The sequence below is a fragment of the Pteropus vampyrus genome, unplaced genomic scaffold (genome assembly GCF_000151845.1).
Source record: "Pteropus vampyrus isolate Shadow unplaced genomic scaffold, Pvam_2.0 Scaffold249, whole genome shotgun sequence".
NCBI classification, from domain to species: Eukaryota; Metazoa; Chordata; class Mammalia; order Chiroptera; family Pteropodidae; genus Pteropus; species Pteropus vampyrus.
The window spans coordinates 1,948,970-2,021,058 of NW_011889030.1; the positions used below are offsets into that span (position 1 = coordinate 1,948,970).

Genomic DNA, 72,089 nt, shown 5'->3' on the forward strand with positions numbered 1-72,089 from the left:
GGTATAGCAAGGATCACATCGAACTATTTTTGCCAGTTTGCCTCTCTCCCTATTAAATGATAAATTCTCTGTGAATGTATCAAGGGATCGTCTCTCTTATCTTTGCACCCCTGCCTGGCCAGAAAAGGTAACAATTTTGATGAAGGAACGTAGAAATATGAGTCAGCACACAGATTCACACTCCAACCAAATGCTCAAAAAAAGGGAAGGGGGAAGGTCAACACGCCACCCTCATTTTGAAGGTCACTAACCTTGTCCTTAGTATGAGTTAATTTAATATACAGTATCTTCCTCCTAGAATACTTTTAATTTTAAAAAAAAAGACAGAGAGCAACAGCCTAACAGTGTACCGCTCCTGCCCTCCCCATTTCTTTCCCTTTCCTTATTTTTTCCTTCTTTTTCTTCCATTCTGTTGTCTTCTAGCACTGAAAGAGCAGATTGAACCAAGAGTCAAGCACGTGCAGACCTTCTTCTCTGAGGGTCAAACCCCATCCCTGTCTCCCTGAGGGTGGTTCACTGTCACCCTGGCTTCTGTGTAAACCGGTTATCAGGTCACTCTGTGGTGAGCCAAGGAAAATCCATGGAAGATTTTAGAGGGGAGATGTGGAAGAAGTTCTGCAATGCACTCCTCAGAGGACACTACTTCAACTCCTCTTTCTACCTTTCTCTTTCCCAGAGCCTCCGCGGCCCATCACCTTCCTATGCACTTCCTGAAGCCTGATTTCTCCAACCCAGCTTCACACGGTGCACCATCTTGACAATTTTCCCTCATCTCCAACTTTTTCACTCTTTTATGGTATATAACAATTCAGCCTTGTCCCTGTGCATTGGCATCGGTATGCCCAGCAATCAAAGAGCTCCCCTTAGAAGGCAGAGGAGGTTATAAATATGATATCAAAGTCTCCTTCTCCCTAAATATTTCTCCATTTACTTCTATTAATAGAATATAAACTCTGCAATGTCCCAGAGTTCAAAAGTTTTAAATGTAAATAGATCGACAGGAACTTTTTGCAAAATGTAATCAGTTGATCTGTAAGCAAATGCTGAACTCATAATCATCTCTTCCCTTCCAAATCCAGGTTCTACTCCATGTTCTTCCAAATTCAAGTTCGTGACATCTTCAGGCATAAAGCAGGACACATCGACTTAGAATTATCCTGATGCTTTCTATCCCTCAGTCCATTTCCAATTCAACCCAAATGCCACTAAGTTTACCCCTAAATATGCTCAGAATCCACTTTGTTCCAAATTTCTACCACTCAGTCTAAACCAACATCACCTCTCTAAACCAACATCACCTCTCATTTAGACTACTTCTCAACCTTCTGTCTCCCCCATCCATTCTTCCTCCCCTTCAATCAGTTGTTCATAAAATAAAAATTTCTTTAAAAAGGACATTTGATCTTATACCCCTCCTCCTGAAAAGCCTTCTGGGGATTCCCATGTACTCTTACAATAAAGACAGAAATCCCTAGCATGACCCCATGGCTCCCCATGATCCTGCCAGCATACCTGTTGAGTTTCTCCCACTCATTCTCTGACCAGATATACTATCCTTCTAGTTCCTTGAAGAGACCAAACTCTTCCCACCTTAGAAGTTTTACACATGTTAAAATGTCATCTTCCCCATTTAATTGGTTGGGTCCCCTTCTTATGTGATTTCATACCATTTTACCCTTTTTCTGCACAACACTTATACTATGTGATACATTAGTGCAAATATTTGCTTAATTTCTCCCTGTGTGTAAATGTATAGTGTGTGTGTGTGTGTGTGTGTGTGTGTGTGTGTGTGTGTGTGTGTTTAACCACAGAATCCTCTTATCTGCTACTTAGTGGGCCCTCAGTAAATAATAATGTTGAATGAATTTTGTGGTTGTGAAGGTCAGAGAGCAAGAGGCCTCAGAATACCTAAGCGGGTGGGAGGTAGCACATCCAATGAGAGAGGGTAGACTCTGTTTTCCCTCAACTTTGGAGAATGAATGAAAATTGTGCCTGAAGAGATTGTTCCCTGACTGCATAGATCAGCAGGAATACTGCAGCTGAAACACCTGATACATTGCAGCACTATTTAGCATGACTTATGAAGCTGTTATTTTGTTTTAACACGCTGTGTTCATTGTAAAGGAATTTCATTCCCAGAGGTTTCATTAATGGAGGCATTGTTGTACAGGGAGGCAGTGGGAAAAGGGATTGAGACATAGGGCTGGCCAAGGACATGTGTAAAGTATTCCAAGACCCCTCTGGCCTTGACAAGGCTCCCATGCCCACCTCTGGAGGCCTTGCTCCCCTGTGTGCCCATGTCCCCAAAAACATCTGGTCTTAGGCCCTCTCTACATGCTACAGTGCAAACAACTAATAATGACATCTATGTCTTAGCCCCTGCAGGGGTTAGAGAGACAGAAGCTCTGACATTGAAACTTTTCAGGTAAAACGGATAACTTCTCCTAACTAAAGAACTGATGGAGAAAACTTAGAGCTTTCAGCTCTTGTTCTAAAAACTCATTTCCTTCCCAACTACATAAAGTTGATCAGTCAAGCTCATCCAAATTGGTAGACTGAATGCCACAGAAGTGAGTTTCCTTCCCACTCTCCCCAAATCTTCTCACCAGTCCTAGGTCTTGGGGACATTTTTTTCATGGATTGGACTCTGAGGTCTAAAGAGTGGATGTGATGGACTTAGATTTACCCTAGCTGCTCTGTCTTGTGCCACGCTGCCAGGAGAGGGATGAGTGAGCAAGGCCAGGTCTCTATCAGCATCTCCAGGCCATTCGGAAGACTCCAGTGACAGAGAAGAGGGCCCATGGGGTTTATGCTCTTGATGCTCTCTGCTGCTCGAGGTCAGGGATAGAGAAGAGTCAGAGATTGGTAAGCTTCTCACTTGGGTGCTAAGGTAGAGTACAGCCCCAGCCCAGTAAGCTCATAAATCCCCTGATCCCTACTCTAGGGGTCTCAGAGCCTCTTTATTCTCCCATAATACGTTTGTCCACAAAGACTTTTACAGACTATGTTTCCCTCCCAAACTTATTTGAGACAAGGTTCTCAGAGTACTCATCCAGCGAGAGAACTTCAGACAAATTTTAACCTGACACCATAAGTCATTCTGAAAGAACATACAGTGTGCCTATGAAAGGTACTTACCTTCCAGATGTTAAGACACATAATTCAGTGGGGACAGACTGCTAGTGTTTGGACATAATGCATGTTAGGATATTGGAGCACAAAAATGCCACACTTACTTTTTCTACCTGCCTCTAGTGCAATAGTCAGCAAACTTTTTCTATAAAAGGTCAGCTAGTAAATATTTTAGGCTTTGCAGGCCATGTGGTTGTGTTGCAACTATTCAACTCTGCCTTTGTGGCATGAAAGAAGCCATAAACAAATGAGTGTGGCAATGTTCTGATAAAACTTTATTTACAGAATCAGGCAGCAGGCTGGATTTGGCACCTATGCTGTAGTTTATCAAACCCTGCTCTAGAGGACTCTCCCTAGTATGACAGAAAAGGGCTTTCCAAGTCATAATTGGTAAGATATGATTAACTGGGACACTGTTAAGAGGCTAGTCAACATTCCACTAGTTCTTCCTAGTTCACACACATCTATGAAACTTTATAATTTCCATTATTATAAAGATACAAAAAAGGGACATTAATGCACACATGAGACAAAATTAGATGCAAATTGTTCTAAGATCATTTCATCTCAACACAGCAGAATGGTCCAGAAACTTCCAGCATCTCCTCTGGTACATTGTGCTTGTCTGCTTCACTCACCAGTGTGACTGGATGGGGTGCAGGCCATGGAAATGCTTGCTTATTTTCTCTTCTTTATGTAGTTTACCACATAGGCTATTAGTCTGAAAATAGGAAGTACTGAAGTACTGATGTAGTAAACAAAAGCCTTCAGCCCTTGAGCATCTTATGGTGTGATCTGAATCCAAGTCTGCAAATTTATTTGTGAAGTGGCTTGAGGGAGTGCAAAGAATAGAGGCTTTGAAGTCAGAGTGACCAGGCTTCAAATCCAAGTTCCTTCTCTTTTTTGCTGTGTAACTTTGGGCAGGTTACTTAACCTCCATAAGCCCTAGTCTCCTTATCTATTAAGTGGTAATAATTCCTACTTCTAACATCAGTATTAACTGCCATTTTCTGAGCTCCAACCATAGGCCAGGCACTATGATAAGTGCTTTACATGCATTGTATCATTCAGCCCTCAAAGCAGGCCAGGGCTGGTTTACACATGGAGAACTGAGGATGAGATCTCATGCTGTTAGCTCCCTGCCCCTTGCCCCAGAGTGAGTCCCTCATGAAGGTGTCTCCACCAACTTGAGGGAGCCACTAGACAGGGATGAAAGAGGCCATTTGATTCACAGTTCTGGAGTGGAATTTCTTTCACCCTGTTGTGTCTCTGACCTGGATAAAGAGGTGAACAAGTTCCTTGAGAGCTGATGTACAAAGCTGCCCAGAGTTGGCTCTGGCTGAGGATGGGTTTGGGACTGTGTGAGGCCTCCTCTGAAAGGCTTACAGCTACTCTAACGTCTTCTCTTATCTGGGCCTTTGTTTCCCCTAATGCCTCATTACAACTCATTATCAATTTTACAAATGTAATTTCCCAGGCTGTGTTACAACCCTCCTAACAAATCCAGCCCACTCCAATTTTTAAAATACATATATCAATGGCACGATATGTGTCAACGATCTCTGAATGTGAAATATCTTATCTCTGAAAAGGAAAATCTGATTTGGAGGAGCCTTCTCTCCTACGTCGTTTGGACTGGACGAGTCTGTCCAGCCCCGCCCCTACTGCCTCTTTCTAGACACTGATCTGACCACCTCTTTCATACTCACAGATCCCTAGTGGATCCCTGTGGCCAGTAGGGTAAGGCCAAACTCCTAGCTTGGGAATCCTAGCAAACTGCATTGCCCTTCATAATTGGGCCCTAATGTCTTTTTGACCTTCTCTCACACTACCCTCCGACATGATGAATCTGTAAGAGCAGTTAAACTGGCTTACATACTCCCACAGAACAGATCTAGCATTTTCTGGCCCTTTCACACATTGGCACCCTTGACTAAAAACTTTTCCAGTCCTTAATGGTTGATTAAGTATATACACACCCACCAATGGAAACGAAACATGTACACACACATACCCCCATGCACACATGCACACACACAAAGATCTGAGGACACACACATAAATAAGTTTAAAATGTGTCATGTAAGTGAAACTTAATTTCTGTTCCTCCCTTTCTGTCCCATGTTGAACAAGTAGTCCAGAAAATCCGACATCAGATATATGAGAGGTAGCCGAGAATTGAAACATCGGGAATCCTATTTGATAAAAAGACAAAAAAAAAAAAGCAAAGATTTTTTAATTAAATGATACTAATTAGCACATTAAATAGGGAATATATTCTCACAGTTCAAAATCATAGTGTTTCCCTCTCACACCTGTCCTTCCTGACCACAAGTTTTCTCATTTTTTCCTTTCAGTGCCTTCTTCATGCACAAACAAGAGCATACACATTTTTTACACAATGATAGCATACTATCCAAAATGTTCCAAACCTTCTTTAAAAATATATCCTAAACCGTTCTATATTAAGAGTTTTTCGTTTTAAAAATGCCTCTGCTAACTCAAATTCCTTCTGCAGGAAGAGCTCACAGCTTCAGAATGAATGGACTATAATTTATTTAACCAAATCACAACTGATAACCATTAAATGTTTACAATATTTTGATTTTATCAAAAAAAAAAAGGCTTCAAAGAAAATCTTGTATATATGACATTTTCTAAAGCAGAGCTCTTTATCCCAGTCATCCATTTTCATGTAGCACTGGGAGAAAGGGGTCACCCCTTTGTGTAGGTATCAGAAACTGGGCACAAAAAATCATAGTGGTCAGAGTTCAAAAAGCATAGTCTAACCTCAGTAGAGCTAAAAAAAAAATAAAAAAGGCAAATGAATAAGTAAAATAAAATAAAAGCATAATCTACACAAATACCCTAGGAAAAAAAGGGAAACTTCTCCCTCGAATGAGTCAGTTCTTAGAAACTGTCCCTTGCCTTCTTCCCTTTCCTCTCCCCTCTCCTTAATTCCTTATTCTACTCAGAAACTGCTGAACTTCCTGGAATTTTTATTAACAATTCAAAATGCTCCAGTACTAATTTCCATAACCACAGCCTCTGCTAACTCAAATGCTCTCTGTAGGTAGGGCTCACTGCCTCTGGATCATAAAAGGGACAAGAAAGACTGTAATTACAAAAGAATGCAGGTCTAGAACCTTCCCTGCAGAATGACAAAGGTTATTTACAAGGCAAAGGAGTGATGAGAGGTCCCCGAGACCCACTTTCGGTTACTGTTTCTTCTTGCAGAACCTTTAAAGAGTGAGATGAATGATTCGATGAATTTTTTTCAGTGCCTACATGTATATCATGGCACAGTCCCAACTCCTTTGCAAGACTGACTTGAGGGTAGATTCATTTTAGAAACTAATTTATTTCTAAAATGCAGGCAAAGAGGTTCAGAGACGCTATTATCTATTACTTTTCCTATGCCTGCTTTTGCCATGAAAATTAGCCAATATATTGTTCAGATCTACTTTTGACAATTTGATTTTGTTTTACATTCATCCGGACTTGAAAAATGACCTCTGCTCAGACAGATTGATGCTTCCTGAGCTACTCATTTCTAACACGTATTACTACATTAGCACTACCTTCAAGTAGTATGTCTTTCTAAATTATTCTTTGTCCGCCCCCCCCCCGCAACTCACTGCTTAAGCTTCATTAAAAAAAATAGCCCTCTAACCATTTTTCTCAAAATTGTCTCTATAAGACATCCAGCCTACCGCTGACTAAGCTGCATCTTCATATTTCAATTTTTTAGTTACTCTTTTTTATTGTCTGTTATTACTATGACAACATTTGAGAATTTCTCATTGGGGGAAATGTTTGGTTGTTGGGAAAATAAAAAGGGATTTTCATCTTTCCAGCAAAAACTCAGCACACAAGTTGTAACATTTCCCATTTATGACTTTTTGGAAATCCCACAGGTTCCGGTGGGCCTATTTTTTTTTTTTTAATGATAAAATTATCAAACTGCTTGTATGTAGGTTTTCTTATTCAGGTATGGTGAAGCCGACAGATCAGGAGATTGCCCTGAAAAGATAATTTGTTACTTAACACAATTCCCAAGGGGAGTGGGGCATGCCAGGCCAGAGGGGTCAATGCAGGGAAACACCGGGTCTGTCGCCAGTCTGTCTGGAAGTTGGGGAAGCAAAGTGGAAATGTGGGCTAGAGTATTCGGTTTCTGCAGGAAGGAGCAGGGGAGGCAGGGGAAGCAGCTTTAGGACTGGCTAGTCTGAATGATTTCAGCAGGCTCTGGGGCATCAGTTGTCCCCAGCTGTCTGGTACCTGACCTTGGGGCAATTAGGGCGGGAGAATAGTGTCCTGAGAGTAAGAACTCCAGAAAAAAAGTGGTGAAGCTGTGGGCTCAGGATTGCTTCACTGCATATGTATGGCACAGCTGTGGGTGAGTTGTTTATGGTCTCTAGGAATTGGCCAGCCCTGGAAGGGGCATTCTCTCCAGGGTCAGTAAGATGCCAAATGTCAAAGCATCAGGAATACAGAAAATAAAAAGGCATGCTTAATACAGTACCAGTCAGTAGCTCATCAGGAAACAGAAGGCACACTCAATTTATGACAATTTTAAATAGGTTTAATAAAGAGACTATTTACAAAGGTATGGAGAGGGAGTAGAGAAACTAAAAGGGACAGCAAAGCGGTCACCACCCCTAAAAGGGGAGGGAGGGGCCACCAGAACCCAGAAGAAGAAAGTCTTGAGGAGAGGGCTGTCCTAGGGAAGCAGCCATCTTCCTTGAGGGAACACAAGCAATGCGAGGGGACCCCTGCAGGGTAGGAGCGGCAGGGCCTCGGTCTCCCTACTCCCTCTACCTCTGGGCCTCCCATCAGCCAAACTCGACTGGTCAGCCTCTGCAGCTGGGGACAGGACACAGGGAGGGTTTGAAGAGGCAAAAGGAGATAGCCAGGATTCTCCCTTACATAAAACTTGGAAAACAGAAAAGAAAAATCATTACCCATAATCCAGCATTTGAACATACCAACTTTATCACTCTAGTGCATTTCCTTCCTATATTTACATAGTTTAATATATAGTTACATTAAAAATTAAATTATTGACTATTTAAGACATAGAGATGCACAGAAAATAATATAATACATATTATACTTTATATTTTTCATTAAAACTATTTCATAAGCTTTTCACTGCGTCTTTGTCTTCATAATCATGATTTTTAATGGCTCTATAATAGACTACACAGTAACTGCATCAAATTTAATGAAGCAATTGTTGCATACTTAGGCTACTTCCTTTTTTGCTAAATAATGTTAAATAGTGTTGTGATGTATATCTTTGAGATATAAGCTTTTTTCCATATTTTGCTATTTCTTTAGTATCTACATCTCTAAGAATAGAAATATTGAAGCAAAGGACATAGACAATTCCGTGGCTCTAAATAACATTCCTAAACTGATTGTTAAAGAGTTGTACCATTGTATAGTGCCACTAGTCATGCATAAGAAAGCTGGGATCGTGGAACCCTCATCTGCATTTGAGTATTATCACTTGTAACATTTCTTTTTTGGGCTAATTTAATAGGTAAGCACACTCCTTGTTTTCATTTAATTTGCTTTTCTTTGATTACTAGTAGAGTTTCTATGTTTTACCATATGTTTGTTTACCAGTTGTATTTGCTGTTCAATTTCTGACTTTCTACCAAATCAGCTATTGGTCCCTCAAGCTGCGGCTCAAATTGACCCCTGGGGAAATCCTTACTGAAAACAATTGAGCATCATGGTGGTAAGACAGCATTTTCAAAAGAAAGAGGCTAATGAATTTCAAGCTGAGGCTTTTTGCTCTTAATATCTACTTTTTTGGAAAGTGTATAACTCTATTAGATTACAAGATTTATCCACCCCTCCCCTAATACTCTTCTTTCCCCTGTTCCAGCATTTAAAATAACTATAGCAAAATTAAATGCAACCCGAATGATAACAGCAATTAATACATGTTCCTTTCCAATCTTTGTTGGCAAACATGATGGCTCAGCATCCGCTTTGGGAGATATTGGAGATAGCTCGCTTTGACTGACTGATTCTGAGATATGTGTGGGTCTATTATGGTCTAGACATTATTATTATCATCATCATTATCATTATCATTTTCTTTCTCTTTCCTTATCTCACAGGCTATTTGAGGAAGTCTATTCTTTGACCTACCAGGCTCCAAGGCTGTGGGAGATTTTTTTTTTTTTTATATCAGACGTTCTCAAACATTAGAAGAATAGCCTAAGAGAGCTTATTAAAAACACGATCCTTGGACCTTACTGCTGGAGATTCTGTTTCAATAGATATGAGGTGTTCCCAGTAAGCTATACTTTTTTTAATGATTGAGATGCAGGGGTGTCTCTTGACCACAATTCGTGAAACACATGTACAAATTCTTGGGATAGGAAATATATTTATACTAAACATATTCAAGGTAGGAGCAGAAATGAGGCTAGAAATGGGAAGGAGGGGAGTAAAATCCAGTAAGGCTTCTTTCTGGGCCCATTCTCCACAACTGTCATTGCAGAAGAAATTGTACAAATAAGACCAGGATTGGGTGGAGAAGGTGGTCAATGTGTAGCAACTTTTTTATATGCAAGGGATACAGTGGCCAACAAAACCACCTGTCCCTACCCTGTTCGAAGACTACTAATTTATTAAAACATCATTGATGATATTTAATTTGCATTTTCAGTGTTGTAACACCTTCCTAATCACTATTTCCTAACATCCTACCTCTGACCACAGTTTCGGAGCAACTTGTAGAACTGCTGGATTGTTTACGATTTCTGCAGGCCCCTCTAGGTTTTATTCATGAAATGTCTGTGGTAGACAAGGATATTAGCTGACCATACTGTAGAGGTACAGAGGTAAAGAAATGAGCAGATCTGGAGTCTTTGCACTTTCACAGCAACCAGCAAATGCTTTCGGGTGGACCCTTCTTCTACTATTAGCCCAAGGCTGCCATCTTGTGGCCATCTGACAAATTGTACTGGAGCTTATAGATTTGAAGAACTTTTTTTTAGGGGACTGTGTGAATATATTGCTAGGGAATATATTTACATTTCTTTGTCATATCCTCCATCAATTTTTAGAACATTCTTTGGATAATTTTGAAAGTAGAATAGGAAAATTCTGCTCAGAGAAGCATAGACGTTTAAAATAAAAAGGATCTTAAAAATCACCTTGTAAAAAAATAGCCAGGCTTTTTCTAAGACTAGTTGACCAAAATGCCAAAGTCTTAATATATCACTCTGCTAAAACCACTAAATATTCATTTCACATTTTTTCACATGGTAACTGCATTGTGAAGTTCTCCTTTATCCAGAAATGGAATCACTCCTAAGGAAAGATCTCATTCCATACTCACTGCAGAAACCAACTTACATGTGTTCAAAGTGCTTTACCTGGCTCATTTTTCTTCAGAGATGCAACAGTACATGCATATCTACAGTTCTGATGTCTTCCTTTAATAAAGAAAAATCCTTCTTCCAAGTCTTTGATAAATACCCATAGTACTGTGTCACTTTCTTGCTTCCTCACTGAAGCCAGTTGTAAGGTTTAACTTTCACCACTAAAAAGCATAAAACTTTTGACACATAAAAAAATCTACCCTGGGCAAGCACTTGAGTTGTCCTCAGCACAGTTTTGGGCGTTGTACCAAATGCATAACCAATGAATTTTTCTTCAGAGCTGCAACAGTACATACATATCTGTAGTTCTGATGTCTTCCTTGAATAAAGAAAAATTCTTCATCCAAGTCCTCGATAAATACCAATGTCAGAGCATAGTAAGATGGAAGCCTTAGGTGGGGGAGAGAGGTGCTCTTAGAGACTGATCCCCAAATAGGATATAAAAGAGCAGAACTTGGCAGAACCCAGAGTAAAGAGTTAAAACAGTTACATGAAGGCAAATACCTTCTTCTCTATTTCTCTGAAAGAGAATTTTTACCATACATTCAGATAGATTTAGCATAAATAATGTTGCTGTGGCAGGCTATGTTCACTGAGCGGCTACTAAGTGTGAGGTCAGGGGTTCAGCCAGAGGATCCAGTCATGAACAAGACGGTCCCTGCCTCAAGGAGCTCACAACCGCGTGGTAGCGATAGACAGCCACCAATGACAAGGTGGTGTGCTGCATGGTACAGTAGGTGCATGTTGATTTGGGGGCTGTAGAAGCACCTGAGCCAGTGTCAGGAGAGCAAGGAAGACTTCCTGGTATAACCCAACCCCCTCACTTTACTGAAGAGAAAAGATCCAGTTCTTAAGGAGAAATGGCAACATCCACAGGTCAGGGGTGGAAGTGGGCAGGGGGAAGGGAATTAAAGAGGAATTAAAGAAGGGGAAAAAAATTACATGTAGAGAAAGAAAAAGGAAATGAGTTTAAGGAAGTATTTATTATTTTATTATTTATTATTATTAATATTTATTATTTTAACTTTTTCTTATGGAATGCATTTGTTTCCTGGCACTGACATAACAAAGAACCACAAACTGGGTGACTTGACCGAACAAAAATTTATTGTCTTACAGTTCCAGACACCAGAAAGCAAGGTTTCAGCAGGGTCATCCTCACTCCAAAGACTCAAGGGAAAAACCCTTCTTTGTCTCTCTCTAGCTTCCAATGACAGCCAAATGGCCATTAACACTCGGAGTTCCTTGGCTTGTAGCTACATCACCTCAGTCTCTGCTTCTGCCAGTCGCATGGCAATCCCCCTGTTTGCCTCTGTCCAAAGTTCCCTCTTGTTTCTTTCCATCCTCATTGTGATACAGTTGACATAGCACATTGTGTAGCTGAAGGCACACAATGTGTTGGATGGATGCACTTATATACTGAGAAATGATGACCACCATGACGTCTACCACTTCCATCCTGTCACATAATTACCATTTCTTTTTTCTACTGAGCACATTTGAGATCTACTCTCTTAGCAACTTTCAAGTATATAATACAATATTATTAATTATAATCACCATGCCGTTCATTAGATCTCTAGAACTTATTCATCTTATAACTGGAAGTTTTGACCCATTGACCAACATCTTCCCATTTCCCTGACCCTCCAGCCCCTAGTAATAACCCTTCTACTCTCTGTTTCTATGAATTTGGCATTTTTGGATTCCACATATAAATGAGATCATACAGTATTTGTCTTACTCTGACTCATTTTACTTGGCATAATGCCCTCACGGTGCATCCATGTTGTCACAAATGGCAGGATTTCCTTCACTTTTATGGCTTGAATAATATGTGTACATATACCAGAACTTCTTTATCCGTTTATCTGTTGGCAGACACTCAGGTTGCATCCATATCTTGGCTGTCATGAAAAATGCTGCAATGAATATGAGAGAGCAGTTATCTCTTCGAGATCCTGTTTTCATATTCTTTGGATATATACCCAGAAGTGGGATTTCTGAATCATATGGTAGTTCTATTTTTAATTTCTTGAAGACCCTCATACTGTTTTCAATAGTAGTTTACCAATTTACATTCTCACCAACAGTACAGTACACAAGAGTTCCCTATTCTCCACATCTTCACTGATACTTATTATTTTTTATCTTTTTATGACAGCCATTCCAACAGTTGTGAGATATCTCATTGTGGTTTTTATGTTTTTATTGCCTTTTTTTTTTTTGATGATTAGTGATGAGGAGCACCTTTTCATTTACCTGTTAGTCATTTATATGTCTTATTTGGAAAATGTCTAGTCAGTTCCTCTGCCCATTTTATAATCAGATTATTTGTTTTTTTGTTATTGAGTTGTATGAGTTCTTTATATAATTTGGATATTAACTTTTTAAGAGAAGTTGCAAATATTTTCTCTCATTCCATAGGTTGTCTTTTCATTTTATTGGTTGTTTATTTCACTGAGCAGAAGCTTTTTAGTTTGATGTAGTCTCATATATTAATTTTTGTTTTTGTTGCTTGTGCTTTTGGTATCATATCTAAAAATCATTGCCAAAACAATGTCCATTTTGAGTTAATTTTTGTAAGTGGTATAAGATAGGGATCCAATTTCATTCTTCTTCATACGGTTATCCAGTTTTCCCAACATCATTTATTGAAGAGACTATTCTTTGCCCATTGAGTATTTTTGGCTCCCTTTGCAAATATTAGTTGACCATATAAAATTCCCCCTTCTTATAAAAACACCATCCTAATGACCTTATTGTAACTTGATTTTGTCCGAAAAGATCCTATTTTCAAATAAGGTCACATCCAGAGGTGCCAGGGGTTAGGACTTTAACATATCTTTTTGAAGGACACAGTTCAACCAATAATATAGAGTATTTCCAACATAATACATATGCAAACACATACAGAAATGGGGAATCTAATTAATGAACCTTTAGGTACCTGTCACCTAGGTTCAACAATCATCAATGCACAGCCAATCATGTTTCATCTGTACCTCATCCACTTCCTCTCCCCTCCTATATTATTTTTAAGCAAATTCCAGACTTCATATCATTTCATTTATAAATATATGATTAATCTCTAAAGACTTGTTTTAATATTACCACAATACCATTATCATACCTAAAAATTTTTATCATTAATATCCAGTTAGTGTTCAAATTTTCAGCTTATAAATTTCTCCATTTTTCAACACTTTTGTTTGAATCAGGATTCAAATAAGGATCACAAAATTATTAACATTTAAACCACTTTCTTAGTGGTGAGTTAACAATCTCAGCATCCCATTCTTCCCCTGGTTGGTTGAGCACCAAATGGTTATGAATATGTAAAAGGGACTCTGAATTTTAAGTGGATGGAGGGAGATGTAGGCAGGAGAGAGAAGGGAGTGAAAAGACAGCAGGGGCTGGAGGGAGGGATTCAAGAAGGTTTAGATCTAGGGGCCACAAGGCTGTGGTGAGAGAAGCCTTGGGGTAAGGGGTAGTGGCTCAAATAGTGGTGGGACGTGTCTAGGAAACTTTTAAGAACAAGAAGGTTTGGTAAATAACTTTATATACCTTACACATCAGCCACCCTGAAATTTTCTCTTTCCAAACACACCAAGCCATGTCAAATCTCCAAGCTGTTCTTGACACTACTAAAAATACCCTCTCCTACTCCTACTCTTACTCCTACTCCTACTCCTATCCCAGCCCTTCAGCCTAAAGAACTCCTATACGACTTTAAACCCAACTCAGTTATCTACACATGTGTGAACACCACTCTAACCCCTCAAACTTGACTTACTCCTTTATTTACCATTCCACAGGGCTTTGTACATACCTCTGCTACAACACTCCAGACAATGTACTGTCATTATCTACACTCATGGCTGAGTCTCCCACTAAACTGTGGGTTCTTTGAGGAGAGAGGCAATGTTGGTTCATGCCTGAGTCCCTAGCATAGTGTATGGTACATAGAGAACATTCGATAAATGTTTACTGGATAAAACATACGTGTGTGTGTGTGTGTGTGTGTGTGTGTGTGTGTGTGTGTGTGTACACATATATTAGAGGAGGAGAAAGAAAAGAAAAAAAGGAAAGGAAAGCAAAGATGAGCTCAAAAGAGGAAAAGAAAAAAGAAATAGAGGAAGAAAGGAAGATATACACAAATGAAACTACTGACCTTGGCAAGGCTTAACCAGACAGCTTAATTTTCAAGTCACAGCACCGAGGTCAAAGCAGGTCTCCAGGAATGTTTCTTTGGCCAGCAGAGCATTTTTCAAATTTTGATCAAAATTTAAGAATCATGAGAGGAAAAAAAGTGGTGTAGATGATAGAGGCTTTGTTCATCCCCCTTGTGACCACATCAAAGTTGTGAAAGAAACATGGAGCAAACAGCAAGCAAAGTATCCTGGGTTCTAGATGAGCAGAAGCCCTACAATTAGAGAGAGAAATAAGAAATCACTCTGCAACAGTAGAAGTTCAGAGCGGGGGAAGATGCAAGGCCGACAGTCCCTAGCGGCTGAATGAGACAGAGGCTGCGGCAGCCAGCAGCTGCAGACATCTCTTAAAGGGCTGAGTGGACATTCGCAGTAATAAACCCACTCTGATAGACCCGTTTGCTCTGAGCAACAGCGCCGGGTCAGCTGCACAGGGGACACCAGGAACTTACAAGGGCCTGCAGCTAAACCCCTCTCAAGACTGTGCCACTGGACATCTACTATACAAAGCAGCACTAATAAGAGCTTTGCTTAGTACATAGAAACAAATACAGAAAGGCAGCCAAAATGGGAAAACAAAGAAGCCGAAACCATACGAGAGAAAAGAAAAGAGATCCAGGAATAATGGAGTCAAGCAGTCTAACAGATGCAGAGTGCAAAACACTGGTTATAAAGATGCCAATGAACTTAGGGGAAGTGTAGATGAACTTGATGAGAACTTTAACAAAGAGATAAAAAACATAAAAACGGAAATGAAAATTATAAAAGGAAACCAGTCAGAAATGAAGAACACATTATGAGATGAAGAGTATATTAGAGGGGATCAACAGAATGAATAAAGAAGAGGATCGAACCATCAATATGAAGGATGGGGAAGCCAAGGATACTCAATCAGAACGGCAAGACAAAAGAAGCCAAGACCATAATAATAATTTAAGGAGCCTATGGGACACAATTAAATGTAAAAATATCTGTGTCTTTCGGTACCTGAAGGAAAACAAGAAGTAAAGAGCTATTTGAAGAAATAATGATGGTAAACTTCCCTAAGCTGGTGAAGGAAATAGACATACAACCCCAGGAAGCTCAGAGAGTCCCACAAAAGATAGACCCAAAGAGGCCCACACCAAGACACATTATAATTAAAATGTCAGAGGTTAAATACAAAGAGAGAATCTTAAAAGCAGCAAGAGAAAAGCAGTTAGTTACCTATAAGGGAGCACCCATAAGACTGGCAGCTTATTTCTCAAAAGAAACTATGCAGACCATAAGGGCTTGGCACAAAATATTCAATGTGATGAAAAACCCAGGATCTACAACCAAGAATACTTTATCCAGCAAAGCTATCATTTAGAGTCGAAGGACAGATAAAGAGCTACCTGGACCAAAAAAAAAAACCTAAAGGAATTTATCACCACCAAGCCAGTATTACAGGAAATGTTGGAGGGACTTTATCTTTAAGAAGAAAAAACATATATCAAAAACATGAATAAAGAATGGCAATAACTGCATTCCTATGAACAAGTACCTCAAATGGAAAAGAATTAAGTGCTATAACCAAAAGAAAAAGTGGCCGAATGGAAAAGAAAACAAGACCCCTACATATGCTGCCTACAAGAGACTCACCTCAGATTAAAAGATACACACAGACTAAAAGGAAGGGGATGGAAAAAGATATTACCTTGATGGACCTAGAGGTTATTTCTTTACCTGAAATAAGTCAGATAAAGACAAACGCCACATGATTTCATGTACATGTGGAATCTAAAGAACAAAATAAACAACAACAACAAAAATGGAAATAAACTCATAGATACAGAGAAGACTTTGGGGCTACTAGATGGGAGGGGGTTAGGGGGACTGCGAAATAGGGCAAAGGGATTAAGAAGTACAAATGGATAGTTACAAAATAGACATGGAGGTATAAAGTATAGTATAAGGAAAATAGTTAATAATGTGTAATAAATATGTAAGGGGGAAGAGGGGTACTAGATTTAGTGGGGTGATCACTTTGTCAGTTATATAGATCTCTAATCACTATGCAGTGCAACTGAAATTAACATATTATTGTATGCCAACTATAATTGAAAAAACTCATTGAATTATACAGTATAAATACAAGCAACTAATTGTCTATTTCAATAAAGCCAGAAAAAAAAAGGTAGAAATAAAAAAAAAATTAAGAAGCATATTTTAAAAATCCAGATTTCCAGCTTATTAAACAAAAAGAGAACTATCTAGCCTAGTCTGGGCCTAGCCTCTTCAATGATAACTATCAGCTGGATCTGAACATACTTTTCCCAGTCACTACAATCCCCAGCACTCCCTATTGTCAATCAGCATAGATGTTGAGTGTTGTTGGTCACTTACCATTGTGCTCGTGTTCTTGGTTCTCTTATAACTAGCTTACTTCATTCATTTTCTTTACCTGCCTGGCTCTTAAACATTAGCATTTGTCACACTTGTCCCAGGCCATCGCTCCACCTAGATGACCTGTGATTACGAAAATTAAAAATTAAAAAAATTAAAAAGATAGTAATGATTATTCTAGAGCTGCACTCTCCAACGGAACTTTCTAAGATAATGGAAATGTTCTATAATCTACACTGTCCACTATAGTTACCACATATAGCTTTTGAGCACTTGAAATATGGCTAGTAACTGAGGAACTGCATTTCTAATGTTATTTCAAATTAATTTTAATTTTAACAGGCACATATGGCTAGCGGCTAATGTATGAAAGATGCAGTTCTAGGGCAGTGTTTCCCAAGATTTAATAGGCAAAGAAATACCCGGGGATCTTGTTAAAACGCAGATTACAATTTAGCAGATGCAGAGTAGGGCACATGATTCTGTACATCTAATAGATTCTCAGGTGATGCTACTGATTCCCAGCTTTGGACCATACTTTGGGGAGCAAGATTCTAGAATGATGCTGCTCAAACTTCAGCATAAATAAGAAGCCCCTCGAGATTCCAGAGAGATTCCAAACAGATTCCTGGGCTTTACCCCTCACAGATTCTGATTCAGTAGGTCTGGGGTGAGGTCCAATAATTTGCATTAGTAATAAGCTCCTGGATGATGCTGAAGCGCTGTTCTAGAGAATGGGAAGGTGTGTGTGTGATCAGGTTTTAGTCACTCTGATTTTCTTTCCCAATTGCTAGTGTTGTTAATATTTGTGTCAAGGTAGTTACTATTCCATTTTCCTGACGAGGAAACTGAGGCACTAGGAGGTTAATACATTTGCATAAGGCTACACAGGTGGCAAGTGCTATCTCCAGAGCCACCCTCTTAACCCCTCACATTACACTATGAACCAGGTCACCATGGATGTCTGCCACTGTCGTATCCTTGCCTTAATGAATACACTCCATGATTTCTTGAATTTAGACCAAAAGAGAATAATCAAAACCAGAACAGTCTGGTTTGATTCACAATCTTCCTGGTTTTGTTTCATTTCCTGGTAAAACAAGGTTTACATTTCCTCATTTTACAAGGGAGGAAATGGGCTCAGAGAAGTGAAAGTAAAAGAACTTGCCTAAGGTCACACCGCTAATTACGTCTCTTTAAGTATTTTCTGATGAACAACCTTCACATTGGCTTATATTTCTAAACTTTTCAGTGCCATATTTTTACTGTCTAAGTATCGATGGAATTTCTAAAACTGAGCATTTTTAGCTGTTACTGGTGGAGACCCATCACCCTCCCCTCATACAAACACACCCCATAACCTTTTGTCCTTCATTTTGCCTAGGTGTTCCTTTTTCCACAGCTGGGGTAGGAAAGGCCTGGAAGTGAAACCAAGGTGAGAGAGGATAAGGATGGTCAGAAAGAGCTTAGTCGGCTGGCAGTGAGGATCTGCAACCCCTTGTTTAGGGGGAGAGTCCCAGCAGGTGGGAAACTGTTCAAAACAGCCTGGTGAGGAAGGAAGCGGCCGGCGGCAGAGGCCTTTCTTCCAGCCAGCAGGTGCTCAGAGTCCGGCAGTGGCCACAAGGGGCGCTCCAAGCGGCCTCGTGGGCTGGAGACGACCAGAGAGACCTCAGTGCAGCAAGAGCGGTGGCTGCAGCTCGTGGACTTGTTCGGAAGCCCTAATGGAGTGCCCCTGGAGTCATGGGATCCCCGGAAATAACTAGTGGCACGGAAGGAATGATGACATCAAGACGTCAACCATTTTCCCTATAATTCATATTAGTTTAAGCCACTGTGGTCCTCAACCTTAGAAGCACATTAGAATTACCCCGGAGTTGTCAAATGGGACACCCAGACCCATTAAATCAGAACCTCTGGGATAGGACCCAGGCATCAGGGTTTTCATGTTCCCCAGGAGATTGCAAGGTTGAGAATCAATAATTTAAGAAAAAGTAAAATAATGTTTCATTCCATTGCTGTTTTCAGAATATAACAAAAGTTACAAATTACTCAAGCTAATAAGTTAGTTGTGAGGCACAAACAAGATATGTGAAAAAAATGCTTTGGAAACTGTTAAAGGTAGAAGTAATAATTATAATAATAATAATGTTTATTATTATTATTATTACTATTATTATTATTAGACCTTGCTTTAGATCCTTCCCTAATGGCCTAACAAGCTGGAAAGTATTTAATATAGTTTATTTATATTTAATATAGTAAATACAAGTATATTTAATATACTTTACTCTGAAGACAAATCACTGTTATCTTCAGAGGTGGGATGCTATCAAGAATGGCATGGAATTCAGCTGAATGTAAAAAGATAATTGATGTGTTTGGAGCGGGTGTGATAGATACACCTACTTAATTGTAATCTCTTTCTATCTCTAACCTTTTTCCTTAAAAGAACTGTAAGAAAGCAAGAGTTGTTAGAAAGGATGGTGAAGGACACACAGCCTTCCCTGTCTCTGCCTTCCCTGTCTCACAAACCCTTCCCTTCTGTTGCTGGGCTACACACCCCTCATCAGTTCTCACACTGTCCTGGCCCCACTGGGGGCCCTAAACAGGCTAACTCTGGGCCTGCGCCTGGGTCTGGGCCTGGGTCTGGGCCTGGGGGAAGGCCCTGTGTTCTGTGAAGGGGAGATTCTTACCTGCAGCCACAGGTAGAAAGTAACTGGATCAGAGTGCTCAAGTAATTGTCCCTATGTCCCACAGTAGGTCAGAGAAACAGAGAAAGATCTAGTGCTCCATGAACCTCACCTAGATTCCACTACGAAAATATTCACTCTTGACAGCTAATTAATCCAAGAAATTATCAAAGCAGAAATACTGGAAGAAATGAAACAGCCTGGGTGGGAGGAGAAAGAACAAGAATGTGCTGCCTGATGCAAAATATTCTCCCACCATGAGGGTGACACAGAAACTCAAGAAGTAATAATACTGGAAGACACAGTCATGCTGATGCATATCTCAAAACCTGAAATTGAAGGGAATTGAAGCCTTTCATTGTGAGACATTTCATCATTTTCTTAGTAATTGCATCAGTTTTATAATTTCTTCCATCACTGACTCCCTCATAGTCCTGGCATCTCTTCGTCTGTGATATGGAGGTGGCGGGTAATGGTGTTTGCCTCCAGGAAATTAAAAACCTCTTTCAATAACTGCATTAGTCATCGACACTTGCTGCTGTGATTAATCTTGTAACCACCATCAGATCTGGGCACAGAAAGGATATGAAAATTCATAAGCAGGAAAACAACCCTATCTTCCCCTTCTCCAGCTCTCTCTTTACAAGAATTATCTACAAAGTCTTTTTTTGCATTTCTAATTTGTTCATCAAGGGGCATGTTTTTGACAGGCTGGTATATATCCACTGGGGATTAGAAACTATTTAGGATCCTAAGAGATTGTGAATTCTACCTAGGTTTTCCAGAGTTGCTCTGTTGAGTTGCCCTTTAACTTAAAAGAGCAAAACTGTTTCAGAATCGTATTTCAACATTTCAGGACACCCAGAAGGCAAGAAGCCATAACACTAAAAAAAAAAAAAAAACACCCCAAAACAAAACATGCTGTTCTCTTCCCGGTCTCTGTGGAAGATACCAGAAGAAAAGTGTGCTCTGGTTTTACCATTGCTTTATATCATGGGCACTCCCTGGCATCAGGGGCTAGGAGAAGTGCTGGGTAAATTGTTTCATAAGAACAATGTTTCAAACTGAGCCAGCCAGTCAACAAAATCTAGCCTAGAGGGAAAAAAAACCTAAAAGCAAGAATCCCAATAAACATGCATTATTTTCTGGGTTTTCTAATCCGACGGCCCTAAGATCTCTGAAACTTGCCAAATTGCATTGTTATTTGCTTAAAAAGACAATGATCAAATTCTAAATGTACATATACACTCTCTGATCTATTTCCAGTACTATATATTTACCCTACAAGAATACTTCACATAAAAGAAATACTATGGCATAAAGCTATTCATTATAGTGTTATTTGTGATTTCAAAAAAAAATGTAAAAACTGTAAAACTTAAAAGCATCAATAGAGGACAAGTTAAATAAATTATGGTTCATCCACACAGTAGAATGCCATGAAGCAGATAAAAAGAATAAAGTAGCATTTATGCCCTTTTGGTTCCCTAGGCAGCACCATGGCAGTTGGCAAGAACAACTGCTTACAAAACGTGGCAAAAAGAGAGCCAAGAAGAAAGTGGCTAACCGATTTTCTAAGATTGGTATAATATGAAAGCACTAGCTATGTTCAGTGGAAGAAATATTGGGAAAACATAGTCATGAGAACTCCAGGAACCAAGTGACATCTGATGGTCTCAAGGTTCGTGTTTTTGAAGTGAGCCTAGCTGATCTGCAGAATGATGACGTTTCATTTAGAAAATTCAAGCTTAATTACTGAGGGTGTTCAGGGCAAAAACTGCCTGACTAGTTTTCATGGCATGGATCTTACTGGTGATAAAATGTACTCTACAGTCAAAAAATGGCAGACCATGATCGAAGCTCATGTTGATGACAAGACTACTGATGACTATTTGCTTTGTCTATTCTGGGTTGCTTTTACAAAACACACACACACACACACACACACACACACACACACATACACACAAACGCAACAATCAGATTCTTATGCTCAGCATCAACAAGTCTGCCACATCTGGAAAAAGATAATGAAAATCATGACCCAAGAAGTGCAGACAAGTGACTTGAGAGAAGTGGTCAATAAATTGATTCCAGATAGCATTGGAAAAGATGTAGAATAGTCTTGCTAATCTATTTATCTGCTCTATGACGTCTTTGTTAGAAAAGTCAAAATGTGAAGAAGCCTAAATTTGAATTGGGAAAACTCAAGGAGGTTCATATGAAGGTAGCAGTTCTGGAAAAGCTACTGGGGATGAGACAGGCGCTAAAGCTGAACAGACTGATGGAGATGAGCCCCCAGTCCAAGAAGCTGTTTAAACTTCAGACTATTTATAGTGACAAATAAAACCTACTCAGGATTTTTTTTTAAGTGGCATTTATGTACTAAAATGGAAAAATCTTCAAGATTAGCTGAATAAATGGAAGGTATGCAGCAGAGTAAATAGTATGCTACCATTTGCGTAAAGAAAAGAAGAGAAACACACATATGTGTGTAATGCACAGGATACTAATGAAAAGATATGCAAAAAACAGTGCCTCTGAGATGGCGTACTGGGGAAAAGAGATTGAGGAGGAAAGGAGGCCACAATTCTGTTCACTGATTATCACAAGACAACATATAATTAGATATAAGAATAGTAACTAGTACACATAGTGCTTACTGAGTGCCAGGCATGTTCTAAGCACGTTAAATACTTACACTAATTCAACATGCCCCTTTTAAATCATGAAATTCAGATACTGTCTTATTTCACTAAGTTATCAACTACTTGAAGCATAAACATGACTTAAGCCTTTTTATATCCTACTACACAAGGGCTAGTACGATATTTAGCACATGATAATGTTCTCAAGTAATATGTGCCTCATTCATTCATTCATTCACTCATTATCAAATATGAGAGAAACTAATCATCTTCAACATTTAGAACTGACTTAATAGCTTTATGTAAAATTATCTTTTCATAATCAGTTTGTTCTGCCATGAAGTTGAGCCAAAATCCAAAAATAAATGGCTTTGAAAATGTGTTTTACACATACCAATTGCGATTGTGCTGGACACACTGGGGAATTCAAATTATTGAAGAAAAGTTTTCCAATATTCCCTTTATTATTTATTTATTTAGTTAGTTAGTTAGTTAGTTAGTTATTTTTTAGGCAAAGCAACTCTTGTGTGATCTCACAGATTGCTAGGACCTTGTCAGTTTACAATCCCTTTTTTTTTTCCCCCCATTTTTTACGCCTACAGCACCTGGTCTTCCTAGGTGGTCTCCCATCCAAGTACTAACGAGGCTCGACCTTGCTTAGCTTCCGAGATCAGACAGGACCGGGCTTGTTTGGGGTGGCATGGCCATAGACTCGCTTTATTTTTCATTCAAAGAGAATAACTGATATCAAAGCACAGTCCCCTCCCTTTTAAACTTTGAGTTCAGGAGGGGATTTAAGTGTTTAAGTACAAAGGTCTCCTGCTAAGTTATATACGGGACCAAGTATATAAAGTGCTTAGGACAAGCCTGACCCATCATTAACTCCCATTGGAGAAAAGTCGGCCCTCGAAAGAGAAAAGCAAACAGGAGCTGGCCTTCAGTCTTGTCAATAATTGGGAAATCCGCCTGTAACAAAAGCAGAGTGGACCATGAGAGTGGGAGTGTTTTTCCCTTTGCAAGTCATTAAGGGTCATCAGTGTTGTAAATCAGACAATCCAGTGGGGGGCAGGGGAGAGAGAAAAAGTTAAAACTCCGATGCTTATATTTACAAATTCACTTATAAAACCTAGTATTTATTTGTGTGCCTACCTGAGCCAGACAGGCATTATGACAGGCAATTGTAGTCCAAAACCTCATTTTATTAATTTAACATGCTTTATTTTTTCATTTATTTTCTATTTTTGAAGTAAAATATGCAGATACGGTAACAAACCCAAATCACAGTTTACTGAAGTAATAAAATATTGATAGAAATAATTCTTTAAACATCTGGCCCTAACTTTTGGATTCGACAAAAAAGTAAAAATTCAAATAAAATTAAGAGAACGAACACGGGATAGTATTTGTTTTTTAAAAAAAGTTTTCACTTATATTATGAACTTAATTGTGTTCCAAAAAAATTCATATATTAAAGTCGCAACTCCCAGTATCTCAAACTGTAAACTTTTTTGGAGATAAGATCTTTAAAGATGTGATTAAGTTAAAAGGAGGCTGTTAGGGTGGGGCTCTAATCCAATACGACAGATGACCTTATAAGAATAGATAGAGGTCTACAGCCATGCTACCCTGCACAAGCCCAATCACGTCTGATTCCGGAAGCTAAGCAGGGTAAAGCCTAGTTAGTACTTGCATAGGAGACCAACTAGGAAGACCAGGTGCTATAGGCATAAAAATTTTAAAAATTAAAGGATTGTAAGATGACAAGGTCCTTGCAATCTGTGAGGTCAACCAAGGGTTGCCTTGCCTAAAAAAAAAAAAAAAAACAAGAATAGATAGAGACACTGGGGATGTGGAACGTGCGGCACAGAGAAAGGCCATGTGAAGACACAGTGAAAAAGCAGCCATATGAAAACAAAGGAGAGAAGCCTCAAAAGAAACCAAACCTGCAGACACCTTGATCTTAGATTTATAGCCTTCGAACTGTAAGAAAATAAATATCTGAGCTCTTGCTATATATCAGAAGAAATTTGGTAAAAACATATTTCCTCAAATAAATAATCCTTTAAATTTATAATTATTAAAATTAAAGTAGAAATACCTATTCAAATTATTTTCAAAATATAGTTGAATTATAAATTCATTATGAACTTTGGGGAAATTATTTCATTCTGTGGGGTTTAGACAAGTAACTTCAGATTTCAAGTCCAGAGTCAGAAAACATTTCTTATACATCCAGCACTAATAGAGATCATCATATAGCAACGAAATATTTAAATATAGAGATCGATTTTTTAAATTAAGTTTATTGGGGTAACATTGGTTAATACAATTCTATAATTTTCAGGTGTACATTATAATTTGACATCTGTATATTTTATTGTATGTTTACCACCCAAAGCCCAGTTTCCTTCAGCTACCATATATTTGATCCTCTTTATCCACTTCGTCCTTCTCTTACCTCCATATATTTGACCCCCTTACCCTGTCTACCTCCCCCCTCCGCCCCAGAGATCAATTTTTTAAATGGATTTCTATAAATAACATAAAGAGGAAAACACACATAGAAACTTGTCTTCTGAAATTTTTCTCATTTGAAAAACATTGAGAGAATGGGTTCAAAGATGGAGAAATCAGTCGGTACTCAGGACTCACTAACATGACACATAAACATGACATTTTTAAGATGTGAACAAAGACTATGTTGGAAGCACAGGAGATAATCTTGTTTGCTTTCTCTCCTACAGAGTGCAGACATTTCATATTTCATAGTTTCTGAATTTCCTCAGGAGTTCTGAAGGAACATTCCCAGACCAGCGAAAACGAAGGTGCCAACAGTTCGCATCTGAAAAACCTTTAAAGGAAAGGAAATTTTAAGATCAGAGGTAGGAACAAAGAAATCAAGCCTGTAATAGTAAAACAGCTTGGTGATAAGATTTCACTGCAATATGTAAAATGTAAGGGTAAGTCTTTGGTATGAACTATTAATATCTTATAGAAACTGATTAACCTAAGCAGACTTTAGAATTCTTATGAAAAGGAACTAGTTTATATGGATGAGAAGCACCTCGCATGCTTAAACTTAATATTAAAAAGATATTTATAGATGCCTCCAGTAGTGGGAATTTTAGCTGCAAAGAAATTGGAAACAACTTTCAAACAGCTGCCAAAAATAAAAGGTCAATGGTAAAGGATCCCTGGAAATACAAATAATTTATTCCATGATAGTAAGTTTTTTTATTATAATAAATAATTTTGTTGAAAATTAAAGGTCATTTTCCTTTTCTACTAGAGGAAGTGTAAATTGACAAAACTTCTGGCAGGCAACTTGGCAATATTTATCAAACTCATTAAAATGTATAAACCTTTAACCCAATAATTCTACTTCTAGAAACTTATCTTAAGCAAATAATCATGGATGTGCTCAAGGGTTTTAACCATAAGGATGTTTATTACGATACTATTTATAAATGTTTTTAAATATCAAGAAACATTCTAAATCTTCAGTAGCGGAAAGTTGGTTGAAAGATTTTAATATAGTCGTTAATAATTTTTTAATATTTACAGTCACAGAAAAATGCTCACAACATATTGCTAAGTGACATGTAGTTAGAAACAGTGTAGACAGTATGATCTCATTCTTAAGTTCCTTATTTACATGAATATTTACATAAAAGTTTTTAAAAGTCTACAAGAAATTACTCTACATGTTAAGAGTAGTTATCCCTGGATACTTGGAATAGATGTGACTTTTACTTTTTTATCCTCTTTTTGTTTATCTGTATTTTATTTTTCTGCAATGAACAAGTATGCCTTGTGTCATTTTTTATCATATTGATAATGACAAAGCAACTTACAGGATAATATATAAAATATGCTTCCAATGATATTTTTAAATAGTACCTAAATATCTAGTCAGGAAAAATATACACAGAATAGTTGACAATGGTTATCTCAGGAAAACAGGATCTGTTTGCACTTTTTTTAGAATTATCAGAGAAAACGAATCTAAAGAATTTCCATTGGGAAAAGAGCAAAAAAGAAAATTCTTTCTGACAACCTGTCATTGAAACACACACACAAAATATGTACAGTATGATCCTTTTAGTTTTAGGTATACTAACATATATGAAAATACACCAAAAGATCCATAATAGATACGTTCTCTAAGTGCTAAAATAACAAGTTGCAATTCAATCCTTTTGCTTGATCATATTTTCTCACATCTCTATACATACAGGCGTTATTTTGTAGTTTGAAAAAGGTGTGTTCTAGTTTAAGTTCCCCTAGAAATAGGCCCCTAAACCAGACAAGAATTTGAATGCAAGAGGCTAACAGAAGCAACAGGGAAGGTAGATGCCCAAAGGACATGACTCCACATTGACAGCGTCTGCTATGTTTGATTTTTTGTTGTTGTTTTTACTCCAGTGTGTTATACAAAACTATCTAATTCTAAATTTGTATTTATCAGAAGCCACATTTATTGCATATCTAAACAGAAAGAAGTAAAAGTGAGATTGTCTTGCACACCGGTTTTCAGGCGCGGTGCTCCATATTTTATTGGTAATTAAGAGTCAGAAGGATGGGGACTATTTGATGGCTACTGATCACAGAAGAGGCATCAAAAGGCAAACTCCAAAGTAAATATTGAGCACTGGTTGAGAAAATTTGCTGAAGAATTATTTAAGAAGCCCTCGAGGGCTTAGTAAAGCTGACATGAATAATATTTCTTAAATGCTGATGTTATAAAAATTTACAGTCAAAATAAATTATAAATAATCATGCAGCTGCACTTTGGTATTTTAAACTCCAATTTTAAGGCCCTACTCAGAACAGCCAATAGTCTCTTAAATAACATTAAGAAAATACCGGTAAATGAGCCTTTGGCAAAATTTTATCATTCTTATTCTCCAACAACAGCTTCTCAGAACAATGAGTCTCCCTCCTCTCACCCGCTCCACTTCACTCCCCCACCACAGTAAGGGCATCAAGCTGGCATCACAACTTATCCTGAATAGATTATGATAGATCTGTGGAATATTTATCAGCTTTTAAAAACAATGAGTTAATTCTAAATGTAAGGGTCCAGGGAGAAGTCCTATAATTAAATCTAAAAAAAAAAAAGTATCTGATTTAAATATTTTACGTATATTATTTACTCAAAAAAAAAAAAATGTTGTGACCGCCAGCCCCTGATAGACACACGGACCACCAGAAACCAGTGAGTTATAGGAAGCAAGCTCTTTATTCAGCCAGCTGGGTCTGCCAGGGGTACGCAGACCCCAAATTAAGCAGCCCAGAAATGTAGAGGTACAGGGTTTTTAAGCCCTAAATCCCATTCCTCATTCTGTCTTAACACAAAAGTCTATTTTTCTTCTATTTACTAACTGTCAACCCACAGGTAGGTTGTGCAAGTGGGGGTACAGAAGCAGAAAGCTTATTGTTAGAACGTTATGTTCCCATGGGTGACAGCCTATGTTCCCATGGGCGACAGCCAAGCAGTAATTTTTCACCCAGCACAAAAACACCTTGCGAAGTACACACTACTATTTTAACCATTATATATAGATAAGAAAAACATAGAGGTTAACCCCTGTCAACATAAGAACATTCATACCTGTAGAGAATTTTTATAAAAATTTGAGTTAAACAGAAGATACGCCTGAAAGCAAGATCTCAACAGAATGAGAAAGATGCTTCTGAGAATAACAGTCTGCAGTTTCTTTTAAGTATTTGAGATTAAGGAGAGAAATAAGAAAGATTACATGGAGGTGGGAGAAAGCAAGGTGGAAATAGGATTACAGGTTAAGTGCTCTTTTGAGGGAGGTCATGATTTAGGAGGAGTCTGAAAGAGGCATTTCAAAGGTGTGTTAACCTAGATGCACAGAAACCATGGACAGGGCTTGCTTAAGGCAAAGATAAGCCTTTTACTAAAGAAGTTATATGCTTGGGATGAGACTGCCCACCATGACCTGTCCGGTTAGGAATTTATGATCAGATCACTGTGAGCTTAGTTTCCGTAGAACCCCTTTTTTCGTCCGTGGTCACCTGCCCAAGGTCGCACAACTCATCAGCGGAAAAGCTGGGATCTGGTTCCAGAGTCTGTGCTCTTAGCCACTGTGTAACACAGAGGAATGTGCTCAGTATATTGCCATTCTTTATTTTAAAGCTTTCATAAGTCAACATATACTATACTTACATACGCTTGTATTAGAATGAAGAAGAGTGTGGAAGGAGACACATCTGGGCATCTGCATTGGTTACGACAGGAAATAGAAGCAGAGAAAGCGGGGAGACTGGGGTAGACCCTAAGTTATTGTTTATATATGATTCTTTGAATTTTCTAATGACAAGCTCATTATTTTGGGGTTTTTTAAATACCTAAATAACTTTTTTAAAAGAGAAAATTTCAGAGAATCGTATGAGAGGGATTCAAGCGGAGTCTCAGCATAATGCCTGAGTCTCAACTACTACAGTCTGGTAAACTCAGATTAAGTGTGAATCCAAAACAAAGTCATGGGGGATGGGGCAGGCAGGGGTTATGGAGGGACAATCTCAACATTCCAAGGCTGAGTGGAAAAATATTTGCATGTTTGCCTGTGTGTGCATGTCAATGGGTGTTTGTGTGTGTTTGCTTAAAACTCTGTTTTGCTGGCATTCCCGTTTCTGCTTTCATCAGTTTGCTATAACTATTTCCAGCTATGAGGCTGATGCAATCAATGTACAGACTACAAAAGGATCTCTTGGGTAACCATAAGAGACACCTGAATCAAACTCTAAGAATCTATATTCCCCACAAATAGTGAGCATTTAAAAGTTCTCCCCAAAGAGATTTGATGTGACTACAGTCTAGAAAGATTATAATTCACCACAAACTATTTAATTATTTCCTTTGATTAAATAAGTGTTCAAAGATGTTCAGGAATCTTCTGTTTAAAGGCTAAAATCTAATGAGATGTTGTATCACAACCTTGAAAATCAAATAAGAATTTGAAGGACAGTTATAGTGTGTGTACATTACACACCTATCTATACAAGACAAACACAGTGGGATCGCTAGATAAATAAACAGAAATAATAATTGTTCACATTTACCCAGGGCCTGCTATAAGCGAATCATTTTGCCTGGATCTTCTCATGATAAGTCTGTGAGAAGGTACCATTATGATCTCTATTTTTCACATGAGGAAACTGAGGTCTACAGAAGTTAAGTAACGTTTACCAGGTAATACAGATGATAAGTTGTAGAGCTAGGATGTGTAGCTTGGGAGCCAGGAGTTTAACGTCCCTAATGCCCTGCTTCAGTGGCTCTATAACTGATTCAGAATATCTACTGAGCTACTTATAGATAAGGTACCTTCCCAAGACAGGGTAGTGCCTGAGAAACAGACTCTGAAGCCAAACTGCTTTAATTCAGACCCCTGCCCTGCAACCTACCGGCTATATAGCCTTGAGAAAATTACTCGACCTCCCCAGGCTTCAGTTTTCTCATTTGTAAAATAATATTGGTACCAACCTCACAAACTTAGTACTGAGGATTAAATAAATTAATATATGTAAAATTAATGTTAAATGAGATAATAGATGTAAAATAATATACGTAAAAGCATTCCTGCTTATAATATGCACTCAACAAATGTTAGCTGGCATTAATTCAGAGGAGAGGGAAACGCTCCCAGAAATATCTCAGTTTCCTTTGCCAGGAAATGTATTAAGGAATGTATCTTCTAGTTTCCATGTCAATGCTAAGTAACTGTCTTTTCAGGTGCCAAACCAATCCTTACCTTGGCAAGACTCAGACCTCCTCTGTTCTGCAAAGCTATATGAGATGACTTACTTGAAGAATCTGGATTTTGTGGGGAGAATGACTTCTCCAGGGACTCGGATTCTTTTTGCTCGATTTTCTCTGTGGTTGAACCCAGCTCTTCCTTCTTTATTTCTCTTTGCTCATTCCATTCCTCGTTTTCAAACTTGTTGGTATGAGTCTGGTCAGATTCTTTCAGCATTAGATCCTTTTTACCTTTGACAGCCCAGTGCATTGACTACATTAATTAAAAGCAGACATATAATATAAAATCAATATTATACAGTTTTCTACAATTAAAGTTTAATATGTGGTAACCCCTGACCTACTATTATAATGCTAATTATCAGAATGTTAGACTTGACTATTGATTAATATCTATTAATTGATTAATAGATACTAATCAGTTAATCCAAATAGTAATTAATTAATCTCCCCTGATTTGGAAGACTAATGATATAAGGAGAAATCCATGTTATGGTATAGAGAAGAAGGACCAGCATCAGAGAGGTTCAAAGAATTAGACGTTTCTTCAGAAATTTAAACATAGAATTACCAGCAATTCCATTCCTATATGGTATATGCCAAAAAGAACTGAAAACAGATGTTCGAAGAAAAACTTATACAGGAATGTTCATTTACAAACATCAAAAGGTAGACATGCCCAAATTTCCATCCCATGAATGGGTAAACATCGATGAAGTGTATCCATACAGTGAAATATTATTTGACCATGAAAAAGGAATGGAGTACTACAATGTAGATAAGAAACCAGACACAAAAGCCACATATTGTATGATTCCACTTATATGAAACATCCGGAATAGATCAATGCATACAGATAGAACGCAGATTAGTGGTTACCAGAAGCTGGGAAGAGAGGAATAGGAAATGATTGCTAAAGGGTACGGAGTTCCTTTTGGGGTGATGATAAAGTTCTAGAACTAGGTAGTAATGATGGGTGAACAACACTGTGAATGTACTTAATGTCATTGAATTGCACACTTTAAAATGGTTAAAATAGTGGGTTTTATGTTATGTGTATTTTACAACCAAAAAACAAATGAGGCCATGTGTCTTGAGCCATGCCAGAGATTAAACCTACTACTATTATAACTATTGTAACTACTATTGTGACCTTCCATCCAGCCATGACCACTGCAGAGTTGGCATTAGAATTCTGGCAATAAAAATATTAGAATTCTGGATTATACATCTTCTCTTTAAGAAAATTCATGGCATGAAGCAGGAATTCAATCAATATTTACTATGAAATATTTGTCCTAAATTTAAGTGGATTAAATTTAGGCGAACTTGGTTCCAAGTCCAATTATCTACAAATAAGAAGAGCTTTCTAAATATATTTCCATGTATGGGTTGTTTTTTTTTTTTAAGGATAATATGAATGTGTATGCGTACACTGTATGGAAGGTTTCTGGAGGGAAACACAGGAATCTGCAGTGGTAGCTTCCTGAGATAGGAGGGTAGAACTGGGATCTGGAATAAGGATGAACTCACTTTTTACTATATATTCTATCGTACTATTTTGATTTTTTTAAACAAAGGTGTGTTGGTTTTATTATATTTTTAATTTACAATTCAAGAATTCAAGGCCCATAAATCAAGAGTATCAGGTATTGGCCAATAATTTCTGGTATAACTTATATTTTTAGACATACACAAGGTCCAAAATCCTTGAAACCTGATATCCTCAAATTGTGTTGAATATGCTAGTGGAGGTCCTTTGCCCAGTGATTTAACTGTGTGATTTTCCCAGCGTAACTCTGGCTACTTATGGTAGTGTCTAGAGTAAGGGGAAGATCAAAAATGGGTCTTCAAAATGGGATAGTTTGTTAGGTCAGGGGGGCCGAGGAACAAAGGTAAAAGATAGGAATACCCTTCCCCATAGACCCTTTGTACCTTTTCCATTTTGTGTCCTGTACATGTATTTCTTATTAAAATGTTTAAAATTCGATAGATGAGTAGATGAATGGGAGGAAGAATAGATGAATACAGAGTGAGAAAGAGAGGTTGAGAGTTTGCTGTCTCAAGAATATTTTACTTAGAATAGTTAGCCCTAGCATCAACCAAAATAATAAACATAACTTTATTTTCCTGATATCCAGAATATCGCTTTCCTGTGTGTGGGGCCGGGGGCGGGAGGGGGGCGAGAGGAGGACAGATAAAAGCAAAGCAAAGAAACCAAACCAAAACATTAATTTTTTGAAGTCCAAGGCTTATTGAATAAGTTCAGAAGTTGTGACATTTAAAAACTGCCAGAACCAGGGAAGGGGCCACTGCCAGGCTATGCACATGCCCCATGATGCGACAAGCATCTCGCTTTTCATCTACAGCATGCTTCTTTTCTGGAAATTCCAAACTATCTTAAAACACCAGGGTTGCCAACTTCTGTCTAAGAGCACCACTTTATTTACCAATTTAAACAAAACAATTTAGGGAGGTAGTGGCCGGATATTATTTGTATACATAGCCAAGTTGTCACAACCAAGCAACCAGAGGGGTGTCCATCAGCATCCAGCATCTTAAAGAGCTTAAGGAGACCCCATAATTTCGTACCACCTGCCTCAATATCACTAACACTCCTCACACCAGGAACCAGTAGTAGCACCTTACCAAAAAGAAAATGAAAGTGCAAAGGAGTAAAGTGCCTTCTGGGAATCCTTTAAATCTGTTCGTCACAATTTTTTTTAATTGGATAGTTGTATTAAAAGGTAGATAGAGTCAAATATAGATATATAAATATATATGTAGATACATATACATAAAATATAGACATAAAGACAAAATAGAGGGTCATGTGACCTTGTACATGCCCTAAAATCATAAGTATATTCAAGGCCTCTGCCCTAATGCAACCAAAGAAGCCACTCTTCCCACCTTCAGCCTCTCTTCTCAACTGCAAAAGAGCATCATTCATAATCTCCTTCTCCAAAAATAATCAACCCACTCACCCCAAGATCCAAGAATCATCCCATAAAGCAATTACTGCCACCATTCAAAGTAATTGGCTCTCACACTAACCAATGAAGGGGAATGGGGGAGGGGGCGGGGGCACACTGAAAGAAAATGCAACAAAATGTTAATGTGGTTATCTTCGTGTGGCAGGGTTATAAAGTTATGTTTTTCTTTTATGTTTATTCATTGGTATTTTCTAAATTTTCTATGACAAGATTTTATATGAGTGTTAGGCAAAATGGTTTCTAGTGCTTGATATGACTGACCTGCCATCCTAGGAAGCAAGTAGCTCTCAGTGACTTCCGTTCACCAGAGAAGGAGTGTGCCCGTATTGCCTAAACGAATGTTCTTACATGGATAAATAGGCCCAATAAGTTGTTTCCTGTCTTGGAATATATAGCTCTCAACAAGCCTGTGCCACTTGGCTAGAAGCACCGGTGTTCCTGGAGGCTATGTGTATGTCAAGTCTCCATCCCCTTTTGGTTTGCCAAGATCCAACTTCTTGCTGACATCTCTGCTTCTGTCCAAAAGTTTCCTTAATAAACTTTAATTCTGGAGTTGTCAGCCTCTTTCTTCAGTCTCTGAGCCCTATCCTCCTTTAGAGGTCAGTTTCTGTATACCTCAGGAAATTTTCCCAACAGTTTAAACAATTAGAAAAAATTAGACTTTAAAAATTAAATGCAGTTATGATTGCCAAAATATATAAGGGGGGAATTTCTGGGTGCTAGTAACGTGTGTATTGGGAGAGATGGTTAAAGAGTATATACTTCACAACCATCTGCTAAATTGTAAATATAGGTGTTATACATTTTTCTATAGGCTTTATTTCAAAAATGAAAATAATTTTAAAAAGAGGCAATGGCCTCAGCTGTTGTAAAAAAATAACCTACTTTTTGTTTGGTTGGTTTGGGTCTGTTGTTATTTTGTTCGTTTGGCTTTTTGGGTTTTTTGCATATACACAGAATAGCAAAGCTGGCCAGCGGCTTCCACCATGGAGGGGAAAGGATATTAGGAAGGTTAGTGAAAAACAAAGAGTAAGAAAATCAAGAATTCAGGGCCCAGAGAGCTGAAAATGTGAGCTGTAAGAGTCACAGGTCAGCAAGATGGCCTGTACACGATGTATTAATTCTGTCCCTCAGTACTTCCACCTTGAAATAAAAGTGTCTACAGTCTGCCTTAGATGAGTGGTGAGGACTAATGATTCACCTACAGAAAATGCTTTGAAAATCCTCAGGGAATAGACATTCTGAGATAGTAGTCTTACTCATCCATCCTCTTTATGAATAAAGTATTTTATTATCAGACCCCCATATCTGCTGATCCCAATTAAAGAAATATACAAGGGGGAGAAGAAATATACAAGGGAAAAATCCAAACTGTACCTAACCTTCTATGCAGGTACCTCTCATGCTTTGTAGTTCAATCAAACGACTAACGCGGGACTAACGCAAGAGCAATGCTAAGCAGCCTAATTTGCTGGGACCCAATTAGATCACTTATTTCTGCATCCACAGAACATATTTCTCAGCCCTACTGGGGTACTAGTAGTTGGGCACAACAATATTTAACATCAAGCAAACCATTGCAGAGTGACTCAGTTCAACAGAAAGACCATAAATAAAATATCAAATGATAGTAGTTGATAGAGATGAAGAGGAAGACTAGGGAGGGGAGAGTGTGTACAGCAAAATAAGGAACTGCAACAGACAGAAAATCAGTGTGCATGGACCAAACTAACACTAAACAGACATCAAGTATGGGTTTCAAAGGCCACTGTCCTTGGTCTGCAAAATTGGTATGTTGTTGTTCTGCCTTCTCGATTAACTTGTTTACTAGCTTTCCTTAATGAATTGCTTGTTGTTTTGGTTTATTTCTTTGTTTATCTAGGGAGCCATTTTCTTAAACTCTGGACCTTGATCAACACTAGAATAGAAAAAAAATGTGTCTACAAGCCAATAAACATTGAGACAAATAAAAAAAATCAATGGACTCAGACAAGCCATGGATCAGCTGAATACTACTGAAAATTAATGAATTATTTTTATCCTGGATCTCTATGAGTTAATTTTTCACTTGCCTGAGTGATTTCTGACCTGCTTTTGGATAACATCCAATTAGGAAAGACTGCCTCCTGAACAGGTCCAGAAGGTGTTGAACTGCCCAGTTTCCCATCTGACTGGGAAACTGTGGCTATACTCACATAATAGGAAGCTTCGCTAGTATTCTGTAGCCAACTGGCCTCACCCCAAGGACATGTTATCCAGCCAGAAACAGACAAATAGGTCCATGCGAAGGTGACTGGCAGCCCCAGTAAGCCTTCCCAGAAGCAATTTGTCAAACAATAAATTCACCAAAATGTGTTTCTATTAACTCTTTATAAAACTTATAGCAATTGCTGTGGCGTTGGACAGTTTTAACAGCTTATGAGAATTTTTCTCAGCACTTCATTTTGATTGTGGATTTGCTGCAACTACTTTCACAGAGCCATCTTAAAGGCATTCTGCCACATATTTTGGAGTTAGAGGGAGAGTCATTTATACCCTGGATCCCTTGGGTTAAAACTATTTAACACGACAGTGATGAATTTCCCTAATTCTCTGAGCCAGAAAGGCATCTGTTTTCAAGTTATCCCAAGATCCCAAAGGCCATGGTTACAGAAGCCCTCACCTCATATTCCTCTTTTTAACCAATATCACATATCTATCTAAACTTACATTTCCAACATATTCATTGACCTGAATAAATTTTTTAAATATTTTGACAAATTAAACTATCAAGAGAAACTTCTAAAAAGGAAAAGAAAAATAAATAGCTAGTGAAGTGACAGGCACCTGGGGTGGGAAAAAAAATATCAGTTACAGTTTCACCATTCTTGGATGATAGACATGTGTCACTCCTGAAGCTGTGACTCATTTGAGGGAATCTCTCAAAGGGGATTCCTACAGATATGAACCCGTGTGTCATGCAGCAAAAATGCACTGTAATTTGTCCTGCCTTGAAAGTATTGCTCCCAACCAATGTTTTTCCTTCCAGAGGGATTATAATGCTTAAATAAAAAAGCAGTAACACAGGGTTTATAATGTGAAAGGGAAGGATTTTATGAGATTTAACAATCTATAAATGTGTAGGGCAAGCGAAAAGGCAGATGTGTTTTAGGTGAATGTCACCTAAAATCCAAACCTAAGTTATAACCATTTTATTGTTAGAATGGCACATGCAATATACCTAACCCTAACCTCCTAATGGTGATGTTTATCTTCAAAAGGATAGATGACCTAAATATTAGGGATGACAATTATTAATTTCTCTGAAGTAGTGAATGTGAAAGGATGAACAAATGAAATGAACAAATACAGAAAGCAATAATTAAAATGTTTATAGAGCTGAGGCTTTCACGTGCAGAAGCCACAGTGAGGATGAGAACAAAAGTGAATGAATGGAACTTTATGGAAAGTCTTAACGAATGAGGTACAAAGCACATGAAACTTGGTATAGGGGATTCAAAGTCCACTGTGGAAAAGAAAAAAAAAAAAAATCAAATCGGAAACGAAGTTTACCCAAACAAAGGAGACTGTGCAAGAAAAATGATCACTCCTAATTTAAAGCAGAAAGATATGCACCTCATCATTTTTGTACCATAATAAGAATAAATCCAAAACCAAATGCTAGCCAGCATACTATTTCAATTTTGCTGACAAAACAGTTTACGTTTTATGTAAAGAAGCAGTAAAATCTAAAATGTAATTACTTTAAGACCTCAAACAGTTCACAGTTAAGCTAAATTCAAAGCAGAAATAATGTTTTTAGAGACAGGAAATTGGTATTTAATAGAAAGACATCAGCAATACAAATTAGAGCAGGGATTTGGAGAATTTTTTTTTTTTTAATCCACAGCTAATTTGACAGTGGTTAAAATTAAATAACAGAGTTCAGTGAATTATCAAGAAAAATGAACTATAAATCAAAAGGCATTAGAATAGTACAGGTCACAAATTCAGTTGCAGTTACAGTGTGTCACAGGAGAATGGAAATATGGTTAAGCAGAGGTGGTAAAACAATGCTGATTTAGTCAATGCCAACAAGGAACTTCAGATATACATAATGTAAAAGAAAAAAAATCTTACTTTTGAGTATGTGAAGTTAAGTCACTATTTTTAAAATATTCTCTCTCCAGTTATTTTGGGCATATATTCATTAATCATACAGTTAGTCCTTCAAAAATAATTAACCCACCTTAAAGAAATCATATGAATATACATTTCATTCCATAATGATGAAAAAAACAGTTTACATTTTATGTAGAGAGGCTTAAACCATATACTTGGAGAGTTTTGCACTGTTCTTCCCCATTATTTCAGAGACCCTCTCTCACTATTACAAATCTTTTGTCAATGGAAAAACAATTTGCTGAAGTTTTCCTAAAATAAAAACTATTAAGAAGGAAGTTTAAATGTGACCCTGAAGGGTTGTAATTTAAAAGATGTGAATCAAATTTTAGACTAATTCTAACAAGTGTCACTGAAGACTTGCCTATAAGGTAACTTCTGCATTCTAAGTCTCACGTCATAGAAAAGTGTTCCCGTAGAAATAAAGCTGGATAATAAGTCATGCATAACAATGCAGAAATCTTTAAAATTACATTTTCTCTATAATATGTAAAAGTCAATGTAAAAACAAAATAAATATATGTAATATAGTAAATATAGTGATTACTTTGATATTTAGCTTTTTCAGTGGCATGAAGATAACGATGGTTTAAAGTCCCTCAGCAACTATCTAATAATTCTTTCACCAGAATTTGTAACAGAAATTATTTACAAATAATTTATAGTTTTCTTTGATTAGTCAGATCCTGTGTTTTTATGGATTTATAAGCCTCAAGAAGAAAACAGGCTGATATGAACCAAAAAGATGGAGGAGATGACTATACAATCATTCAAAATTCCGCAGTTTTATATGAGCAATTTGAGAAGCACAATTATCATAATGTATAAACAGTAAATAATAATGAGTAGTGTATATAATGAATCAAACAGCCCAAGAAACTGACAAATGTAGATATGGGCTATTCTGGCATTGATCCATTCAATTTCCTTTCACGAGATTTTGTGAATTATATCCAGATTTTTCCAGCTTCTTGGTCTTCTCACTCCTATTCCTTGTTGACTCTTTAAGCTACTAAATAAAGATATCTAATCCATAGGCAGCCTGAGTTTCATAATTCACTTCACCCCAGGAACACCTACCATTTTCACTGAGTCACTCAAAGTTTCCCACTGCTGGAATGGCATCGTTATTTGGCTCCTTCGCCAGTGGTCATAGCGGGCTCGACTCTCTTCATTAGTCAGAATCTCCTTTGCCTTCTGCAGTTTCTGAAAAGTCTCCACTGGAAAACAAATCAAAAGATGAAAACTTCTTTCTTTGAGGAGTTATTTTAAACTCTCAAACAATCGAACTGATCTCACTGGAATATGTGTCTGCTACTGACTAGCTGTGTGACCTTGGGCCAGTTCACCTTGTAAAACTTAAGTCTCCTCATTTCTAAAGTGTATCATAAGGACGAGTGAGATCATGTATGTAAAGTACCTGGCTCACAGTTTATCCCCTCCTTTTACTGAGCTCTAGTAATTGTCAGGTGCTGTTCCAGGTGTTAATGACACAGGTGTGAACAATAGACATGATCTATTTAGTGGGCTAGACATTTATAAACACTGGGGAAAATCATAATTTTGTCTAGTAAAAAAAAAACTACATTTTTAGTAGTAGTTTTCAGGGAGGGTAGTGACATAGCTAGAGAAATATTATAAATAAACACCCTAAGGCATGGTGATTTAAAGGAAGTACAGGATGCCAGTGTGGCTGAAGACACAGGGTCATGGGGAGAATAATGAAGGATGGGGCTACAGAGCAGACAAGGACGCAGTATCCATGATTTCAGAGGTCATGCTAAGGATTCTGGTCTGTTTTTTGTTGTAAGAGCAATGGGAAGCTATTGGGAAGTTTTAAACATAGGAAATAACATGGTAGATGCGTGATAAATGGTAGCTTTGTCATTGACCTATTTGACCTGGTGGCATACAATAGAAACCTTTTATGGCCCTGTTGGAAACACTTCCAATGTCAGTCATGTTCCTCAGTGAAGTTAAAACATTCTATAGAGTAGGATAGAAGATCAATATATGAAAATCAATTATGTTTCTATACATTAGCAATGAGCAATATGAAATTAAGAAACCAATTCTATTTATAGTAGCATCAAAAAGAATAAAATATTTAGAAAAATACTAACAAAAGAAGTGTAAGAATAATACACTGAAAACTATAAACATTGTTGAAAGAAATATCTAAATAAATAGAAAGACATCCATGTTCATGGATCAGAAGACCTAATATTGCTAAAATGGTAATACTCCGCAAGCTGATCTACACATTCAAAACCATCTCTATCAGAATCTCTGCTGCCTTTTTTTTGCAGAAATTGAAAGTTGATCCTAAAATCCATATGCAAATGCAAGGGACCCAGAATAATCAAAATAACTTGAAAGAACGAAGATGGAAGAACTCACACTTCCCTATTTAAAACTTTTTACAAAGCTCCAGAAACAAAAACAGTGTGGAATTGGCAAAAGGATAAACATAAATAAATAAAATATTGAGAGTCCAGAAGCAAACCTTCACTTTTATGGTCAACTGGATTTCCACAAGAGTACCAAGACAATTCAATTGAGAAAAACAGTCTTTTCAACAAATAGTCTGGGACAACCAATATCCACATACAAAAGAAGGAAGTTGGATCCCTACCTCATACCATATGCAAATATTAACTCAAAATGAATCTTAGACCTACATGCAAAAGCTAAAACTAAAAATCTCTAAGAAAAAATATAGGAGCAAATCTTTGTGACCTTGGGTTAGGCAATGGCTCCTTAAATATGACTCTAAAAGTACAAGCACAAGCAACAAAAGAAAAAAATAGAAAATTGCATTTTATCAAAATTGAAATTTTTGTGATACAAAGAACACTCAAGAAAGTGAAAAGACAAGCTATGGAATGGGATAAAATATTGGCAAATCATAAATCTGATATGGGATTTGTATCTAATTTTTATAAAGAACTCTAATAACCCAATAAGACCAATAACCTAATTTAAAAATTGGCAAAAGATTTAAATAGATAATTCTCCAAAGATATATAAATGGCAAATAAACACATGAGAAGATGTTTAACATCATTAATCATCGAAGAAATACAAATCAAAATCACAGTGAGATACCACTTCACAGTCACTAGAATGGCTAAAATAAAAAGATAGATAAATACAAATGTTGGTGAGGATGTGGAGAAATTGGAAGACTTATACATTGCAGGTAGGATTGTCAAACAGTGTAGCTGCTTTGAAAAACAGTTTGGCAGTTCCTCAAAATGTTAAATGTAGAGTTACCATATGATCCAAGAATTCCAACCATAAGTACAGTCAGTTCTCTGTTTCTGCAGGTTCAGCATCCATGTATTCAACAATCGTTGAACAAAAATATTTGGAAAAAAATGTTAATTGTTGCTGATGTGTACTGTGTAGTCAAGCCTTTGATGCTCATCTATATTGAACACGTACACTATTTTTTCTTGTTCTTATTCCCTAACAATATAGTATATCAACTACTTACATAGGATTTACATTGTATTAGTTACTATAATTATAATCAAGTAGGTTATATGCAAATACTGCAGCATTTTGTACAAGGGACTTTTGGTATCCACAGGGGTCCTGGAACCAATCCCCAATGGATACCAAAGGACAACTGTACAAACTCAAGAGAACTGAAAACATATATCCACACAAAAACTTGTAGACAGATGTTCATAGCAGCATTATTCATACTACCCAAAAAGTAGAAACAACTCAAAACTCACAAATGTCCATCAACAGATAAATGGATAAACAAAATATGGTATATCCATATAACGGAACTATCATTCAGACACAAAAAGAAATGAAGTACTGATACATGCTACAATGTGAACAAGCCTCAAAAACATTGTGCTAAATGAAAGTAACCAGTGACAAAAGGTCACATACTAAATGATTCTATTTATATGAAATATCCAGAATAGACAAATCTATAGAGAACAGTAAGTAGATTTGCAGTTGCCAGGGACTGGGCAAAGGAAATGGGAAGTGATTGCTAATGAGAACAGAGTTTCTTTTTTTTTCACAACAACCTTATGAGGTGAATATTATTATTACTATTATTCCCATTTTACGAAACCTAAGTCTTTAGGAGGTTAATGTAACTGGCCCAAAATCCCAAAGCTTCAAATGAAGGAGCCACAATTCACACCCAAGCCTGCCAGGCCAGCGAACTAGTGTTCTCCGCTTGACTGTCCTCCTGACCCTTCCATTTTTCTACAAAGCATGCTACCCGCCAATCCTCACTTCCTCCTCCACCTTCAGGGATAATAAAAACTTCATCATTCATCAATAAGATCCAGGTTGTGTCCTTGAGAAGCTCAGAGTCTGGTAAAGCACACATAAATAAATCATTTCAAGACAATGTGAAAAATAGAAATATAGAGACAAGACTGGTTTCTGCTTGGGGAGTAAGGAAATATTTCATTAGTTTTCTATACACTTGGAGTCATCCTTGACTCTGCTCTTCCTCTTGCATATCATTTCTAATGCATTAGCAAACCTTCATGGTTCTTCCTTTAGAACAGTCCCAAGATCTGACCTCTTGTCATCACCTCTGCCACTGCTCTGGTCAAAGCCCCAATCCTCTCTTGGCTAGATTATTATAGTAGTTTCTCAACAGACCTTCCTGCCTTTGCCTCAGTCTATTTTCTACGCAGCAGTCAGAGTAATCTTTTAAAAAATAAGTCATATAATATCACTCCTCTGCTCAGAATGATTTCCAAAGACTTCTCATTTCTCTTAGAATAAAATAAAACATTCTTACCATGGCTAATAGGTCTGAGATGCTCTGCCTGCCCTCTACCCCCTCTTCCTTTTCTGATCTCATTTTCTTCTACTTTGTCCCATCTCCCTTTGCTACAGCCATAGTAGTTCCCCTGCTATTCCTTGAGTATCCCAAGCCCACTTCAGCCTCAGGGCCTCGGCACTTGCTATCCTTTCTACTAAGAATACTTTTATCCCAGGCATTCACATGTTGTTTTCTTTAGATGTTGGCTCAGACACCGTCTTGTCAATGGGGGTCTTCTCTGACCATGCTATATAAAATGGCTACTCACCCCATCAGCCCCATTCCTTTATCTCCCTGCTCTATTTACTTTTCTTCATAGTACATACCTTCTGACATTATACAGTTATTTGTTTATGATCTGTCTCCTCTACCAGAATACAAACTACATGAGGGCAGAGACTTTATCACTTCTGTTCTCTGCTGTATCCCTTGCAGTGGAGCAGGTGCTCAAAAAGCATTTCTTAACTAAATGAATGAATGAATGAATGAATGAATGCTTCCTATTTTGAGTGTGAATATAAAGATATTCATATAGTACTATTCCCTGAGCTCCAAGCACCAAAGAAATGATACATATCCTTACAACATTTTGTGAATTAGGAACGTTTCAATAGTATCATTGGGAAAAATAATTTAAATTACCCTGATAGTGCTTTAAAATACCTCATGAGAAATAGTCAAAATCCTTTCAAACAGGTGCAAGAGCAAATGTGAAGTCAATACTGATGGTACCTCCACACCAACTGTGAAAATACTGAAATAATTCTGTACCCCAGTCAGTAAAGAGCTGCTCTTCCTGAGACTCCATCCCCCCAAACACCACCACTTCAAGTATTGCACCAGCGATCAGAGACACAGCCCACCACAGAGGGCACCCCCAGGAACCTGCTCCAAAGCTGGATAGCACAGATACCTAAAGGCAATTAACTATTTAATATCACCACTGAAGGCAGTAGCAATCAATGGGTTAAAGGAAAGAACCTGAAGATGGGGCTATTGAAAGCTACCAGATACACATGTCCCTTTAAAATAGCGTTTTCGGTTTCTTCAGATAAATACCCAGAAGTAGGATTACTGGGTCCTTCTTTGTCTCTTTTTATAGACTTTGTTTTAAAGTCTATTTTGTCTGGTATAAGTATGGTTACCTCACCTTTTTGTTTGTTTCCATTTTCATGAAATAACTATTTCTATCCTTTTACTTTCAGTCTGTATGTGTCTTTCCATCTGAAGTGAGTCTCTTGTAGGCATCTAATGTTCATTGCAGCATTATTTACAATAGCCAAGATACAGAGGCAACATGGGTGTCCATCGATGGATGAATAGATATATACAATGGAATATCACTCTACCATAAAAAAAAGAATGAAATCTTTCCATCTGCAACAACATGGATGGACCTAGAGGGTTTTCTGCTGAGTGGAATAAGACAGACAAAGACAAATACCATACAATTTCACTTACTTGTGGAATCTAAAGAACAAAATAAACAAACAAAAACAGAAACAAACTCATAGATATAGAGAACATTTTGATGGTCACCAGGGAGAATGGGTGAAAAAGAAGAGAATAAGAACTACAAATTGGTAGTTACAAAATAGTCATGGGGATATAAAGTACAACATAAGGAATATAATCAATAATATTGTAATAACTATGTATGGTGTCAGATGGATACTAGATTTACTGGGATGATCACTTCACTAGTTATATAAATGTCGAATCACCATTTTGTACACCTGAAACTAATATAATATTGTATGTTAACTGTAATTGAAAAATAAAAAATTATTTTAAAAAAGAAAGCTACAGGAAAACAAACAAATAAAAAGCATCTCGTCTTATCAGCTCACTCCAGTGAGCAATCCTTCCTGCTGCTGATGACAGTGTAAATGTTCCTCTGTATAAATTAGATGTCATTTTTTCCAACAGGAATAAAAAAACTCATTATCACCAGACGCACATGCCAGTTACTAGCAGAGCAGGGGTTGTAAGGATTTACATATTTATCTGTGAGTCACTTTCTCTTTGCACATTACTGTTGGTGTGTTTTCCGGAGTTTCCAGAACAAAAGAAGCCTGCTGGGAATTATTCTGAGGTCAATCCCTCAACAATAGTCGATAAGCAGAAAGCAAAAGAACTTATCTTTCCTGTTAGGTGGCCTTTTCCTTATTCCATCCTCTTCGCCACATTTAATAAAAACGAGTTGGGGTTTATATTTGTACTTTAACATCACAGTTAATCAAATGAATCACACAAGATAAATATTTACCATTCTGAGAAGAGAGATCTCATTTTATAAGCTTACAAATGATGCTGGAACCTTCCAGAGACATTCTGATTTAACTCCATGGTCTGCTTTGAAAATACAGAGGTTCTTCTAAATTCATATTTCACGACAGAATTTGTATTATTACAGCCACAGTTTAAATGCAGAAAACTTACAATTACTTGAGAAATAAAAATAATAATCATAATAATCATAATGTCAGAACATGCTTTGAAAAAAAGTCTGGAGAAAAATATATCAACTGTTAATAGCAGTTCTCTGGAAGGGAGAGATAAGAGTGGACTTTCTCTTACAATATGATTTATTGCTGTATGTTATTTTTATTCTAAGGGAAAGAAGCAATAAAGAGTTTTTAAAGTAGGAAAATTTTGAGACATTGAAAGATGTCAGCAAGAGACAAAATCTCCCCTTCTTCAAATATCCCAATGTCTTTGAAGCCTGCAAATCAATAACAAAAATATCTTTGAGAACCTTTGACCTTTTTCTCCAAGATGAAAGAGAAGTTAATAAGGCATTGACCTGAAACAGTTATTGTCATGTGTACATACGGGACTGGCCTGAGCACCAGCCAGGATCTTTTGAGTTCAGTGACATAGTCTCTATAGCACGACAAGTCTTGTTTCTATCATTCACACCTAGAAGGGGGAAGGGATTTCTAAAAGCCTTAGATTTAGGATTTTTTTTTTTTTTTTTTAATGAAAGCAAGAAAGATCTAATAGTAACTTACAAAAAAGTAACAAAAAAGAACAGTATCCCATTTTGTTAAATTTTTATCTTGGAGTGTTGCATCAAAACAAGAAAAGAAAGTCCACTGACATAATTGCCAACATTCATTGAGCTCTTCCCACATGCAAGACACCTCATTTAATCTTCACAGCAGACACATGAAGTAATATACTAGTAGTCTACTTATTTTACCCATGAGAATGCCGAGGCTCAGGGAGGTTGATCAAGGTCAAAGCTCACAAGTGGGAGCTAGGAGCAATCCAGACAGACAAGCCTTTGTTCATATTTACTACTCCATTATACTAACATATCAGTAATTTCAATGGCAATAGTTGAGACTACATTTAGTGGACCAAAAAAGTATATATAAGTATAATTTCTTCTACCTGCTGTTGCTCTACAGGCTAGCCTTTCATCTCAATGAAATATATTTCGAAATCTGCCCGATGTACTCAGAATTTCTGTCAATTTAAAAACAGCATCTGGGTGAATTTTTGTTTAACATCTTAAACTATTTTTTATCAGTAGCCTTAATCCTTCTCCAAGTGTGTAAAGCACCACTTACATTTTCAGAAAGTCTTATTAATCCAAATTGAGTAAACAGATGCTTGAACAGATTTAAAAACAATTTCTACCCAAAGGTTGAATCGTCTATCACTGCAGGTCTGACAAGGGAAGATACTGATGTCTGTGTACCTTTTCATTTTAAACAATATTTACACGGTTCAGGGTGTCTCTAAACAAGGAGCTTGGTAGCCTGTACGTAAAAACTCCCATCACTACGGCGACAAGAAATAGCAATGATTGCACAGTGATTCATTGTGTATCCCAAAGAGAAACTGTTTGCCATGACAGTTTCAACTCAAAGCCACACTTCACTGAAAAATAACTCAGTTAAAGAATAACCTAGAGCTGGTAGTTGTTTTTAACTGTTTATCAAATTTTTATACTTTTCTGTTAGGTCATCTATCTTAATATTAACTTGAGTTCAGAGAACTAATTACTATGTCTCCTAAAGAAATGTTCATAAATTCATTTATTCACTCATTCAAGAAATCATTTGCACAAAGTAGGAGTCCTCCATGGTAAGTGCTATGCTAGGTGAGGGGCATACTGCTGTGAACAAGATAAGCAAGAGATCTGCCTCACTGATTTCCAGTATGACTAATAAGGAAACAGGCAACAAGGAGATGGTCTGATAGTTTGCCGTCTGACATACAGGCTTCTCTGGGTAGCGGGGGCACACATGACTTCCTGAAGGAAGTGACAGCTAAGCGGGGACCTGACAGAGGAGCATGACCTAGCCAGTCAAAGCAGGACAGGGAGGCGTGCAGGCCTCAAGGGTGTCCCAGGCAGAGGAAGCAACAGACATTAAGATCTGTAGAAACCAGGGCACCTTATGGAACTAAGGTAGTTCTGAGTGGTTAAAACATGGAGTTGTAACTGTGGCAGAGGAGGGAAAATGAAAATGGAGAGATAAGGAGGGGCACAGTATGAGAGGGTTTGTATCTAAAGGTTCACCAATGACAAAGAATGAACTCTTGCTACACGTACAACATAGGTGAATATCACAAACATAATGTAAAGCAAAAGGAGTCACACACAAAAGAGTACATATTGTATGATTACATGAAATTCAAAGCCAAGCAAAACTAATCAATGGCCATAGAGATGCAAAAATGGGAGAGAGTGCTGACTTTGAACAAGATACGAAAAGGGACTTCTGGAGCGCTGGGAATGTTCTACGCCTTTATCCGTGCGGTGGTTAAACTGGTTATGCATAGACAAAAATTTATCAAGTTTATACTTATGACTCAACTTGTTGCTTTAAACAAGTTATGCATTAATAAAAAGGGGGAAATCAATCAAGCAAAAGTAATAGGTAAATATCTAACCAAAACAATGACTTCATATTTTGGAAAGTGCTTTGTTTATACCAAGCAAAGGGATCAATAATTTCTTTTAAAAAGTTAATAATGAGCTATAAGATAAGTGAAAACTTTTTTAATGAAAGAAGAGTTTCGGTTTTTTCATTTGTGCAATGTGAAGTTATAGATAGGTCTTAATCATAACATTTTTCTTATAGAAAAATCACATATATATGTCCATAGCATACGTATACCTATAGTATAAACATATAGTAAACAAAATTATCAAATTTAAGATAGTATTACCTACCATGAGGATAAATTCGGGGTAGGAATACACAAGAGGCTTCAGCTGCATTGGTGAAGTTTTAAGCTGGGTGGTACATACATAGGCATTTGTTATAGTATTCTTTATATCTTTTTGTACATATTAAATCTTTTATTTTTTCCATAATTAAAAAAGCAAGATAACTATCTGCAGTGTGAAACAATTAAAAGAGTGCTGTAGGGATCCAGGCATGAAATGATGGTATCTAACCTACTGTGGTGGCTGTGAGGATGAAGGGAAGAGGACCTACAGGAGAGAGATATGGAAGGTAAATCACCAGCATTTGGTAATCAACCAGATGTAGACTTGAGGGAGTGGAAGGAGGCAAGGTTTTTGCCTGGCCAACCGAATGGACAATGGTGCCATTCATTGAGATAGAGAAACATAGGAAAATAAGAGAGATTTTAGAGAGGGTGAGAGGAGAATAATGAGTTAGTCCACTTTCTGACAGGCTGACTTTGAAAGGTCTCCAAATAGAGATTTCCAAGAAGCAGTCGAAACTACAGTCTGAAGATGAGAAATGAGAACTGAGTTAAGGATAGATTTGGGAACCATCAACAGAGAGCTAATGATTGAAGCCGCAGACCTGGACAAGACCCCAGAGAGAAAGTGGAGAGTAAGCCCAGAAGAGAGTTTGGGAGAGAACCTTAGGGCAGCAGAGAAGGAGTCACAAGGAGACAGAGCAGATTAGGAGGCTGGAGGAAAAGCATGAGTACATAACCTGATAGCTAAAAGAAAAAAGTGTTTAAAGAAGGAGGGCATGGTCAGGGAAGATATAAAAGCAACCATTAACTTCAGCAGCCAGGAAGTCCTTGAGGACTATTATGAGAGCAGTTTCCAGGAGAGGTGAAGGGGAAGTCAGACTGGGATAAATCAAAAACTGAGTGTAAGGGATGTAAAGACATCAACTGTGGACCTCTTTTTCAGGAAGTTTGGCTCTCAAGTGAAGGACAGAAATAGGAGAGAAGCAGGAGGGAGACAGGTTAAGGAAGGATTATTGGTTTGTATTTTTTCAGGCTGAGATATACATAAGCATTTATGTCTAAATTTACTACAACAGAATTTAAATTATGATCAAGAAAAAACAAAAGTATGAATATATTACAATATATATGGACATTTATCATATAATGGCATACATACTGAATCACATATGGACTTATTCAGGTCCCCAAAATGAAGAAAACACAGCAAAGTTCTCATCAAGATAACCACCTGGTAACAAACATATTTAAGTCATGCTAACACTCCAGGACTAGTGAAATAAATCATAAACTGGACAAATTTCAAACCATGAAGAAGCACATTATAGTAGAAAGAAAAATGGATATTAAATGACCACTATTAGACCACTACAAGTTTCCTTCCTCTCCTACCATCTAATAGTGTGAAAAAATTATTTGGCATTGAATGAAAGAATAAGTTTGAGCATAATAGATAAAAGAAAATTAAGTTACTATTCAATGGTTTTTAGTTCTACATGCTATCCATTTTCATGAGAAACAGCTGTTAAATACCTACCAGCTTTGGAGTTTTCTGGATGTTTGTCAGGATGACATTCTAGGGCTCTGACCTTAAATTCTGCCAGTATTTGTTCAACCTAAAACAGAAATCAATGTTTAGAAAAATCTAAATGGCATGAAGGAAGAAGTTGGACATCAGTCCTTCCCAAAACAGCCATGACCAACTCAACTTTTCACTTTGATCCTTATATTTGTATTTTGACTTTTTACTCTAAGAAACAATTTCCTCAGTAACAAAATTCAGAAAGTATCCAGTAAAAGTTTCTATTCAAATAGTGGTCTGTGATGACAATTTAACTTGTTACTGCTTAACCAACATTCATTATTCATTAACTTGCTTAACCAACATTCATTATTCAGGGAATAATGAATTCTCAAGCAGCTCAGCTCAATATTGTCATAAGACCCATGGCAGAAGAAACATATTTTTACCAGTTCCATGTCATCCTTAATCAATTCTCATTAAAAAATTCTTCGCTTTTACAATCAAAGTCAGGCTGTATTAGACATGCCTGTGTAAAAAAACCTAGACTAATAATTCTATTCTTTTCCTTGTTAAGCATCTACTGAGAATCCCTTGGAATAATAGGAAGAGACAGACTTCCTGTTAAGAACTGTAATTAATTGTGTTTCCTCTTCCTAGTACTCCCTATAACCATCAGTCACCATAGCCTGTTTATATAACAAAGAAAATTGAGAATAACTTGTTTTTTATTTTAAAATATTAAATATTCTAAAGATTCTAGTAGTAAGCATTTTTAGTTAACAAGTAATTTTTGAATACTCACAATCTCTCTTTGAAAACAATTTCTATCAATACAGAATAAAAAGTAAAATCCCCTTTACCCTCTTTCCCCAAGATAACAGGTTATATCCTTCAAGGCATTTTTCACACATTTATATGCATATTTACATATATATCTTGGAAGATTTTAATAACATAAATGGATAAAATTATGACTATCTATCAGAGGTAGAAATTTGGGGGGGGATTGTTGTTGTTTTATTTTTTAATTTTTAATATTTCCTAGGAAACATTCTAGTATTAGGAAACATTCCATTAGGAAACATTCTGATATTAGCACATGGAAGCAAATATGTCAAAATGGTTAATTCCCAGTACTGCTAATGTGTGTGATTGTTAATTTCTTCTTTATATTTTTTGTATTTTGCTAGTTTCATATTTTAAAAATTAAGAATAGTCCATACTTATCTTTCGGTACTTTTCATAGCTTTACTGTCACAAAGTTTATCACAAACCTCCTACACAAGGCTGTTTCTGGGTAAACTAACTCGTAAAGTGGGTTAATTTGTCTTGAACACATTCTGCTTATCTCCTAGCATCCCCATCCTCATGTTCCCATTACCAAGTGCAACCCAAGGGCAGGTGAGGCCCACTATGTCAAGGTCCACTGCCTTCTTTATTCAATGTTCAGTGATCTGGAGAACACCCTATCCTGTTGGCCAGTAAACAAACAAAAACGTTCAACTTTGCTTGTTATCAAACAAATTTTAACATCCAAGAGGTGATAACTACCAGTGCTATACAAATTACAAAGAACTGAATATTCTCATGTTCTAACTGGGTGAGGATGTATATAGATGCAAATTTTCTGGAAAGCAATTGGTATACATATATTTTTTTCACACCTTTAACAATTTCAATTCTAGAAATTTGTCTAAGGAGATAAGGATTTAGTTATAAGAAGGTTCAATGAGTAGAAGGCTATGAATTTTAAACAAAAACCTATGTGTCCAGTATTAGGATGTCTGTTAAAATTAATCGTAATACAGCTATAGGCTGAGATATTTTACAGTCATTAAAAAATCATTTTGTAGCAGAAGATTTTCAATAATCTGAGAAAATTTGTATAATGTATTTCTATGAGAAAAGGTAACTTACAAAGCATCTTGTGCAGTATAAATTCATGTTTTACCTCAAAAGGGATTATGTAACATGTATATGTATATCCGTACATATATATCTATAACAATGATAATAATAATAATAGCTAAGATTTATTGAGACTTACTATGTGCCAGTCACTATTCTAAGCACTTTACATACAGTGTCTCATTTAATTCTCACAACAACTCTATGAGTTGGGTACTGTTATTATTACAATTTCGCAAATTAGGAAGTCAGACATAGAAAAGTTATCTTCCCAAGGTCAAACAGCTAGTAAATGAGAATCAGGATTTGAACTCAGGCAGTCTGACTCCAAAAATGTATAAATATATACACACATGTGCATGTACTTATATACGTAACACAGAGATATAGCATACATATACGCACACATAATTGGCATGCATACATCATAGTCCTAAATGTTAAGCATTTAAGTTAACATTTTTCTTTGTGCTCTCTTCATACTCCACATTTAAAAGTTAAAAACATATCTTTTCCTATCCTATTAGCACAATATTTTGATCTGTGCCAAGAAATACTACAGTGTGTAATAGAGACTAATCTGATCCCCACTTGGATGGATCTTGTCCAGTTTTCCCTGGCCACACAAATGCCTTCTGTCTCTTTCTCCATACATCTAACTTTTGATCAAGTGAGATCATTTCAAGCCCCATCTATTCTCTGAAGTTTTCTCAGATATTCTTTCTTTAATTCCTGTTGCACTTATAGACAGTACCACATAGCACAGTATTTATTTGTTCTCAGATTGTTTTCTGTGTATTAGCTTTGGTTCCTCACCTAGATGCTAAGTTCTTTAAACACTTGCGCCATGTCTCATTTTTTTGTTTTGTTTTGTTCCCGCCCCCACCCCCATCACTTCTAGTACTGGCCCAATGCCAAATGTTAAATAAATACTTGATTACAGACTGACAGATGTTCTTCAAATAACATGACTGTAGTATAATCGGAGCTTTCTGAAAATTGTGATTTATTCATTAAAAGAATGAACTGATTCTAGTGAAGAAAATTTACATACTGCAAAATATGCTGCAGAAAAGAGAAAACTCATTTTAATAAATGGGTTAATAAGTATCCATTATTTCAATTCACTTAGTTTGAAACTGGATTTTTCATACAAACTTCCAGATATTAATAATATCCCTGAAATAAATTCCATGAGAGATCATCCTACATCAATCTAATCGAATGATAATTAATTAAAACATGAGCTAAAGAAACAATTTGAGCCACAAAATATATAATGGTAGTATTGGGTTATAATCCATAAAATACATGATCTATTAATCCATAGTAACAAAAATAGTTGAATAAATAAATAAATATGAAAGAAAAGATAGTTTTTCTTTACAGAAAATTCCAAGTAATAAAGGTAAAATGAATGAGGAAAATAGAAAGTCACCATCAGGCAAACACATAGTAGTAACTGTAACAGGCAAGACCCACCAAAGGATGCTAAAATCAATGGGTGTAATTTTGAGGAGAAACACTAGAGTCTCAAAGAATCTTCACCAAGATACTTGTTAATTACAAAAGGGGACATAATTAACCCTATTGTGGAAAAACCTGGCAGAAAAAAACTGACAGACCCCACCTTAACCAAGTGATCAAGGTCAATAAGATATATCATCAACATCATGTACCCCTGACGTTGAGAAAGGTACTACACTACTTCTGCAGTGTTCTTTCCAAAAACATACAACTTCAGTCTAATCATGAGAAAACATCAGACAAACCAAAATTAAAGGACATTCTACAGAATAACTGAACATTTCTATTCAAAGTGTCCAGGTCATGAAAGACAAAGAAGGTATAAGAAATTGTCATTTTGGAGGTAACCAAAGAAACAGGATAACTAAGTGTTAAAAAAGGATCCCAGCTTAGATCTTGGAAGAGAAAAAGGACATTCATGGGAAAATTGATGAAATTAGAATGAGACCTATACTTTAAATAAAGTGTCGACTAACTCTGGCCCACAGGCTAGATCTGGCCCCACCACCTGTTTTATTTAAATAAAGTTTTATTGGAAGACAGTGATGGTCATTCATTTACATATTTCTATGACTACTTTCCAGCAATGTAATAGCTGAGTAGTTGTGACAGAGACTGTAAGTCCTGCAAAGTCTAAAATATTTACTATGTCAGGGCCAGCACCAGGGTGAGACAAGCCGGACACCTAGATTGAAGGAGGTACTCTCTCTCTCACTCTCACGTTTCTGCACTTGAGCAACCAAGGCATAGGGAAGCTAAATAATTTTCCCAAGGTCATAAAGCTAGCAAATGGTAAAATTTAAACCCAGGTGGTTTGAAGTCAATAAGAAAAAGAACCAGCAGGGGAAAAAAAAAAAAAGGGTTTTCCTTTATCAAGTTTAGGGTCAATAGTCGAGTCCATGAAATCTTGAAATCAGAAAGTCCTCTTATCATTACTATTGAAATGGTGACTGAATATTTAAAAATCAAGTAAGATCCACACCAGAGAGGATGCCTTATACTACCAGAGTATGATGTCTGCATCAGTAAGGACTTTAGAAAACGTTATAGCATGTGTCTTTCATGTAAAATCTAATATAGGGAGAAAGAGCTGATTAACTGGGAATCAAGCTTCAGTAAATGTTTCTGAAATGAGGAGGTATATTGTTTTCTACTCAACAGCATGCAAATCCTCCTTTAGTTTATATGTGTCATTTAATTAATTTCTAACATAACCTTCAAAATTTTAAGAACTATATACTAAAGCAAAAGAATGATACGTGTGTCTCAACTCAATTGTTACAAGCGGGATCAAGATATCAGGTTGCTTTGAAGTTATAACTGCCAAATGGTTTTGGAATATGAACATTTCTATTCAATTTTTTAGAGCATCAAATCAAAGAACATTTGAAGTAAAGGAAATCCATTCAATACAAATCAAGTAAAGAAATGTCACACTAAATACTCAAAAATGGAATAAAATATTTTTAAACAGGAAGGATACATATAAAGAGAATTAACAAAATTGTGACAGGTCATTTCATTTTTCGTAAACAGTTATCTACATGTGCTGTGCCAGTGACAGAATCAGTAAAATACATCCAGAGGAGGAATGTCAAGATAATGCTTTTATTCGCCTTTTAATATATGCCACAGTACATACGGAGAAGTATGACTGTATCTGGTAAATATGAAATGAAACTGTTATAAACATTATAAATAAACAATGGGATCATTTTTTTTAAAGTCTACTCAAAATTAATCCTTCTCTTTTGTAGGCTGAAAAGACAATAACAGAACTATGAGAGAATGACTAAACAGTCAAGAGATTTAATATGGGGATATAATGCTTACCTTATAACTTAGCATGATAATATTTTTTAATTCAAATTATGAAGTTTATCAAGTTAAATTATGTTCCTTTGATTTTAAATAGTTCCTTCAAAAATTTTTGGCAATAGTATAATCTAAAGTATGAACAACACTTATAGTAAAAATGGTAATAAGCTTTCTCCATTGTTATAAGCAAAATCACCACCAAAGTAAACAAAAGTAACATATTATCTTACAGGACAACTATGTACCTAAAAGAGCATTATAACCTGGTGTGTGTGTGTGTGTGTGTGTGTCTGTGTGTGTCTGTGTGTGTTTTTAACTACAAGGTACCTGAATTAACTTCCTCAAAGTGATGAAGATAGAGATTTTAATCTTTTGTGTCCAAAATCACATTCTATTCTCCAAAGTACATTTTATTGCTAAATTCCAGCCATGTAAAAAAAAGATAAATAGAAAAAATATTTTGCTTTAAAAAATTTTAATATTAATAGATATATTTTAGTAATAAAATAGATATTTTAAATATACATTTATAAAATATAAAATAATATGAATATATTTAATAATATAATTGAAATATACTTCATAGTCATCTCAACAGTATTTAAAATATTGAAAAACTGGTAAATAAATGAAATATTTAACAAGAGAATAATCAATTGTAGTGAAACAATAAAATGAAATATGATGTAATCATTAAAATATGTATTAAGAGTGTTTAATCACATAAAAAAATTCTTGTTATAATGTTAGTAGGTAAAAAGCAAGAATCCACAAATATATAATATCCTCTCAAACATGTCTTCGAAAAACAGGTATAGGAAAAAGACTGGAGATTAATATACCAAACATTAATAGTGTTACCTTTGGGAGGTAGAACTCTAAGTAAGTTTTTCATAATCTAGAAACTTTACAACCCTTACAATTGTCTATGGGGACCTTTAAAAACATTATTCCATTTTAAATCAAGTGAACACTACAGACCTTTCACATGCTTTATGTCAGAAGCCACCTTTTAAGAAGTAATTTCTCTCACATAATTTGAAATATTAACATAAAGGATGTTTCTTCGTTTATATAAACATAAAAGCACATATTTTAATAAAACATTTAAAAATGACTAATTACTAGAAAATTACATTTCATCTCAATTAGAGTGTAAATTACCATAGTAAAGATATAGCTTACGTATACTACTGAAACACAGCCAACAGCAATTACAACAAAATTTCAAATATGTATTTTAAGTTTACTTGAAATACAGTCTATGGTCATGTGCCAGAATACACATATTCAATCAGTAGCGTCCATAAAATTGCAAAAGGACACTATTCAAGTAAAGACTCAAAACACATTTAAAACCTTTACTTTCTCTGAACCAAAAGTGCTTTAAAATAGTACAAGATTAAGGTTTTTAGGCAATGTGACTAAAAGTGTAAAGTTAAAACCTTAAATAAAACTTGAAATACCGTTATGAAAAAACAGCATTATCTACTATCTTACCGAAGCCAGTTCATCACATCCCAGTAACATGTAGTAATCTTCCGTATCCTCCAATCTGTAATTCAGTATTGCGTCCATTTAGATCACTAAATCAGCTCTTCTTCCCCCTGAAACAAGAGGCACAATGAGCTGCAAATTAACAGGGAAAGCCCTTTTAAATCTGGTTTACAGCAGCACATTCAAAACAGCGTTAACTGGATTTAAGGCTGGCCAGTCAAAACACAGATGTCATCATAGACCTTTGTAAACTCTACCTTTCATTGGCCGTTTACAGAAGAGAAAAGAAGAGCCATGTACCTAACTGTTGCAGTGCTGCCTGGGACTTGTAGTTTGAGTTTAGGTAAGTGACGAAGATGAATCATTCATCTCACAGGTGAGAAAGACTGTCCGTTTTTACATACTCCCAAAGTTAGCTATCTCTCCATTTCCTATATATATATATATTTTTTCATATATATATATATATTTTTTTTTATCTTTTTCCTTTTTTTTCAAATGATAGAAGAAAATGTGGACCAATATATTGAAATTTTAGGATTTGTTAGATATAAGCAGTGGGCGTTTTTCTAAGTGTCTAGAATATTTTAGAATTTTTAAATAGTTTGAGTAGAAGAAATAAACTAAGAGCAAATATTCATTCATTTGATAATTTATTCATTCGACAAATATTTATTGAAGGCCTATTTTGTGCCCAGCACAACTATAGGAAAAGGTGTGGTAAACAAATCTCAGTTCTTAAGGAGCTTACTTTCTGATGGAGGGAGGCAGACGAGAAATATGCAAACAAGATCATTTTAAAATAGTGATTTGTGTTATAAAGGAAACAAAATAGGATAGTGAGAAGGATAACTGTCTGATGATAGGGGTGAATTCAGCGTGCCATTCTCCTGGACTGACTCTCTCCAGATTCAGGAGTGTATCTGACCTAGAGGGGTTGCTGAGAGTGAGTCTGTGTTTCAGCTCACTGTGGCCCAAGAAAATTCAGGTCAGGTCTAAGATTTAGAGAAGGTGAGTGGTCAGTTATACAACACCTTATACAACAGCCTTAACCCTTTAAATGCCCCCCATAAATTATTACCTTGGAAAAAAATACATTTTCATTGAGCTCATCTATAGACATCTTTTTTAAGGTTTATTTCTGAAGAGAATAAAGTATTAAAGCACCATTTTTATTAATCTTTCATTATATATCCTCTCTTGCTAAAAGTTCTGTATGAAATTTTTAAATAAAGAAATTAATTTTATTTTAGAAATTTCACATCCCTTGAGATATTTGGAGGCCTACTTGGGTATCACAAAATCCTGACCAGAATAACTGACAAATGGCCTTAAAATGATGTGAAGTTCCGGCTATGTGAAACAGGATAATTATTTCTCAAAAAATTAAATATAGAATTACTATATGATGCAGCAATTCCATTTCTGGGTATATACCCAAAGGAACCGAAAGCAGGGACTTGAACAGGTATTTGTACACGCATGTTCGCAGCATCATTACTCACAATAGCCAAAAGGTAGAAGCAATCCAAGCATCCACTGACAGAGGAATAGATACAAAAGGTGATTTATACATACAATGGAATATTATTCAACCTTAAGAAGGAAGGAAATTCTGACACAGGCTACAACATGGATGAACCTTGAAGACACGCAAAAGGGCAAATTCTGTATGGTTCTACTTACATGAGATACCTAGGGGAGTCAAATTTAGAGACAGAAAGAAAAATGGAAGTTTCTAGGGACAGCAGGGGAGGGACGAATGGAAAATTATTGTTTAATGGGTATGAAGTTTCAATTTGGGAAAATGAAAAAAATTCTGTGGTGATGGTTGCACAACAATGCGAATGTGCTTAATGCCACTGAACTGTACACTTAAAATAGTTAAAATGGTAAACTTTATGTGATATATATCTTACCACAATTAAAATGAAAAGTGATGTGAAGTCTCTCAAACACCAGACAACCCTTACCAAAATAAAAATATTGTTCTGTTACTCTCCATCATGAGAACAGTAAGGAAAATGCTTTAATGTTGTTTTGAAGAACTAGAAAAGATGACTATGAAATGAAGTTTTGTAAACCCTTGCTCATGTTTTATTAAATACAACTCGAAGTCTCTTTTTCCTGAACCACAATGTTCTCACATTCTGCGTTTTAAAGTTAGTAAAACTTTAACTCAACATCTACTGGCTACAGAAGAAACTGGTAATATCCTTTCTGAAATGGAAATCTGCATATCAGAAGTCAGAATTTTACATGATCTTTGTCTAAGCAATCCCATACCTAGGAACTTATCCAAAGATTATAATCAAGAATGTGTAGAAAGATATAGCAATAATGATAGCTATCTTCACCAAAAACATGGTTATAATAATAAAAAATTTTTAGAGAAGTTAAAACTCCAACAATCACATAAATAACGGTCTGCATACAGTAGTATACCATGTAGTCATTTAAAATGATGTAGAAACATATTTAACACCTGGGAAAAGTTAAAAAAACGGTACGTACTATGTAAAAATTCACTGAGCACTGAGACTATGCACGTTACTGAGTCTAAGTTATATCAAATTTATCTCAATTTAAACAGTAAAAAATATAAAATTTAAATTTTAAAAGTCGGTATGGTATGATCCCAGTTTTATGAATATACATTGTACATATACATACATTGTATGCATATTTATAAAATATATATATATACCAAAATAGACCAAAATAGACCAGTTGTCACTAGATAATGAGGTCACAGGTAATTTATATTTTATTCCTTTTACTCGTCTACATTTGCTAAGAAGAACATACATTATTCTTGTAATAAAAAAAAAGAATTATTACATTATTCTTGTAATAAAAACTACAAAATGTCAAACTTCACATAATTTACTGACTAAGTGAAATGAATCCTGCCATCACAGAGCTCCTCCTCTCACAAGTGTCTTGGCCCCTGTCCAGTCTCATTGGTAGGTCCAGTTGTTGTATCTTCTTCTGAATGACCCCTTGCTTATAGAAATCATGGTACAATGGAACAAAGCCAAACTCTGCCCCTTATTCCTTGAATAGGAATATGCTTTAATCACCACACCTTCCATATAAACAAATTAATTTGGTTGAGAATATAAGATTAATTCGTATGAAACATTAGCACATTACATAATCGAATGCTAAATTGTGTGGTTTTGAGGGAAAATCTAACAGGAATTCATAGAAGCTTTCACAAAATGGAAGGTGGAAGGGGTAAAATGCATAAGCTGTCATAGAGATGAAAATGCCCATAGCAAGTTCAGGCATAGGTGAGAAAAACAACCTTATATCAAGTGTGTTGAAGAGAAAAGCCTTTCAACTTAGTATTGAAGATGGGACCTGGGCCAGCACGTGGAGAGAGAGCCTGGCCGATCAGGAAAAGGCTAACTAAGGAAGAGCGAAGACCTCAGGGATTGGCTGTAGCTTCTTGAGTCTAAAACATGTTAAAAATGGAGCTTTAAGATTAATCTGGTGGCTGTGTGCTTTTGGAGGAAAGAAAAGCTGGAAAACAGTGACAAATACGGTTATACCATCAATTTGAGAGTTAGGCCTACTTTTATTTTAAGTTTTGTTTATTTTATTTTATCTTTTTTGAACAGACGATGCATACACACAGTAAAAAATTTTAAGGGTACAAAAGGGCAGGCATGAAAGGTAAGTGTCCATCCACTCTTGGTCTTCCGGCCACCAACTATCTTCCCTAGAGGAAACCACTGGTAACAGTGTCTTATGTTTGCAGATTCAGTCTCTGCATTTACACACACACATATATATCTGTACAGGTTTTCCCTGCTATCCAAAAGTAGAGCGTTCCTATGACATTTCATAAGTGAAAATGACATTAAACGAAGAAGCAATTATCATTAATTTATATGGAAAAAACTGGGGGTGTTCCCAACCCCTCAGAATAACCTACCAAATCATAACAAATAACATATAAAACCTAAAATAACATGAAGTTATAGTAAAAGCAATGCCATTCTCACTGCTTAGGGTATGTGCTGTCTCTATATTGGCTTCCTTCAAAACAAACACTAAATGCTGTTTTTGCTTTTCACCTTTTATCATAAAAGCGAAAACCCTCTTTGGATTTATTTCGGTTAGCAAAAACTGACGTAAGAGTGAAGTGTCGTTAAGACAATTTTTCAAAAAGTGGGAGATATTTGTATATCATATATATATAAAATATATATGAGTCCTTTTAACGAACATTTCCAATCTTCAGTGCTTACAAACAATACTATACTGAATATTCTTGTTCTTAGGTTCTTTCATTCGTGTTGGCACATTTTTTAGAAAAGAAAATGAACGTATGTAAGTCAGTAGGGATTTACTGAAAGCTTATTGGATATTAGTTGGCCCAAGTACCTGTAGTTTTTGCTCTTTTTTCTTTTAAAGAATTCTATGATAACATCTTTTGCTCCCTTTACATTTTACAATTGAATTTTACCAAAATTATTATTCCGTGTGAGTATAATGTATGTGACAAAATAAAATCAACTAAAGGTTTTCATACTTTTCCTCAATAACCTTAAGATCAGGCAATTCTAGAGAATAGACTACACCCGTATCATAGTATATTATATTATTTACCAAACTGTGGTCTATGTTTCTGACACCTTGATTCTAAATGTTTCCTCCTCCTTCCTTCTTGCCCCTCAACTCACAATACCCTTTGGGGCAAGAGTAAAAATTAAAAAGAAAGAGCTCATATAGCAGAATGAAATAAGAAGGCAGTTTGAAAACATTGCATTTGAGCTTGCCTGAAAATACTATAGGATTTACTGTACACACACAAACTATATATATATTTCAACACTGGTATTCTAGGATATGCCAAATATACTTCTGATCCTTAAAGTATTTCAATAGGCACCCAGTTGATGGTATCCTTTATATTGTAATGTTACAGGTTTGTACACCATTACTGGTTATTTTCCTCATTTTGATATCTCTTCATCTATTTTCACTGTCAGAAATCAGTAAAAAGCTCCTTCTCAGCTTGTTTTAAGCCTCTGAGTTTTTGTTGTTTTTTAATAATAATGCTCACTGGCTCAATTATGAGAGTACATCCCTAAAATAAAAAAGTTTAGTTTGATCAGGCCCTTGATGAAATACTTACATTTCCATTTTATAATTAGAAAAAAAAGAGAATTTCGAAAGAAATGCCCAACCAGACAGTCTTCATGTTTTTCTTATTATCAACACTAACACAAATTTTACATTCCTTTTTCAAATTAATTTTTATTTATATCAATGTTATACATTCTCATGAGTTTTGGGTTTGTTTTTTGTAGACACATAGTATTCCAAGGTTTATAAGAAAAACGTGGAAGACTTTCCTCACATCTCCTTCTGCCCAGAGGCAAATACTGTGAAACATTTTAGCTATTTCTTCTTGTATTTTTTACCCTTTTTCTAAATAATGTTTGTATTTCAGAACTTCTAAGTACAAAGTTTTGCACTACTGTATCTACACTGAAGCTTTGATCATGCAATAGCAAGATGGCAAAAACAGGCCTGAATAAAAGCCAATTCTAAATTTCACTAATGAGACAATATAAAAAAAAAATTGGGGTCATATATATTACATATAAATATAATGTATGTATTACACTATAATAAAATACCTATATACAATACTTAACTTTTATTATTTAGTTGTATATAAACTGAAAAAATAACCCCTTATAATATTCACTTTTTAAATTTACCCAAATAAACATATTTAAAATCTTATATTATAAAAAAAAGTATTAATTTAGGAATAGTGCTGATATTCCACTATATGAGAAATTTTGTGAGGGTACAAGTTTAAGGCATCTACTTTTTTTTTCTAAAGGATAATTTTGGGACATTTGGGAATTATACTTCAGTAATTCTTAGGTTTTAAAATCATTTTCATAATTTTTTTCTCTTTTTAAGTGGCATATTGATTAGAAAAGTTTTCATTACTTATTTTAATAAATATTAGCAATCTTTTGGGTATTGTTCAGAAAAAGCAGTAAAACAAGATGAGTGAATGGCTTGAGAAAAGTTGGAATGCCACTTATTTATTTCTATTCTTTTCCCCTAAATTAACCTTTGAAATTTCCGGAGAATCTCATGGTAGGGTGTATTTTTAATATTCACTGTTTTTTTCTCCTTAATTATAAAAATAACAAAAATCATGTTGGGACCACTGGCTAATATTTTGAAAAAATGATAAATGATAAAGCTAGAGCCATTCCTCCTTATACCAAAATAAATTATGGATAATCAAATAACTCAGAAGCCATTACAAAATTAATAAACATGACTACATAAGAATTTAGCACATTTGTGTAGTCAAAAAATACAAAAGCAAAATCATAAGTTAAATAAGGTACAAGTAAAAAAATTTCACGATTCCATGAGACAAAAGGCTAACCTCCCAAATTTACAAAAAGTATAGATAGATCAGTAAGAAAAAAATTAACAACACAAAAGAAAACCGAGCCAAGAATATGACTACTTTCAGAAATATTAATGGCCAATAAACGTATCACTAGGAGCACAACCTCACTCATAATTATGAAGCTGCTGATCAAAGGAAGATAACTTGTTCACCTATTAGAGAAGCAAAATTTCTAAAGTCTTATAATATCCACTGCTAGAGCAGAAGTGACAAAGTAAGCACTTTCATACATTGTTGGATAAGAGTGTAAATTGGTACAATTTGGCAATTTGGTAGTTTATCAACTTTTATAAAGTATCTCATTGCCTGGGCCATTTTGTCTGACTTTGACCTGTGGATGTACATCAACGCAATTGCTGCAATATTCTTTATAACAGAAAAAAATTGGAAACAACCAAAATGTCCCTCAATGGAGTGGAGAAGAGCAGTGGATGGATAAATTATGGTATTTGTGTAATGAACTACTACATAGCCATTGAAGAGTAAGATAGCTCTTTTTTGTGCAAGTATGAAAAAATCTCTGAAATGGATTATCAAAAGAAAAAAGATTCTGCTCAGCAAAAGAAATTGTCAACAAGGTAAAGAGACAACCATCCAAATGGGAAAATATATTTGCAAGCAACGCCTCCAATAAGGGCCTAATATCCAAAATATACAAAGAACTCATACAACTCAATAACAACAAAAAAACAAATGATCCAATTAAAAAATGGGCAGAGGACCTGAACATACACTTCTCCCTAGAGGACATACAAATGGCCAACAAATATTTGAAAAGATGATCAACATCACTAGCTATTAGGGAAATGCAAATCAAAACCACAATAAGATACCATCTCACACCTGTTTAAAAAACTGTAATCAACAGGACAAGTAATAACAAATGTTGGAGAGGATACAGAGAAAAAGGACCCCCTCATACACGGCTGGTGGGACTGCAAATTGGTACAGCCACTATGGAAAATAATATGGAGGTTCCTCAAAAAACTAAGAATTGATCTAGCACATGATCCAGCAATCCCTCTACTGGGTATTTACCCCAAAGACTTGAAAACCCATATCCAAAAAGATATGGGTTTGCACACCAATGTTCATAGCAGCATTATTCACAGTGGCCAGGACATGGAAGCAATGTAAGTGTCCTACGATTGGCTAAAGAAGCTGTGCTACATATATACAATGGAATATTACTCAGCCATAAGAAGAGATGCAATACTGCCATTTGCAACAACATGGATGGACCTCAAGATAATGCTAAGCGAAATAAGCCAGACAAAAAAAGGTGAAAATCACATGCTATCACTTATATGTGGGCTATAAACCTAAAAGCAACAAATGAACACATCAAAGACTCATGGACAGGGACTATAGACTAGCGGTTACCAGAGCATAGGGAGTGAGTGAGGAGGGGGTAGGTAGACGATTAAGGGGGAGAGGGGTCAAATATGGGGGGTGGGGAGTAGGAGGAGGGTGAAGTGGGTAAAGGGGATCAAGTGTATGGTAGCTGAAGGAGACTGGAATTTGGGTGGTAAATACACAATAGAATGTATAGATTCATGTACACTTGAAAATTATATAATTGTATTAACCAATGTTACCCCAATAAACTTAACAAAAAATAAATTTAAAAAAAGAAAAAGGTTGAGGAAAGGTATTATAGCATTCTCTCTTGTGTACTTTTTAAGAAAGTGTACATTTGCACCTACATTTTTTTCCTTTAAAAAGTGTTTTCTTTTTAAAGGCAGGAGCTGGGCAGGTATAAACAAAAGGCTTTTAGTTTCAGCTTATAGCTTTGAGAACTGTTTGTATGAATCAGTGCGGTCTTCCCACCTCTTTTGTTTTCTTCTTTACAGTTTTTAGTATTTTAAAAGAGCAAATGTCATTTGCTTTATTTACATATGCCCGCTGGAAAAAATCCTTTAAAAACGTACGAAACAGAGTAGAAATCAAGTGAAATTTTTAGCAGAGTTAAAGCTCTCTGTACTTCGGGAGCAGCACGTCAAACACCCAATCTCAGGACTAACCAGACCAGAAATACCGCTCAGTCCACTCCCAACCGGAAGAGTCCGCCCGGGCCAGGACTACAGCTCCCAGGAGACATCCGGAAACCGCGTGAACGCGGCTACGGGAGACGTTCCCGTCACTTCCGGCCTGCAAAGTGTCCTTTTGTATTATTATGTTATTGTTTTATCTTTAATAGGGGAGAAAGAAACAAGTAAAACTCAGCTCGAACGTAAAAAGAGAAACGCTGGAACGTAGGAGAGACTGCAAACCCTACAAGCTCCGAGCGAAGACAGAAACTAGGCGGCCCACCCCCTAGAGTCATGCTGAGGTGTGACCTGCGCCTGCTTTTCTTTCTAGTCTCTTGCCATATTTCTCTCGTGCAAAACAAAACCTTCACCTCTTCCCTGCGTTTCTTCGGAACCCTAGCTTCCGGAGAGCTAGGCCCAAGTTCCAGAAACTGCCTGCAACCATTTGTCCAGATTTCTCACAACAACAGGCTCCCACTCCCGGCTCAGACAGGGGTCCTGGACACCATATGTGCGCTCTAATAAAAAGTCCTGGATTCTGACTTAGCTTCTAAGCCTCAACGTCCATTCCTCAGAATCTACTGCGCTGTTCCAGCTTAAGATCTGGTGAAAAGACAACAATCTGCCAAGACCTTATCCTCTTGTGTTTCAGTCCCTCCATTTGTAAAAAAGCCGAATAAAATCCCTCCTTGACTACCAGAGCAAAACAGCATTCTGAGACAAGAACAGGATGTGTTTTAGAAGAGCTTTTCTGTTAAATCATACACAGAATAGAATTTGTAAATGATTCTTTAGAGGCTGTTGAAACATTGCTTTGAAGTTTTAATCAAATGTGACAAATGCTAGTAATCCGCTAATGGTAGTGTTAAAGATGTCAATAGTGGGCAGTGTTGTGCATGTGAGGACTGGGGGTATAATGGAACTATGTATTTTATGCTCGATTTTGCTGTGAACCAAAAACTGCTCTAAAAAAGATTATGAATTTAAAAAACAGTAGTAACAACTGGAAGCATAACTACCATTATTAAGCTCCTACTATGTGCCAGTGGTAAAATTAGGATTCGAACCTTGCTATATGTGACTCCAAAGCCCATCCTGAAGAAAATGCATAACAATGCTACATCAAATTATCTGGTCAAAACAAGAATGCCCCATATTTCAAAAAAAACAAGAAGACATAGTCCTTTGACAAATAAAGACCATTATCTCAAGTTCTCTGCACTCACATCTTGGTGCCTATACACATCTTAGTTTATGACCCATGAACTACACTGATTGAAGTATATACTCAATATCTATCCAAATGAAAAAGTAATATATTCAAGTACAGATTACTAGTTAAATGCGTGTTGAGTCAGACAATTCCAAGCTACCATTTACATGATCTATTTTATGGCCCTAGACCTCAGGTTGCCCTTCTCCAAAGGGGATGACAAGAGCCTCACAGGGTTGATTTGAGGATTGAACAAGGTGACATGAATTAACATGGTATCTGGTACCCAGTGACAGCACCCTCAATATCAGCTGTTTTTAGCTTGGTAAGGAAGGGCTAAGAAATGAGTTTAGGAAGGGCAAAGTGAGTCGTTGGGGAAGTTATGTACAAGGGGTGAGCTGACCAAAAGGGTAGGAAGACATAGCTTGTCCAGGTGGAGAGAAGACAGGATAGTATAGGACTGAGCAAAAGCTTAGAAGAGGTGGTGACCAGGGCCTGAATATTTAAGTTATATATTTCCAAGACAATCAAACTGGAGAGTTTTCTCTTGTTTTAATTTTAAAATCTAAAGACTTTGCTAGCCCTGCTTCATGATATACAGTAAGTGACTGTAACAATCACTATAGCAATTTGGGGGGATTTATCACCCACCATTTGCCAAGAATTACAGAATTTCAAGAATTCAAACTTCTAAGTGTTTCAGAGTTCCATTAAAGATATTTTAACACTAGGATGCTTGTGCTTGGACACGGTCACCAGTACTACCTCATGATCACCACTAGAGGGACTAGAACCAAAGGAATCATGGAACTTCTAGGTACAGTATTCTTTCCCAGATTACTATTCCACATTCCGTACATTAAAAAAAAAAAAAAAGTTTTTGAAGCATATTTCTTATTTTATGCATTTTTAAATACTTTTAAAAGTCTAAATCCTACTGGAAAATAGGAAATTAAAGAGTCCTATTGACTGTCATCCCTAATTCCAGCCCACAAAATAGCCACTCGATAACATTAATAATTTTGTGTCCTTCCAGATATTTTCAATCTATATATAAATGTATATATTGTTCTTTCATTTAAACCCATAATTTGTCCCATGACTGCCACTCTGACTTCATCTCCTACCACTTTCTGCATGCTGTATAGACCATAGTCCAGATCTTCACACTTGCCGTCTCGTTCTGGTCTCAGGACCTTTGCACTCACTAGTTATCTTCCTAGACCACTCTTCTCCCAAGTCCTCCTCATTCAGGTGTCAGCTTAGATGTCACTTCCTCAGAGAGGCCTTTTGTGACACCCATCAAACAACTATTTTCCAATCTAAATCACTCTCCCTCACCATGTTTGAAATTACCTTGTTCATCTGTGCACTTACCTACCTACTCACAACTAAAATATAATCTCCATGATAACAAGAGACTTGGCTGCCTGGTTAACTTCCATATCTCTAGTATCTAGAACCTAAATTAGAGACTCAAAAGTGTTTGTTAATCGAATAAATAAATGAAAGAGTGCTGTACATACTATTCTTTTTTTTGTACACATTATTCTGCAACTTATTTTTTCACTTAATGTGTCTTGTACAAGTTGTATTTTACTTTTTGTAGACATTTTAATTTTATTTCAGTTATGTTCTTATTTTTTTTAATTTAACTATTTTTAAGTTAGTATTCACATGTCTCAAAAATAAAACAGTATAAAGAGGTATTCAGTAAAAAGTCTCACATCCACTTCTATCTATCATCTATCTTGTTCTCTCAACCAGATAACCTTATATTGTATTAGTTTACTGTGCATCCTTGTTTATGCAAATACATACATACATATACTTATTATTTTCTTTCCAATTTGCATGAAATAGTAGCTTGTTTATATACTGTTCTGCACCTTCATTCTTTTAACAGCTGCATGGTATTTGTAATTTGTATAGATTTATGATTTATTTTACTCAATTCTCTACCAATGGACTTTTTGGTTGTTTTAATTTTTGTTATTATAATCAATGTAAAAATTGTTTTCATGCTCAATGAATGTATGGTAGAATAAATTCCTGGAAGTAGAATGAGTAAATCAAAGGTGTATGTACATTGAATCAAGGAAGATCTTATCAAACTTCACTCCAAGAAGGTTGCCTCAATTTATATTCTCACCAACAATGTACAAGAGCATCAACTTCCCCACACTCTCGCCCATGATATTATAGACCTGAATATGTTTGCCAGTCTGATGGGTGAAAAACAGTTGCTCACCGTTGTTTTGATTTTCATTTCTCTAATTATGAATGAAGCTGAACATCTTTTCACATTTAAAAATAACTTCATTGATATATAATTCACCCACTTAAAGTATACAATCGAATGGTTTTTAGTATATTCACAAATATCACCACAGTTGCACAGATGTGCAACCATCACCACAATTTTAGAACATCTGCATCGTCTCAAAAAGACGCCCATATTCTTTAGATATCACTCCCCTATCCCTCCATTTCCCTCAGTCTTAAGAAATCACTAATCTACTTTCTGTCTCTATAGATTTGCCTTTTCTGGACATTGCATATAAATGAAATCATATATGTGTTTTCTTTTGACTGGCTTCTTTCACTTAGCATAATGTTTTAAGATTCATCCATGTCGTAGCATGTATTGACACTCCATTCCTTTTTATGGCCAAATAATACTCAACGGTGCGGTTATATATTTTTTAATTCAGTTGTCAGTTGATGGACATTTATGTTGTTTCCATCATATTTTTCCAACAACATAGCATTTTAGAGAAGGCAAGGACCTTAGAATTGTGATGATGAGACTACACTTAGCAAATAGTCTCCTTGATTACTATACCTGAAGAGTCAGTACAGGTGAGTAAAACAGTAGGCTAGGAAACACAACACTGAAAATATCAACCTTGCCACAGGAAGGTAAAATTACACAGGAAGGTTCTCTGTGTAATTTCAATGTTTGTCTTCTTTGAGCCTTAGTTTCTGTATTAGTCTGCTCAAGCTCCCATAACAAAATACCGTATACCAGGTGGCTTAAACAATAGGAATTTTTTTTTTTTCTGCAATTCTGGAAGTCGGGAAGTCTAAGACCAGGGTGCCTACCAGTTTGGTTCTCTGGTGAGGGACTTCTTTCTGGTTTGCAGACGGCCACCCTCTCGCTGTCCTTACATCACAAAGTGGGAGCTCTGGTCTCATACGTTGAAGGACTTTTAACATTTGTGGTGCTTTGAACTAATAAATGCCAACAGTGGTCTCCAATTATTGTGACTATGGAAAATACCCCATATATTTCCAAATGGTGCATGGGGGTGAGGCAGTACTGATAAAATCTTACAGTCCAACTCCTGCAATTTATAAGTGAGGAAACTGGAGTCAAGAAGTCACGGAGCCAGGTGATATGACTTCTTCACAAGTGTTCCTTCCACTGTTGTATGTAATACTTAATTCTCCCTCTCACTACTCAAGTTTAAAGGAGGAACAGTTCTCCACTGGAATCCCATCCTTACCTGCCCACATCTTTCTTGCCTTTCTTCTCCATTCCTTTTTTCTCAATTTGCAACACAGTAGGTTTGAGTCAAATTAAACCATTTCATCCATTTATTTTAACAAATATTTATTGGCTACCCCAATGGGTTTCAAGTTCTGGACTAGGGGCTGGGGATTCAGTAGTGAACAAAACAGACACGGTCCCTACCCTCATGGGCAGAGTGAAGGAGGTGGACTATTTTAAAGTAGACTGAACACATAAAAATATATAATTACTAGTTGTGATAGTGGCAGGAATGAAAAGAACCCAAGGAGAACCTAATTTAGAATTAGGACAGCAGGGAATGTCTCTGAGGGAACTAGGAGACCTGTGTGGCTAGAACACCATGATTATGAGCACAGGGTAGAGTTGGGAGACAATGCTGAAGGATTAAAAGAGATGCAGGGCCTTGCTGTTCACGAGAAGGAGCCTAGATTTAATCTAAGACTATTAGGGAGCCATTAAAGATTTTCTGCTGTGGATTAGCATGATCCAATTTGTGTTTTTCGAAAGATCACTGTGAGAGTATATGAGGTTTCAATTTCAATGAAGTTCAAGAATAGGCAAAACTGATCTAGGAAGGTAGAATTTAGAAAAGTACCTATGGGAAGAGGGTAAGGATTGACTTAAAGGGACGTAAAGATGTTTCCTGGGGTGATGGAAGTGTTCGATGTCCTGATTGGGTTGGTGGGTACACAAGTGTATTCATTTAGCAAAACTCATCAAAATGTAAGTTAATAGTTGTGCATTTCACTGTATGTACATTTTACCTCAACTAAAAAATAAAGATCACTCTGGCTGCAGTTACTTAAGTGAAGCAGTTTCAGGGTTCAAACTACATATAACCTGAGAGGTTATAGAATGTTTTTTAAAACCTGAGGCCCAGAAAGATTAATTTAGAGTCTCTCAGGCCTCAAAGTATCATTTAGTTCATTTAAAACTACTTTGCTCTAAAGAAAGATGATACCTTCTATATAGATCCTGTGGAATATATGCTCTAAATATCAGTTATACCCGAACATTTGATCTATCCTTGAGTTCTAACCGTAGACTAAATCAAACAGTTTGGTTTATAATTATGCTAACTTAAATGCAACGAGCAACTGCCTGGAAGGCAAGAGCTGGGCATCCCAGCTCTCTCCAAAAGCGCCCCTTAGTGGGTCTTCACTGAATACTGGAATTCAGCTGAGCAGGGTTAAAAATATTGAGAGCTGGGTCTCACTCCCAGAGATTCCGACGTAACTAGTCTAGGGCGTGACCTCAGTATTAGGATTTTTAAGAGCTCCCCAGAGAGAAGTCAAGGTTGGAAACCAAAGCCTGCCCAGTTCCACCCAGATTTCATTCTTCTGTCTTTAAAATGACTCCTACAAAATGTCACCTAGCATTTTTGCATAATAAGGGCCCTAGAAACTGCTACTGCCTTCTATTGGATTATTGAAAGTAAACATTTAAGATCCTATATTTAGATTTAGATTTCAGTACCTTCCCAATCCCCAGGTCACACACTAGTCTTAATGCCGACCTGGAATCAACCCCCACTTCAGCTCTCCACCCCCGTTTTTGAGGCTCTAAAGCTGAGAGGACATCTGCCCCTCTGGATGTAATCCTCATGTGGTTCAGTGCGCCATTCCCCCTGGTTTGCTTTTAAGTGTGTTTTCGGAGTGACCCTCTTCCAGCTCACTTGGTTAAAGTTTTGTGTCTTCCATATTCAGCTCCCTTAGATCTTGAAAGGAGTGAATGCAGGAAGAACAAACCCTTCCCCACTCCACTTCTTTGCCCACAGGGCTTGACAGGAGAGTAGGAAAAGTGAAAATTCCAATTTGATGGGCAGTACTGAGCAATTACAATCGAGCTGCTTCCACCTATCCTATTTGGCTTTATTTTTTTTAAGTATATTAATGTCTGCCTCCCACAAAGTCTCCCTCGACTTGTTCAAGATTTTCTGAAACTCTCTACACCACATGTACTGCGGGCCCTGAGAATTCACTGTGATACTCATGTGTTGCTCTCCTACCAAAGACCAAGTGACACATCTCCAAGTCCTAATGTTTAATTGACAGAATAAAATGCTCTCAAAACACATTCAATTCTGCCTACAGTACTTCTATTCCTTGGACAGTGCAGAAGCACTGTTTGAGAATTAGAATTATAAAATAGAGAAATCCTGTGATATAAGAATATTAATAAATGTTCTTTTCAATGTGTAAATATGGAAATAATACAAATTTCATAAATTAAAAAATTCATAGAGAATCACATGATTTCAAAGCTGGGAGGCTGAGTTAATTGCAAACATTGTTGCTGCTTTAGCTACTAAACAAAAATCTTTTCGCCATGGTCCTTTATCCAAATTCGTCTTGGAAAATGTGATGTTTGAGTTGATGTGAGATCTTCAAGAACGTAGATGTTGTTTAAAACAAAATGATACTATGTCCAGGTTTTCTATACAAGAGTCTTATTTCCCCTTCTGAATTTTAAATTTCTGAAACTCAGGAAATTGCCTCTCATCTTAACATCCTCTCCTGCAATGAAGCACAGAACTTTTGCAAGAGATAGGTGTTCAACAAATCTACATTGAATTTAGAGTACTTAGAGGGAAATGGTTCATTGGTAATCTGCCTTTTTGAAGTAGTGAGGTGGCAAAAGGTGGCCTATGGGAGATAAATATAATGGAGAATTCTGAAGCAAGAATCTGAGTCCGGTTATCCTGCCCCGTCCAGGCAGAGGGACACCATTTCTGGCGGACAAGAGTCTCCTGTGCCCATTGGAAGGCCATTGTCTACTTTTCTATCACTTGCCTTGCCCAGTGCTAATGGAGGGAGGACTGAAAGGAAATAAAGATGATAAGATACAGTCACTCATCAGGAGGAACCCATATTCTATTGCCCAGGTCTTCAAACTGTAATACTGGAAGATTTTCCAGATGCGTAGGTGCATAGAATTTTAAGATATTCTATTCCCAAATCCTCAACCGTACCCTTCTATAGCATGGTTCGGGTTGTCTTTCCCTATTTCCCCTTCAAAACAGCATTTCTCCTACAAAGAAAAGTCACTCTCCACCTCCATCCTGAATATTACTGCAGTATAACAATGTCTCAAGTGTGAGAACTTCTAAGATGCCATACAAACGGGCAATTGGAAGTGGTCCCTTTAATGTTTAATCAAGATGACATAAA

The 72,089-nt window shown here is 36.6% G+C and overlaps 1 protein-coding gene and 1 pseudogene across 2 annotated transcripts; both read right to left on the reverse strand.

The window, feature by feature from the left end:
* Positions 1 to 23,047: 23,047 nt before the first annotated feature.
* On the reverse strand, positions 23,048 to 23,166 carry LOC111729144 (annotated as a pseudogene).
* A 1,731-nt stretch (positions 23,167 to 24,897) lies between these two features.
* DNAJC12 (DnaJ heat shock protein family (Hsp40) member C12) lies at positions 24,898 to 55,898 on the reverse strand. 2 transcript variants are annotated; one of them, XM_011374477.2, is made up of 5 exons: positions 55,682 to 55,898; positions 48,941 to 49,019; positions 38,478 to 38,617; positions 30,236 to 30,493; positions 24,898 to 25,305 (listed from the first exon to the last, which is right to left on the reverse strand). In XM_011374477.2, exons 1-5 carry the CDS (start codon positions 55,757 to 55,759, stop codon positions 25,237 to 25,239), a joined length of 624 nt encoding a protein of 207 aa, XP_011372779.1. In that variant the 5' UTR covers positions 55,760 to 55,898; the 3' UTR covers positions 24,898 to 25,236. The 2 variants fall into 2 exon arrangements, with proteins under 2 accessions (XP_011372779.1, XP_011372780.1); XM_011374478.2 differs by having other exon boundaries at positions 24,904 to 25,305; positions 30,289 to 30,493.
* Positions 55,899 to 72,089: the final 16,191 nt, after the last annotated feature.

What these genes read in the sequence shown, in the direction of transcription:
- DNAJC12 (XM_011374477.2), bottom strand. Translation starts at nt 55,759, where the DNA reads ATGGACGCAATACTGAATTACAGATTGGAGGATACGGAAGATTACTAC. An exon ending in GATGTGATGAACTGGCTTCG is followed by an intron (nt 49,020 to 55,681) that starts GTAAGATAGTAG and finishes TTTCTGTTTTAG; the next exon opens with GTTGAACAAATACTGGCAGA. An exon ending in TCCAGAAAACTCCAAAGCTG is followed by an intron (nt 38,618 to 48,940) that starts GTAGGTATTTAA and finishes TTTGTTTTCCAG; the next exon opens with TGGAGACTTTTCAGAAACTG.